Genomic DNA, 72,089 nt, shown 5'->3' on the forward strand with positions numbered 1-72,089 from the left:
AATTTACAAATCCTGCAGGTTGTAGCAGCCATTTTCGTTGTCCTGAACACATAGTGCCTAGAAATTCCAAATTATTCTTTTGGAAACTGTCTTCTTATAACACTTTTTTCAAATGTGTGTAATTCCCTCACTACTTGCAATGGTTCGTGATTGAAAGACTATATTTGATGTTTAGAATTAAAGTTATATTCATAGATCTAGTAGTGGCTGTATACTAGTCATTGTACTGTTCGACGAAGGAAATGATTTATTTATTTTTGGAAACTCGGAACCGTTTTTTTTTTTTAAGCAACGACTTATCGTTCAAAAATTTGATTGAAATATGGTACTGAGAAAATATGAAATTACATTTTCTCATACTAACATTAATTATTTGGATCAATCTTGAGAAAGTAACTGAGATAAGCGCATCGTTAAAAAGTTGTGATTTTTTGCTCAAGACGGAACCCTCTTTGGAAAAACTCTGCTCTGCAAACTACAACAGGGAGCTGAAGCTGAAGTACAGAGATAAATGGGTCAGCGAAAATACTCCGTATCAAGTTTGGGCAAGAATCGGACAAAAGCGAGAACTCCTTATCTCATTTTACGAATCTGCGATTTCCCAATGTGGCAATATAACCTTCGACGGAAATTCGATACTGTGTATAAACGCCGAAGGCGTTCAGCTATATATCGATCAAGATCACATCCATTGCTTTACGTATTCGTTCTCATACGTACATCACCTGTTATTGCATTGCCAGGCCATCATCGACAAGAAACAACGTGACATTTCAGTGGCTATATATTACGCTTTACCAGAAGGTAACTCTGCGAGTACCAAAGGAAAACATTGGAAAAGATCAGCGCAATGCTATCTTGCAATATTTTTCTCCTTTATTTTTCTTGTGGAGTTTAATAAAGTTTTTTAACATAATCCATCGATATGGAACAGTTTAAGATTTCTACATTTTTATGAACAATCTGGAGAGAGAACTTCATGCAAAGGTACAACACCGCAGTACGTATAATTATATATGTGGCTATGAACTTCAAATATCCCGACCTATTTTCAGACCTCGAACATTCGGCTTATCAAAAGCTAATCAATAAATAGGTAATGAGGCCAGGTTGAAGACATCCTTTTAACGTTTGCTTTAACCTTCTTATACAGTAACTAAAAAAAAAAAACAAAACAAAAAAACAAAAAAACATGTTAGTGACAAACCTTTCAAAAATGATTTTGCAATCATTTGTTACAAACTCATAGGCAATGCCAGTACGCCCCACAGGCGCACGAACATCAAATAACAAGTTAAATATATCATTGGTGCTGCTGCTGCTATTCCTTTTTCCTGTTCAAGTCACAGCCGAGCCCGAAAACTGCTCCTTTATCGACGGCTTAATACTGCAGCACGACTGTCGCGGCACAATTGATCGCGAACTCCGCTTGTCGTATAAGGATCACCATCTGGCTATTGACACGCCCTATGCCATTTGGAAGCGTGAGGATTACATGGGCACCCATATGCTACTTATCGTATTCTATGAGACTCCGCTATTCAGTTGCTATAATCTGGTGTTCTCCAACGAACAGTTTTATTGCAACGGCCAAAATGCTGCCATGGAGCTGGAAAGGCCATATTTTTTTCATTGCTTGCCTTTTTCATTTAGCTATGTGGACGATTTGTTTCGAAAGTGTGAACGTAAAAGCCAAGTTCGCCCATCGGATTCCATTTCCGCAGTTCTCGTTTACATGGACTCCAATGTGGAGGCGGTTTCAAGAACGGTTCCAGCGCAACATTTCGGAATTTTAATTCTTTTATTGAGCTTACTTCTACTTGTTGGTGTTGACCAGCTTGTGTTGAGTTTGAAATAAAAATTGTAAAAAGAACTACTCTAAGCATATACTGTTAAGTATAGTTAAGTAATGACTCTTGTTGGTCAAGTTTTACAACACGGCGACTGAAAAGATGTTAAAGTTAAGGTTTCTATTTGAGAAATGGTATTGTGACTGTTGAAAGGAATTCCTAAACTTTTGTTAGTTCAATGGCATTTGCATTACTATACAAAATATTGGCCAATATACGCTGGTTCTACGATGCTTACGGATATATTACTAAAATAATTTAATGGTAAAAAATTGACATAGAACTACTCAAAATAAAATACCAACACAAAATAAATCAAAAAAGTTAAGTTTCATCAAAACTTGTTAGTCTCTCTCTCTCTTAGTCCCTAAGTAATACGAGTTTATTTCATTAAGCTCCATCTTTCAACCAATTCAGTCAATTCGAAGAAACGTTATTAACGCCCCTCCAATTTTTTTTTTATAAAGTGATCTTAACAGTCTTCAAATAGTTTTTCTTATTGAAAAATCTCTGCAATGACAAATCAACTTTATAGAATGTAGGAAAGAAATTGCAGATAATACCATTTACTAATTTTTTATTTTTTTTTTATTTATTTATGTTTATTTCAACATACATTGACTGTCGATATGGGAAAGGAATATATTAAAATTATTTTTTTTTTAAATCTTTTTTCTTTCTTTAAGATCTGGCCTAAGAAATTGTTCAATTATAAAAAAAAATTTATAATCTGGCAAACCGTAATTAGGAGAAAGTAATATCTAATAAACACATCCGCCCCGGTGGGGGAATAGATCTAACAATATAAAAAGAAAAACTCAATATAGAGACGCATAGAAATTATTTAAAAGCTAGTTAAACATAGCAACAAGGAGAACAAAAAATGGAATCTCTAAGGGTAAGATTTATTAGCCAGTCCGGCAAGCTATGCCCCATTTCTCAGCCATTTCTGGTCAGAATTTTCGGAGGTGGCTGGAAAGACAGGCTTTTATTAAAGAAAGAGACAGTTGCTAAGGATATAGGCCATAAAATCCATAGCATTCCAATTCGAGTTGAAGACGACGTGCCATTTATTTGTTGATTGGAAGCCGAGCTGTTTTGCTTAAATCAATAATGCAATAAATTGCAAAAATAATGGAAAAACTTAGCACAGAAATATAACCAGTTGGCGCAATCGAGTTTACATCGTTAGACATACTTTTGAGCATTTAATATGTGAACATTGGAGTGGGTTTGAAGGTAATGCGGTTTGTAATGCCTTCCACAGTGCAATTCTTATACGACTTTCGCTCATCTTTCTTATGAAATACATTGAAATATATAGGAATAATAAAATGTATGAAAACGGTAATGGATAATAATAAATGAGAAATTGTTCATTATACCGATTCTAAAAAATTTATTGTGCGTAGAAATTCTTTTATCATTAAACAAATAATTTTATCTCTCATCTGCCACGTTTGAAGAGAGTTCTGATCAGCTGCTGACACAGCAACAACCTTGGCTCCTTCGCATTTGGCAGGATCACGAATCTGGCCAGACACATCGACAACTGTTGACACAGCAACAACCTTGGCTCCTTCGCAGTGGGCATGACCACGATACTGGACTGGGACCAGTATGAACCCAATCTCTTTGTCGTCTCGTAGTTGCCGCAATGCTGCTTTACAATATGGAGCAAGGCGAACATGGCACAGAATTGCATTTCGCTAGAGTGGTTGATTTTTTTTTTAAGTATTTACTATAATTTCGAAAATTGTATGAGGAGAATAATTTCAAAGGCTCAGCAGCTCGGTTATTGAAACTAAAAGCACGACAATATTCCAATTGCAGGCCATCCCCAAAGGTGCTGCATTGGGAAGTACCGGTAAGGCGTAATGTATGCCCGTTGTGCCCGTCACAGGAAATAGCGACGACATCTTGGGTTTGAGACACTGCAGCAGCAGTTCGTCCACATAGCTGACACTGAACCGTTGGCAGTACAGCTGCCCCTTGGGTAGGGCGACTGCCGTCTTGTTTTTGGCACAGTAGAAGTCCAATTTTTGGGACATACGAACGCTATTGCCACAGTTCATCAAGGGTGATTCGTGAAAGATGACCAACAGGTGCATTATTTGACTGGGCTCACGTCGTCCGTAGATCTTGTAGGGAGAACCGATCTGGGCTAAATCGTCATGGTACTTCAGATAAATATCCCGATTATATGTGCCACTACAAAGCAGTTCGAGGGGCGTCTGTTGCAAGGCCCAACATCTTGTTTGCAGCTGCATAGTTTTAATCCACTCCGGGTTCGAGCATTTTTCGAACCGTCTAAGGCCGTTTGCGAATGTGAAATACAACCAAATTAGTAAAAGCCGAACGCAGACCAAACGCATTGTCGTTGTTGCTGTTGTTGTGGATATGAATATTATAAATATGCCCTATATAATCGAAAAGTGATTTTAAAATTACAATAATGGCAAAGAAAGCATTGTTAAATGCTAAAAACTAAACAGTGGGTGGTTAAGTTGTTCGTTGATGTCGGCCAAGTCTCATTTAGTCATAAATAATATACCAGTTTTGGATGAGCTTATTAGCTTTAAATGCCACCAGCATTGTAAAATAAAAATGTTCCATTGTCCGTATTTTCAAAGAAAAGCTCATTTGTTAAATGACGTCGGCTATTGATATTCTTTTGGAATCGTTTTCAATAGCAAACAAATGCATTTGGTTCTTAAATTAAATTTCGAATTATAGTGCGAAATAATTTGTTGGTTCTAGCTAAGTAAAAACAAATAAGCCCTTTTTAATTCTCCTTCAATTTATTCGCCGACTCATCAATATAAGGCTATTGTCTTTCAAACTTTAAATGAGCTTTCTTTGAATGAAATGTATATATTTATTCAAATAAAGAAATGATTATCTCTCGCATGGATTACAGAAAAAAGTTAATCACAACCTGCGCATTTCCTTGTTGGCTAAAACACGCAAACATTATCATCATTAGTTGGCAACGTGTGAAACGCCAGGCTCGAACAAAGGGCTCTCCTCTCACGCGCATGTCCTGATTTTCACACATGGCTGATAATGCACACGCACACACACACACACATGCACACTCACCAACCAAGGAACACACACATACTATTCACACATGGAAGGGACAAAGCGAAGTGCGCATTTTTGCGCAGCCTTTTTATGAATTTTATTTCGTTTTGAGGCTGCTGCTTCAAAAAAAATTCGTTCTAAAGATAAAAATGCGCACAAGTGTGTGTTAAATGTGCCAACAAGGACAAAGCAAAGAAAGCACGAATGGTGCAATACATTTTTCTGCAAAAGTATTTCTGTTCACTGGGCAAGGACACTTGGCATCGGTAAAAGGAGAAGAAGGCTACAAAATGGGTCCTCAAGTTGCTGGGTAGTCTTAGCCAGAAGAAAAAGCGAACAGTATTTTTAAAAAAAGCATTGCAATACTTCTTTTACTTCTTTTAACACCTATAAAAGAAACATTTTTGATCGAACATTGTTTAACAATAAATCATATATAAGCTACTAAGCACAGAAGCAACTAATTAAATAATATAAATTATAGTGCCAGCAAATATAAAAACCAAACATTTCCATACATTTCATTTCATTAGCGTGTATTTGCCTTGTGTACAAAGCGTATACTCTTTTAGTTAATTTATTTCTTCTCCTTCCGCTCTTTGTTTGCATATTTAGTATTTATTTAAATAATTGGATTTGTGCTAATTTATTTGCAATATTTGTATCGAGTGTTACGCTCTGTTTTTTTTTTTTCTAATCCATTTCAAAAGCGAAATTGTCAAAGCAGAAATCAAATTGCATCTCTCAACTGAAAAACGAAATGTAGTGCTTTGAAATTTTTATTTGAATTCATTTACTTTGATTGAATTAAAAGTCATAAAAGCGCCGGACTCGCATAACGAATATAAAATTTAGTTTACTGGCATGGTATGTTTCGCCCTCCTCCGCTAACCCTTTCCCATCACTTTGGAGCAATTAAAAATTTTGTACGCTATGCCATTTTTGATATTGCAGCCGAATGAATTTTTTAACGCTTGCCACGTTTTTCTTCTTCATTTTTTATTTTATCTTCTTGTGTGCAATATAAAAATTACGTATACGCCAACAACTTCAAATGGCACAACAACTGGCGTATGCCAGTTTCCATATACAAGTGTGTGCATATGTATGTGTGAGCTACATGCATACTTGTACATACATACATGCATGCATGTGGATGATGGAGTGTATTTGTTTTTTGTACTCCGTAGCGCGATCGTTGGATGCACACCGGTTGCCATTTCCATTTCCGCACCAAACAAAAGGGCGCACAGAGGCAACAACGCGGCAGTTACAGATACTACCAGCGACCACCGGCTTGCAGCTTGCAGTATCTATGAAATACGCAATTACAACATGTTGCCGCACTGCCACAACGCGTGTTGCTTTATGAATTTATACATAAGCCACCCACTTTCAGTCCGCAGCAACCTCTAGGGTGCACACACACGCTTTGTTGCATCCACTCAGCATTTGCCATTAGTGTGTAGGTATTAAGCAACAACTAGTGTGTGACGTCAGTACGACTATACGAATGTAACATACACTCTCTTGAGCAAAGGCATAAAGAAGTATTTTCTTAATTGCCAAAAAAAAAAAAAAAACCAAACCTTTTCGCTTACTTCTGAAAATAACTTGTAATTAAAATGTAACTAATAATTAAAATTTAAAAGTTTCATAGTAATTCTATATGTTCAAGATATTCTTTCCTGAGTTATCGCTCTTCCTCTTAAAGTTCGTACGAATATTTTAAATATAATCTGCAAAAAATCTCTCTCTAAGAAATCTAAAATTTATATTATTTTTTTATAGTTATCATTAATTACAAAAATATATCTTATTATTACTTAAAGCTATTTTTATAGCCTGTTTTATTATTTGAAAAGTTTGAATAACAAATATATATAGTTTCGCAATTTTTGTTTATAAATTGAAATAGCCCTCTGCTGAAAGGCATATATATACTCTATAGCGAGGGACTGAACTGAATAACAGTTGTGGAAAGAATAAAATAACAGTCATGCCGTAGTTTCCCCTGAAAGGTAACAGCGGCAAACATGGCAGCCACCTCCACGAAGCTCGTTAGAATTGGTTTTGCCTGTTGTTGCTGTTGTTTTTATTGTCACCATAGTTCTTGTTTTTGTGCAGTCAGCTCTAAATGGTGGCAGGAAGCAGGGGCGAAGCTCTTGAGTTACGTTCAACGATATACTATGCGCGACATCTGTGCAGTTAACATTGAATACTGGTTGGTATTCGGTGCTCGACACTCGGCACTCGCCACTCAGCAACTAACTCTGTTTTGTATATTTTATGAGCAGTTAAGTGTTTGCATAAACCAACTATGGAACAGTTGTTGCGACGTTATTATAATGATGTACAATATAGTACATAGAATTGTGCGGTGGGAACTTAATTGTTAACTCGGATTTTTTATTCTTGGAAAGAGCATGCGCTTAAGAGAAATGCAAAGATGATCTACAAGAGAATACATTTTATATTCGCAGCACTGTCGATTTAAGATCACAATTAGATCAGTTTAGCATTTTTTAATGTCCAAATAATAACACAAAAGAAAGTGCTCTACTTTTTTTAAGCCACCAAACAGAGACCCAAATGCTTACAATTTTTTAAGGATATTTGCACAAGAGACAAACATATTCTCAATACTTGATGACATAAACTCTTTTCCTTCATTTCGGTTGTTTTTATAGTTCTACTTATGCATTTACGTATGACGAGTCTGAGCCAAAAAGTCTACAAGTAACACTTTTATATAGGCACTGCAGATTTGATTATCATAGATACAGTATTATAGGCCGCTGTTTTAGAAAATGAAAAAGTTTTCACATTACAAAACCACTTTAAAGTGAAACATTTTATAAAAGGAATTCACATGCTTCTTAAAAATATTATGATGACTAATTTGAACTTCTATTTAAGTTAATTATGATTTAATAAGTGCTATAAAGGTGCAATTTTTAATCAATTCAGGTTAGTGCGTTAATTAAGCATATTTATTATAATCGGAGTGCATTGCCAACCCTTTAATGAAGTGACAATTGCAAACAATCTCAAGACATTCATCGCTGATAAGTCGAAGTCAACGTCAAGGTATAGAAAAGAGCTAGAAGTTATACTTTTAATTTATTATCGGACTGCATTGCCAACTTTTTAATGAAGTGAAAATAGCAAAAAATCTAAGAAAAGAATTATATACTTTTATTGAGTTAAGATTTTCCTGTACACCCCGATGTATTAAAATTGAATAAATGTGTCAAAATGCAAATAAAGAAACTGGCGTGCCACTGAATATTTCGGATTGTGTGGCACCGCTGTCGAAAAATCAGCGAGAAACCAAACAACCGACGATAAATTAAAATACCGCTCACTCGAATGAAGGAAAACAAAGAGCGAAGCAGAAGTAAAATATTAAATCTACTCGAGTGCCATATACAACGAGTACAACATGAAGTAATTGGAGCAATAAAACCAGAAAAGCGTGTGAATAAAAAAGGAGCAGAGACTATGATGATGACGACGACGACGAAGTGGATGAGGGTAGTCGGTGGGGGAGAGGGAAGGGCGGGAACAGCGACGCGAATGAGAACGCTCTGCTGGAGGTGATGCAGTGAGTAAAATGAGCAGGCACTGAACATGGAGTCGATGCAGCAGTGCCTTGCTTCACAGCATCCTGCCAGGTAGTAAAGTAACAGGAATCAAAATAATAAATCAAAATTGTGTGTATGTGTGTACTCGTTGGGAGAGGCCCCTCCAACAATTTAAAACAACAACAACAACTCTTTGTAGCTTCACAGCCCAACCTCAGCCCAACCTCAGCCCAAGCCAAGCCAAACCGAACCGAACCGAACGAAACCAAACCAATTCAACTCGCTAGTCGTTGCACACAAGTGTTGCAGAAGCGTGTTGCAAGTGTTACACTGCACTACACGTTCGTATACAATGCCCGTGTGTGCGCTTCCCTTTCTGCCTGGCTGCCTTACACAAGTTTCAAGTTGTTAAAAATGGCAAATAAAATAAACGGGACACGCCAGACCGGGGTGTGGTGTGGCATGATGGTGTGGGCGCTGCAAGCTTTGGCTGCCATTGCAAAATGTGGCATTTGATTTACGTTTTGCAATTGCTCGAAGCTGTTAAATAGCACGGCTGTTGCCTCGCTCTTAATGATCAAGTGGCGCACTGGCAGGTTGACGGGCGGGCTACCGCCTGCCACACATGGCTGCCTCGTCTAGCTGCACTGTCTATGTCAGCCCTCTGGAAGTTTAAAGTTTTTCAGCCACGAATATTATGAGACGGTCCATATATATTAATAAGAATTGGATTTCAATTTTATTTCACATAAAAAGAAACAACAAAAATTAATTAAGCTTTACTTTTTATGGATTTCTTCAAATAGTGGAGGAGTCCGTGGGCAAAATATTTATTTTTGTCTTGTGTAAAATGCATTTTGTTTTATTTGTTATATACATGTAGTACTACTTAGGTTAATGATGTGGCACAGCGTTTCTTTATACTTATCAGAAATAGATGTGAAGAGACTGCTCTTTTTAATGGGTCTAAGTTTTGCAATTGAAATCACTATTTAGTTTCTTAATACAACAACGATTCACAAAAATACATATTAAAATGATTCGCACAATACAATTAACTATTTAAAATAAAGGAAAATGTGTTTAAATCCGCAGTTTAATAAAAACTATATTTGTTTCTAAATACTACAACGATTCAAAAATAAACATATTAAAATAAACAATACAGTTCACTATTTAAAATAAAGGAAAATGTGTTTAAATCCGCAGTTTAATAAAAACTAAATTTGTTTCTAAATACTACAATGATTCAAAAATAAACATATTAAGACGATTGACACAATACAGTTCACTATTTAAAATAAAGGAAAATGTGTTTAAATCCGCAGTTTAATAAAAACCAAATTTTTTTATTTTTAATCAAATTACTAAAAACTGAAGATTAAGATAACTTTATCAACTACTATGACAGCTGTAATTCTTCAATGCTCTCCATATTTTGGTTGTGATCTCGAATTTCCCAGAAACATATATCGATTGATTTCTGTAGAGGTTGCATAGTTTTGCCTTAAAATGTATGTAACTCTTCTTTTCTTCTAAAGATTCGTGTGATGAAATTTATTTCATTTGGCATATTAGCCCTTCCGTGAATTAGATTTACTTTTCTTACCCCCTTTAGGGTTACTCTTTTTTGCATTTTTTTTACTTCGTCCTTCTTGTGGCTTTTCTTCTTCCTCGCCTGCAGGAGTGGCTGCAGGAGGACCATCAGAAGTAGGCTTATCATCACCACCACCAGGAGGTCGCCCTCCTTCTCCACTTTCTTCTCCATCTCCACCACCTCCACCTCCACCGATACCGCCACCACCACCACCACCGCCACCTCCAAGGCCATCGTCACCTCCAGGCGCGCTATCGTCTACTGGAATGGGTATAAAAGAACCACCGCCTGGCGGCAACGGCGGTACATAGAATGGTCGCCATGATGATGTTATTATTGCCGACAATGTTGGTGCCTCGTACGGCAATGGCACCTTTACCCATGGCCTGAGCCATTTCCGAAATTGTCCTTCCTCCTGTTGTCCACGGTAAACGCCTCGTATGCATTTGCCATATCGACGTACAAAGTGGAAGCCATCGTCGCAGAACTTAGGACGCGTGCGCGAATTAAATTTTTCCTCCGATGTCGGCGCACATGCCTTAAATTCTTCATTCCACGCCTGATTATCCACGCAGGCCGACATGTGCTGCCCCATCTCCGAGGAAACCAGCGACATCGTAAAAGTCGATTTAACCAATGTTTTAAGTTCCTATGAATTTCTCCTCTTTAACCATTTATCCGTAAAATGTTGGTTTAAAAATCAAAACCATGTCGAATCAATTAGTACCATTAGTTATTTATCGTAAACCATGTAACATTATTACCCATACATATTAATTTAAGGAGCATAGCGCAATTTTAAATCGACTCAACATTGTTGTTATTCCAAACGCCCTATAATCTAGACCCCGACTCTGCTGGCTAAGTAAAGAAAAACGTATTTGGTATCAGCCTGGTGCTGTCTATATCTCTCTTAAATCATTTATGAATACGACACCGTCTCGATTTTCATTTATTATTTCGATTCGAAATACCATTTTTCGTTTTTGGAAATTCCACAAAATTGCTTACATACTATAATTTTCAAATATTATTTTCAAAACATTGTCTTTAAGAAGTTTGGGAACAAAAATTTATAATAAAATTGATAATTTTTTAGAAAAATAAAGAGATATTTATATATTGTCTAAAATTCCAGAAAATAAAATGTTTAATAAAATGAATGCTTTGCCAGAATTATCAGATTAGTTAGTCAAGTTAACAACAGTTTTAAATTGTTTTATTTAATGAACACACTGCAAATTAAATTGATTAAGTAAAACCCAACACTATTTAGAAAAATAGACTAAAAAAATTAATGAAAAAAATAAATAAATAAATAATAAATCTATTGTTTCATAAAAATGGCTTCTATCAATTAAAAAATTTAAATATTTCAAGACCTTTTGCGTTTTGTTGCACTCTTTAAACAAAATCACACACCGATTTCAATAGCAACTGGCCACAATATGTCACTTCAATCCAACAGTTTATAGTATTTTTTAATAACTTGCCATTCAAGTATATTTATTCTTTGGCAAGCCGCTGGTTGAGGCCTGCAACAGCTCAGGGCTTTTTTCTCAATGACACCGCAGTGCAAATTAGCGCGACATTTTTCAGTTTGTTTTTTTTTTTTTTTCTGCAACGCTCGACTTACCAAGCGTATGCGTAACATTTTTCATATGCCTGTCAGCTCAGCTCTGTGCCGCGTCGTATGTTTAATTGCATGCAATCTGGTAACTGGGTCATGAACAATATGCGCAACCCCAAACGTACATACTATATACATACATATGTAAATAAATGTATATACAAATATGTGTAAGTATATAAAGAGCTGAATGCTGGTGGGGACGCTGCACAAAATTGTACAAAACTAAAAATGCTGTAACATTGGAAACATTAAAATCGGCGCACTCAGCTTAGTGTGTTGCATTTTAAGTGCTTTGCCGCATTTGTGGCATAAAGTATGCAACAGCGTAGGAAAAGCAGCGTCGAATATGTATATAAATGCAATATACATACATATGTATATGCAAAGAGTACACCTAGCGAATAGCAGTGTCAGCCATTTTGCCATAATAATTCAAATGAGATTTAAAGTCACACAAAAGGGTGATGATGGGCGCAGCCAGCCGCAAAGTATGCAACAATTTATTTAAATAAGAGCCAAGCAACGTCTTCCTTTCGCTGCATTTGCACAAATGTAAGCACTTGCAACTCACACAAACACACACAAACACACACACACACATACAAACACTTACGCGCGCGCCAACACACACTACATACAGATAAGCAACACAATGCACCATTTGGAGGATTTAGCAAGGATAACGCGCAACCAGCAAACAGGCAAGCAAACAAACAGCAAACCGGCTGCCAAAACGAAAGAAGATGCTCCCAACACCAAAAGCTCAAATATACACAGGCATCCACACACACACACACACACTTAAATGCACATATACGCAGAGCTGTGCCAAGAGCTCGAGCTGGCTGGGTTGGCCCTAATGACGTTAGCAACAAACCAACTAGTCCAGGAACCAAGACCATTGCTAACAACCGCTCTAACACCTCGACAAGCCCCGACGCGCTTTTCAACGATCGCATTGCATGGCATCGTTTGCTTTATAAATATGTGTGTGTGGGTGTCTCAGTGTCGGTGTGAGTGTGCGTGTGCATTTGCATCTTTATAAGTAGAAGTACGCGTACGTGTATGTGTGTGTGTGTGTTTGTTTGTGTGAGGTGGATTATGAAATTGTAAATGATATGCCGCTTGTTTCTTCTCTTTGAAGGCTTTGGTCGCTTCTCCTAAAGTCATGTGATTTATGTGCTCGGCCATATTTGAGTTCTTTTTGTCCAAGTTTCTAAAGGCTTGTGCCTAGACTGATAGCAACCATCTCGCAGACAAATTCTGCTCATCATGAGGGAAATGTTTTCAGAAAATAGTGGAAACTAAAATACTGCCATTCTTGAGAGATTTTCCATTTTCTCTTTCTGCTGCTCACTTCATATAATTAGCTCTTAAGTAGAATTTAGTTTTCTCCTCTACTTTTTTAGATTGTTAGGTCTATAATAAAATTAAAATATAAAAAATGAAATAAAATTCTCCCCACGTGTCGGAGGCATAAAAACACATTGTTGCACATTAATATTTGAGGCTTTCTTATATTTTAAATTTCAATTATAACGTAATGATATTCCATATCTTTATTGTAATAAAAAATTATACAATATATGCACAAATATGAAACATCTTTATTATAATCTGTATCGACCGCACAATTTGTTGATTTACTACAATAAACTAAAATATCGCTGCACACTTTTCTACAATTTTATTTGAAGTCCCTAAATCCCAAGTCAACTTTCAACTTCCTGGAAAACTAAGTTGTAGATCAATGTCGGCTGGTACTACTCTGCTTTTCAACTAGCTTTATATACTTGTATTGTGTAGGCTGCTGATATCGATAAATACAACAACAAAAATACTCAAATTTATAATTGTACGACCTCGAAGGACCAATGATTCCCAGAACATTTCCATCATAAGATTCGATCGAATATATTTTAAGCCTGTTTACCTGTCCAAAAGATTTCTTATAAAGAGTCTTATTTTAGAAAATGTGTTGGTTCTGTTGTGATAATGGACTATTCTAGGAATGCATTTTTTTTTTAACTCTAAGCTTACTTACCCTTCTAAGCGTTCTATCTTTCTCCCATTAAAAATATAGAAAGCTTCGCATATAACAAGTATATAACAAGTAAAAAAACTTTATTTAAAAGCCAAGACCAAATATGTATATTCTGGGTCGCCCAAAGTAACTTAACAAGCCCTCTAATTAAATTGATAAGTCATATGCCTATCATTATTTTCAAAATAAATAAAAATATAACCCCAAAAGGCCGCTGCAGCCGCGCCCGGTTGTCATAAAAAACCGCTGCGAAATAGCCATAAAACAACATTACAAACTTAACTTAATTAACAAAATTTTTATAACCAAACACAGCGAATGCGGAAAATTTTACAGCCGAAAAATCCAAAACACAGCCAAAGGGCGAACCAATTTAAGCGGCTTATAGCCAACTTCATGCGATTTGCTTGTACACGAGAGAGGGGAGGAGAGAAGCGAAGGGAAAGAAAAACCAACAGCCGGCGGCATATACCGCAATAAATACCGCACAATAAAAGCAAATCTATAAAAAGCGTACGAGGGTGTGAGCCCACAGGGGGATTCGGGCCCAGCCTAAAGCATTGCACGCAAAGAGCAGCTAACGAATTGCTTGATTTTCACAAAAGTTTTTCAATCGATTTTCACATGCCGTTATTTTAACATGCCTTGTTGTTGCTATTTTGTTGTTGTTGCTGTCTTTTTTTTTTTGCATACTTCACACCATTGATGCGCGGCTCCAAAACCGGCTACCACGCCCACTCTTCCACAATTCCCTTGGCAAGCCAAAAAAACGGAAAGTAGCGAAATCCTCAACACTTTATTTTATTACATTTTAGTGCCTGGCGCTGCTCAATGGAACAAAAGCGGCATCGGAAAATTCCTCATCGTACATAAAGGGCGTGCACGCATTGCACAAAAGTTCACTCGCTAGCTCAATCGTCCTGTCTGGTGGATTGTTGTTGGTGTTGTTGGTGTTATTGCTGCCATTTGCATGCAAAATTCGCAGAATACTGCGCTCCCCTTCCCCCGAAATCGATTGTTCATTAGTTACATAAATACATACGAGTTCAAGGAGTACGCCCGAAATTTCCAATGATAGCGAGCAAAAATTCTCTATAACTAATTGATAAGAAAATCAGGCAGATAAGTTATTTTAAAGTATTTCCAATCTTTTCAAAAAATAGTATTAGTTGTACTTATAGATATTTATGATATTTTAGCTTTTATGGTTCATTTTTAATCTTGGTGTACGCACGTACAAATAATAATATTTACTTTTAATTTTTCTGTAAAACTTTTTATTAATGAAGAACAAAATACATCGTACTTTAATCATAACACAAATAATTTCCTGTAAAATAAATATGGAAATATTTTGACTAACTGAACTCCTCATCCAGTGCCTATTTAAAGAAGTCAGTCACTCCCTTTGAACATTAATGGCATTAAATTTAAAATAATATTTTTATTGCTTTTTCTTTTTTTTTTATTTACATATATACAATTTATTAAACTAGTTTTCTACTACCAATATGGCAGCTTAAGCTAGTTGAAAGTTAGGGAATACAAAAGTTGTCTATAGTAAGCATCTATAGGACGCACTTATATCTATGTACATATATACAATATTTACAATGTTTTACATTAGAAATGAAATTATATTTTATGATATATATTATATATTTTATACAAGGGATCTTGTGGGGAGATCCTTTGGATGGCACTTCTTCAATCTTCTCTTCTTAGGTTTGGACAGGAGCCGCCTCGCTAGTGCGTTGGGGTGACTGCCGAGTCGCTTCTCGTAATTGCTTGCGTGCATTTGAATGACATCGCCAACCTTGGGGACACATAAGTCTCTTTCGATGTCCCTAGTGCGCATATACCAGGGAGCGTTGCATATTTTTCTGAGTATTTTAGCTTGAGCAACTCTTATTTTGTTTAGGTTTGAAGCAGCGGCAATGCCATAAATTGGTAGCGCATACTTCCATATTGGACTTAATATGGACTTATATACTGTCACCTTACTGTGCAGGGACAGCTTGTTGCATGGTGCAAGCAGCCATGCCATCTTTCCGGCTTTCGCCATGACCGATCGCTTGACCATTGTTGTATGCTTGCTGAAGTTGAGTCTTCTGTCCAGAATTACACCAAGATATTTGTGCGAATTTGTATGACTGAGCGTGGACCCCAACATTGTGATATCTCCGCATGACGACGGCCTTGTTGTAAATGTGACATTCGCACACTTGCTGGCGTTGATACCAATGTTCCAATTCAGAGCCCAATTCTCGAAACTACTTACATACTGCTGTAAGGCTTCCGAGGCTACATCGATATCTCTGCTTCTGGTAAGCACCGCAGTGTCGTCTGCGTAAGTAGCTATTATTGCGTCATCCTCGTCTACTCCAAGGATCTCTTGCGGTGCAGGCATATCAGCCGTAAATAATGTATACAGTGTAGGACCGAGAACACTACCTTGGGGCACCCCTGCACAAATTGAGCGCCTCGTGGATTTCACTCCATCAACAGCAACTCTGAAGCTTCTGTCCCTTAGAAAGCTTTCGATGAGTTGAAACAGTTGAGGAGTTAGCATGCATTTCAATTTGCAGAGGAGACCATCATGCCACACTCTATCAAAAGCTTGTTTAATATCCATAAACACAGCCACTGAGTACATCTTTTGCTCCATGGCTTCCAGGGCGAAGTTGACCACACGGTGGAGCTGTTCCGGTGTTCCGTGACTTCTTCGAAATCCAAATTGCCATTTTGGAATTCTGCGCGTCACGGCTTCGAGCTGGAGAATCCGGTCCAGAATCACGCGTTCCATCATCTTCCCGAGGGCAGGTAGCAGACTAATCGGCCTATATCCATCTACTTCAGTATGCTGTTTCTCTGGCTTTGGAATCATCGTAATTAGCGCCATTTTCCAGCAGTTTGGAAAGTGCCTCAGCCTGAGTATGTTATTCATGAGCAAAACAATATACAGCAGAGCCCTTGTGGGGAGCAGTTTCAGCGTCCTGTTGTCTAAAAGGTCTTCTCCAGGCGCTTTTTTGACCTTTAGATTTTTTATCTGCTGTACCACTTCTTGCAGTGTAACTGGGCTTGCAGGCAAGGCCATTTGGAATGGCATCTCCAGCCTAAGCTCGACTACCCTTCGCCTATCTGCTGATGTAAAGTCAAAAGGCTTAAATCTTTCCTCTAGGCTGTTTGCAAAGATTTCAGCTTTCTGCTGACTGGAATAGCTCCATCCACCTGTAGGATCCTTAATTGGAGTCTTAGGGATGACCAGCCTCTTGAATCGCCTCGTAAGCTTCCAGAGCGAGTAATTAAATGATGCATCTGGACCAGCACTTTCCAATATGTCATCAATTCTGCCTTGTCTGATTTTAGCAAGCTCTTTTTGCAGTCGATTGGACAGTCTTTTGTAGATTTGATGAATGCGAGTATCTCCAGTTCTTGCATATTCTTTCCTGACTCTTCTTTTCAGGCTTAAGAGCGCAGCAGCCGTTGGTGGTAGACTAGCTTGACTATGTTGGGTTGGCAAGCGTAAAGTTTTCGGTGCAGCAGAAGACGCAGCCAGTGAAATGTTCTTCATGAGGATTGATATCGCGTCTTCGATATCCTCTGGGCTGTTAATTTCGACGTTCAGGTTAATTCTTCTTTCGAGATCGGCTTTAAAAACATCAATACGGGAGCCAGGTGGTAGAATATATTCCCTCTTGGGATTATATTGCGGTGCATGATGTAGCGTCGCTACTACTGGAAGGTGATCCGATGCGAGCTCATATTTTGTTTCAACGGTGAGTCTGTTTAGGGCAATCCTGTTGACAATAAAGAAGTCTAGTGCAGAGGGGTTAAGCCGTGTGTTGTATGAGTAGAAAGTTGGCTCTCCAGTAGCAAGAACTTGGCAAGTAGTACTAGCTATGGCCTCTTGCAAACACCTTCCTCGCCTGCAAGATCTGGAATTACCCCACCATTGGTGTTTTGCATTAAAATCACCGCCTACAATAAACTTATCTCCTAAGGTTGCAAGCAATAGATCAAAGTCGGCCCTGCACCAAGCTTCGTTGGGAGGAAGATATAGGGAGGAGACTTTGATGCTTCCACCATTCGTCGTTATAGTTACGCTGGCCGCTTGGATGCTTGTTTTTAGAATTGGCTCATTCTGTGAATGAGCGATACTTGATCTAATGATGACTGCAGAACCACTTTTAGCGGTGCCACTGGGATGATTAGCGTAGTACTGGTCGTATCCTGGCAAATATGCGTTCAAGCCAGGACGCATATGCGTTTCGGTTATTAACATGATATCGATCAAGTTTGAACTTAGGAAAAGCCTGAGTTCATCATTGTTTTTGACCAGGCCCCGTGCGTTCCATAATCCGATTTTTAACAGCGGATTTAACATTTGGATATTAGTTTTTGTACCAAGTCACGGAAGGCTCTATTGGAATCCATATTTTCCTGAATGAGCTTATACATTTGATCCATTCTTGCGTTTAGATCAAAAATCGCCTTTTCCAGCATACTAAATTTATTGTTTAGATGCCAATCTTCAGCGGAAATGTGTGCCCGGGGCGAGTTTTGGTTTGTTGGCGCGATGGTACGCTTTCCTTCAATTGGCCTTGCTGCATCAGCGTAAGAGAAGCCACTCTTAACAGCAGAGTTTGAGATGAACTGTACTTTATTGCCTTGGTTGTTTGGGTAACTCCTATTGCTACCGATGACTAGACCATCTCTCGGCAACCTCACAGCTGGCTTAAGTTTTTTGGCTAGATCAATTCTTACCTTGCAGCCTCTGAAGCTCGACATGTGGTCTTCGCCGCAATTAGCGCATATAAATTCCCCATTATCATTCAGGTTACATGATTTTGAGCCAGTATCATGGTCCCCCGAGCATTTACCGCAAACCGGCTTTTTAAGGCAATAGTTCCTCGTGTGCCCGAAATCTTGGCATCTGAAGCATTGTACCAGCTCTTTACTCTGTTTGGCCTTTGATATTGTAACCCTGTGTCTACCAATTTGAGTTATTTTTAGTGCCTCAGCAACGTTGGGTGCGTTCTGGAGGTTAACGTAAAACATATTTTGTCTTGTTTTAACATTATTTATGTCCTCACCATCCTCCTCATTAATTTGAATGTTACGCCAGTCCGGTTTTCTGGGGCAATATATATTCAAAACTGTAAAGCCCTTGTCGGTAAAGGTGCGCTCTATTAATTGCCTGGGTACATTGGGATGAATATCTCTGAGCACCAATCTGCAGGGTTTGTTCTCCTTCAACTGGTGGTGCCAGAATTGACAATTTTGATTGGACAATAATTTGATTATTGCACGAAACGCATTCGAATTCTTCGTATAAATACGCGAGATCCCAGATTTCGATGTGCGTATGTCGTAATCGTCAGGGGAGACAGCAGAATTGAGCGCCACCTCCAGCTTATCTAATTTGTTAACTTGTGGCACACATATAGCAGGAGGCTTAGGAATACTACTTCCCTGCTGGAAACGGCTGGCTTCATTTTGCTGGCTCGATGGATCTTCGGAATCTGGCTCTTCCATTTCCATAATGGAATCAGCTTCTTCCGAAAGGGCTGCAAATCTATTATTTTGAAGCGCTGGCGGAGAGGAGGACGCAGTTCGTTGTCCCTGGGTTGTATTGACAGGAGTTGGCTTATTTTTTTGAGCCGATTTTAGTGACTCGACGGCTCCTTTCCGCTTCCTATTAATACCGGGTACTGACATTTGAAACGAGCAAAATTTGTCCAGAGTTGGATTTGCAACTAAGTTTGTGATTGAAGCCGGTGTACTCACAACGGCGGGTGTGGAGCACAAACTGCCATTTGATGTCGCTACTGTAGTATACATTGATTGAGAGTTCACCACAGAGAACGTTAGGGTACTTGTAGTCGATGTACAAGTGGTTGAGGCAATCCAGTTACTGGTTGAGCTTGACGGCTTTAAGTATGGTTTTCCCATTGACATATGCAAGTCCTTGGTTATTTTTGCTCTCAGCTCCGAAGGTGATTTACCAGAAATTTTTTCTCATCTCCACGTACTTCGGCAGCTTATTGACTACTTCCTCAGCTGCTCCGAGAGCGGCCGAGTCTTCATCAGCATTCATTTACGTGAGATAAGATGACTTGCAAAAACAAGCAAAGAAGAAAAATTCTGGGCTGTCTCTGCTTCGATGACGTGTATACGTCAGCAGAGCAGCCCCATACAGCAGATTAATTGTTGATTGGAATCCAAGAAAATAAGGATACTAAACGATTGCCAAAAAGCCAAGGTGAAACTAGGTTTCCGGGTGATTTTTTTTTTTTTTTTTTTTTTAACGCACTATACGCGAAATAATTGAAAAAGAGGAATTTACTACAATTTTTCACGTAGCGCACAATAAAAAAAGATTGCTTTTTCTTGCAATATTTTCATCGCTTTCTCTTTCTTATTCTTTCGTATTCTTAAAATGTGTTTATTTGCTTTAATTTTTCTTATATTTACAACGAACGGTATCGCGTCTGACACTGCCCCTCGCTTCTACGATAGCCAGTATTGAATAACGTCATTGACAATGACCAATAGCGGACTGAACGACTAGACTACTGGCCATCGATTTAAAACTAATTAGCAATAAGTTAGCAATAAGTTGCAGTATTTGTATGAAACCGTGGTCTGCAACTCTTTATGGAAAGTACAGAAGCTGTAATGAAGATGGAATGAAAAGTACAATACGTAATTATAAAGACTGTTAATATTTAGAAAAAAATTTTCTTTTCCTTCAAAATATTTTTGAGATAATTTAGCAGTATACGACACAATCATCATGACAGAACGCATGATTAAACAAATCCAATGCTACCATATAATTTAATAATTGGACATTAGACATTGGATCTTAGATAAAAATAAATATTTAAAATAAAAAATAATAATAATAAAGAATTACTATAGCAGTCTTTCTAACAAGAGCATAGCTACATATTTTGAAATTTCATTGCCGCTGACTGATATATTATTCGATTTTTGCAATTCTCTACATCACATCAATATTCGGCCAATCTCTGTTTATAAACCCACGTAATATGTATATAATATAAATTTCTTTTATGAGCCAGACATATAAACTTAATCCTAATGAAATTGCCAACAACTCGGAAAATTTTAAGATTCCACATAGTTAGAAAAGCTTGAATAAAAATGCGACGAAACAGTATTGAAATATTACTTCATGGGCAGAAATGGAAATTGAAGCGGAGTCTAAATCTTAGGTAAAATATTTAATAAATAAAAAAATGGAAATTGAAACGAAGTTTAAATTTTTAGTGAAATATTTATCAAATAAAAAAAAATCTTTAAATCTTCAAGACGTACTACCTATACCAAAAGAGTTCTTTTTACCAAACCCCAATCGTCGTATCGCTTTTTAGTTTGGCATTTTGCTTGACACAAATTGTCGCACTCTGCTGCTGCCTGCCGCAACAAAATGGTCCCACTGTGGCACTCAACTAGTTTCCGTTATAATTGCAGCAGACACATAAATAGTGAACTGCCATAAAAAGCAAAATCAACAACAATAGCAACAACAACAACAACAGCAACATGCGAGTAAAGGACACCATAAAAAGCGGAAAAACGCGCGAAAAAGGAAAAGAGGAAGTAGAAGAGGAGGTCGAATGAAGAGTGAGCGCGACTATCAAAAAAGTGGCGAGCATAAAATAAAAGCAAAATGTTGTAAAACGATGGCAAAGTGAGATTGGAAATTACCGACACATAAACACAGGCGTCGTGCCCTAAAGGCCGGTTAGGAGGGGCTCGGGGGGCGGTGCAATATGAACGTGCAAAAATTACAGGAGGCAGACATGCAACAAACACGAAGACGAAATGGGATCGAGTTGTGGGTTGGGTGGAGGGAGGGGTGGCAGTTCGGTTGCCATTTTCACATTACAATGCAATTATTTCGAGCTGCTTGAACTTAACAGACGGACAAGCCCTGCTGCTAGCGACCCGAAAACAGCAGTAACCACATGCCACTAGCAGTGGCTGCAACAGCAACAGCACAAATAACAACAACAAATTGGCTTGGCACCAGTAATTGCCACACACACACAGCAAAGCAACAGCAACAACAGCAGCCAAAGTCACTGACAACAAAGGGTTAACGATCGAGAAATTAAAGCGAAACGAAACGAGCATTTTTGCGAACTGGCATCACGTGACTCGTGACTGGCCGCACCGCACCGCCCCGCCCCCGGCTCCGGCCCCTGCTCTGCTGCCCGCTCTAAGCCTCGACCTAACTAAGCCAATTGCGAGGCAGCCAGCCACTGTAAAGGTCCAAGTTCTGCACTACTTGATTGCACTTTGAACTTGACTGACGTGCTGAAGAGCCTGACTGGTTGACTCGATGTTGTACATAGTATGTAGCTGTAGTTTTAGCTGTAGTTGTTGTTGTTATTTTGTTCCTCGTATCGCGTGCTTGAAATAATTTTCGAAAAATGCCTCGTTAATGTTTCTATTAACGGATTAGAGGCGAACGTTGGGCCACGTCAATCAGCCGTCTATGCACCCCCGGCCTGGCCACTCAACTCCTTTCCTTTCCTGCCATGTCCTCTTCTGTCCTGTGCCCGTCCCACCATATTTTGTGCCATGTGTCGTGCAGTCCTGGCACAGTTTTCGCATTGACTTTCACATACGTGTCAGTCAGGACTTACTACTCGCATATACAATATCTAAATACACTTCTCAAAATAGACTTTTTCCGAATTTTTACCTGCATGTGAAAGAAGTATTCCCATACGCATAATTCTCAACTGCAAGAATTGAATGGGCTTTATAAATATGTAACTGGATTTTATCCATAAATGTGCCATTTTTTTAGTTTGATGTGAGTTCCCCATTTATTTTTAGTTTTAAGAAAAAAAAAGCACAATCATTTTCATGAAATTACAATTTATTTTAACGAAAAAATGCGAAAACCCTTAACTCACTTATGTACATATACAAAAAAAAAAAAAAAAACCCTGAAAAAGCAACATAATTAAAAGTTTTACAAGGAAATATTGCACATATTTATATACCCTATTTTTATTAAAGCTATAGAAAAATTTGTAGGAATGAAGGAATATAACAAACATTTCACAATTCATGAGAAATCTAGATCATATGCAAAGAACTATTGGAAGAGCACAAAAGCGTCGAGGTGCCAAATGGATTTCTTTTTGGTAGTTTCTATTTTTTCAATTTTTGGTCACATGTGCCATGCGCTCGGCCGTGTTTGTTTCTGCTGTTAGCACATTGACACGTTTTGCATAAATTTGCATTTAAATATGTCATGGCAAATAATGTTGGCCTTTTTTGGGTGACGTGTGCATGTGATTAAAGGGGAACGGCCGTTGCCGTAGAAAATACCAATATTTGGCCAAAGGACCCTCAGTTGACTATTTATGTAATTTTGATTTCAGTCATAAACGGCTTCAACTGGTATTTCATTTCTATTTTTCAATTCTGAAAATGTTTTAAAAGCATGACTATGATTGCCGACATTTATTCATTCCCATAATTTTTGCAAGGTTTAACAATTTATATGTTTTAGGTGCCACTAGTTTAGTACCGAACATAAAAATTGTAGACACGAAGGGGTTAATTAAAACGTGACTCGCTTGCAGTTATACTTCCTCCCTTAAGTTATGAATATATTACATTATATTAGTCACACATATCTAAAATTTCGGGTTCAAGGTATTCTAAAATTAAATTTTTAAGTTGTGGCTGCCTCGCAATTGGCTTAAATGAGCTCTTGCTTCTCAGTTGTTGATATGACTGGACGACCTTAGGCGTTATTATTACAAGTGTTGCAAAAGAATAGTTTACCTACACTGTTTGGAGCTTTGCTTTCTTTCTTTTAATACCTAAGTAATCTAGTATCTTAGGTTTATTAGCTGTAAGTCGGGGTATAGCCTGCCGAATGACAAATAATATCGCGCCGCGGGCATTCATAGACATTTGTTTTAGGCTTTTTCAAAGAATTTTGGACGCTTTTTTATCTTTTAAGTTAAATGTAATATTAACTGTTAAAATGTTTTATTATTAGCCAGTCTATTTTTTTTGGTGAAATAACTAAATAATTAATAAAATACTGCATGACGAATTATTCCAATATAAAGCAGCTTAAGGATTTTTCATCATTTAGCCATAAGCAGGCATTTCAGCTTCCGCAGACTTAAATGTTACCTGCCTTTAATAATATAACTATATTAACTTAAATATTATCTGAAGTTATACTTTTCTGTATACAAGTACAACTGTACAAAGCCTAATATTGGGATAGGTTATACTAATAACATTATATTAATCTGAAAATAATCGAATATGTAATTATTTCTCAGGGTGGAGTAAGATTTGCCTTTTACTATTTATTATCCTTATGTACAAATACAAATATACCTTCAGCTGATTCAAGCTTCCGTGGCACTTTAATTCGCTCTAAGCTACACGACTTCACTTCACGTTTAATTTCCACATAAGTTGCACACAAAGACAATCGAAAGTGTCGCCTTAGAACTCTATTAAAAATCTTTTAGAGCGCTGAAGTATAAAGCAGATGATGAAGCTGGAAGTAGCAGCCCTACGCAACGCCGCCAGACAATGGCTCCCGACTATAAAAACGTTGCGCCGCCGAGCAACAACAAAGAAAGACAGAGGCTAGGAGGCAGACAAGCAGGCAGGCAGCCAGCCAGGCAGGGAGCCAGGCAGTTGAGGGAACTGCAGCGACAACAACGTCTTGCTGTAGATGAAGATATTTATTTTAGGGATAAAAGGAATTCAGTAGGGCTTAAAAGTGCGGATGAGTGCCACTTCACGAGCACCGGCAGCAGACCAAGGAGCAAAAGAATCTTCAACACCAACGACACACACGCGACAATGACAATGACGACGACAACGAGCAGGAACCTGGAGCTGATGCTGAAGCTAGAGCTGGAGCTGAAGCAGGAGCAGGAATATCAGGATTGAGCAAACGACAATGGCTCTCCGCTCTCTGTGCGTTGACGGGCTATGCAAAGACAAAGGCGTGCGAAGTGCTCAAGAAAACACCGAAGAGTTCAAAATGACGTTAAAGTAAACAAGATGAAAATGCGAACAAAGTGGTGGCGAGGCAGGGCAGGACAGGGTAGGGGCGAAACGAGCGCAAATTAAAAGCAGTAAAGTAAAGTAATGGAAAGCACAGCAAAGCGCTAAGCAGAAAAAAATATTTATACGAGTAGTATGTACATATGTATGTACGTATGTATGTAGTATAAAAAAGTGTGCAAGAGAAAGAGGAGAACAAAAACATTCACGAAATGCGTCGGGTGTGTCGGGATTTGATTTAAAAATGGAGTGGTATTTAAATAAAAATGTTGCTGCATATTTACAGGCGCGCGCGCAAAAAAGCAATTCACGGGGTGGCCCACAACGGACCACCAACGCCGGCAGCGCTTAATTGTCACCCTATGTATCCACACACACACACACACACATACACTAGTATGTATTTACTTATGTTTTTTGCCGCTTCTGCACTCTCTGCACACTCGTTGAATAATTTAAAACTGCCAAAAAGTATGCAAATGTTTTTTTCCCCCCATTTTGTTTGTTGCCAAATTTTTTTTTAGAGTTGTTAAAACGTAGTTTCTGTCCTCCCCCTCTTCACTTTATTTTATTTTTTATCATTGTTGCGCCATTCACCTGTGCAAATGCTGGCACGCCTATGAGTATGCAGTAAAATTCGTTTATACATATATACGTGTACGGGTATAGTATTTTATTTTCGTTCATTTTTAATTCACTTTTCATTTTGTCAAATGAGCTTTATGCGTTTGCTGCATTTGACATTTCAATATAAATTCATCTGGTTATGTCTGCTTCAAAAATAATTCTAACATCATTCCAGCATTGTAACAAGTTAACAGGGCAAATTTAAAAGTATTATTAGCAAATGTGAAACCATAATTTTCAATTCCATTTTTACCAGGGACACAAATAATGATTATTTTGTTTTTTTTAAACGAAAAAATCATTCACTCACTTCATCGACACTCACTTGCATTGAATATAATTCTGCCTGTTACATACATTCGCATTTGTGATTTTAAAAATAATTAATTAATTAATTAATTATTTAGTTAATTAAAAATTAGTTAATTAAAAATGTTCCCCTTGACTCACTGATTTAGGTTATATATAAATTTTATCTTTAATCCTTGTGAAACAGACAAAATTTCAGCTTGAGTTTTATTTTTGATCAAAAAACACTTATAATGATTACAGTCGGGAGGTGAAAAAGGTAATAGGCAGAAGGAGGCGTGTCAGGTCCCACAAAGTACATATATTCTTGATGTGCATGACAAAACGAGTCGATCTATGTCTGCCTGTCTGTCTGTCTATCCGTCCTACCATACGTATGAATACCTGGATCTCAGAGACTAAAAGAGCTAGAGACACCAAATTTTGCGCAAAGATGCCTTATGTGTGTACAGCGTACACAAGTTTGTATTATTTTTTTGTCCCCCTGACGTATTGACGGACTGATGTATTGACGGATTGACGAATTGACAGATTAACAGCGTGACAGATTGACGGAATGACGATTTTACGGATTCACAGATTGACGGAGTGAGGAATTGTTGGATTGACGGGGGTTTTCCCGATTTTCCATTCGTATAATCGCCTATATCTCGGAGACTATAAGACCTAGGAACACCAAATTTTAGTCCCAGATGCCTTATGTGAATACGCAGAAAAAGTGTATTTTGGAATTTCGCTTTTTTACTTGCTTAGTACTCACTGGTGTCTGGAGAACTGATGGATTGGTATTTATTATTAAAACCCAGTAGCTTGTGGGCCATAAAGTATTGAATATTATAGCTTTTGATAATGATTGGAATGATTGAAGCTTTTTAGATAATATTATGGAAAACCTCAACATATAATAGTTCAGTTCTTTTAAATGGTTGTGTTTTTTGTAATATGCTGCCAAGCATAATACACAAGTTTAATGTCTGTTGAAAGAATCCATATTTCTTAAAATAAGTTTTTTTGTTTGCAATTTTTTATAGTTTCATGTCCTTTGCTCAATGAAGGGAAAAGTAATTAACAATTGAACTTTTTTGATTTGTTATGATTCAGAACAATATAAAAACATCCTCATTAAACATATAATAGTAAAAAAAAGGAATGACCTAACCCACCACGATTTTGCCTTTTGAGAACAGAATATAAACATTTTCCAATCGTTCAAAAAACAAGAAGGCAAATCAAACGTTTTATAAATTTTCACCTTGGAGTAGCTGATTAATTTGTCCTTTTCATTAGCTATACTGAGAGCAAAATGTCTTTTGAAACCAAACTAATAGGAAGAGGAATTTCTTAAGGAAAACTCTTGAGCAAAAACTTGGCATACAAATGTAGACAATCAGGACAAGGATTCAAGACTTAACCAACTCAACCGCTTCATTTGTCTTGCATCAAGCATGGGCCAAGGACATTCCTGACCGAATGTGCTGCATGTGAGTAAAGTGAGACGCACACACACAAACACACTCTCTCACACACACACAACTACACACATGTGCAAAACTGGCACGAGAACTCAATGACATTATAATGACGACAATTGACAATGAAAAACGTAAAGGATTCGCAATGTTTCCAAGTGCTTGCGGGCTGTTGTTGCTTTTTTTTTCGTTTTCGTTGCCCAAAGCACAAAATGGCAATGAAACAAAGCGTACAACAAAGCAACTGCTTGAAACAGAGCCAGAAGAAGAGCAAGTGAAACAAAAATACAAATCAAATGTACCGCAAAACTGAATGAAGTCAACAAAGGATGCCAACTGGCTAAATGACTGAGCGAGCAACTGAGGGAGCAGTCAACCGACAGACATATCGACGGACCGCCCAAGCTCAACCGCCCGAGCGACTACTCGCATCCCAGGACATGAGACGTATACGGGTGGCAATGAACGGGTCAACCTTCGATGGGGAACGAGCGAGAGTGACAAATAAATTGGCGATTCCCATGGGTGCTGATGCTCTGGGCTGCATTGTCAAATGTTCGTTCACATTCATTGTTGCTGTTGTCATTGGCATTGGCATTGTTGTTGCTCTGTTTGCTGTACATTATGTGCGAGCGAGTATGTACGAGCATGTACTTTGTCCATGCGACCGACTGTTAAGCACATAAGTTGAAATATTCCAATTGAGTAACTTTCATTATTGCAACAAAAGCGGCAGCAGTTAAATCAGAAAGCAGCGTGGACATATTATAAATAAAACAATGACAACGATTTCAACTCATTTAAATTCTGTGCAGTAATAAATTTGACTACATAATTTCTATAGCTACATACATACTTGTATATACAATTGTATTTGTATGTATGTACTTTGTATGTACATCTATTTTGGTGGCTGAGGTTTGTAATAGAAATATTCCGCGTCCATTCGCAACACAAACATTTTACGCATTTTAAATACTATGCCGATTGTTGATTGGCTCTTAAATCGTGCAGTTCGTGTAGAATTCAAACGGGGATATGGCCAGAACAGTTTAATTCTTTTCGATAGATAGGGATGTGGGATAGGACTGGGATGCAAAGGGACTAAAGAACCAACTAAAGAAATTTTTAAATTAGCTTTAAACTAACTCAAAGCTTAATTCTCTTTAAAGTTTATCTTCTTATTTGGTAGATCTATTGACACCTCTGACCAGACTTGGTTGTGAGTCGGGGTATAGCTAGCCGAAAGGTAAATAATGTCCCCCCACCTGTTCGGAGGCATTTATTAAATATTATTGTAATTTAAATAGATTTCTCCTACTTCAGCTTTCCTTATAAGGCTTTTTAGTAACATTTATATTGTTTCTTGACATAAAAATAAATTAAATAAATAAATGTAAAATAAAATAAATATATAAAATAAAATATTTCTCGTACTTATAAGGCTTTTTAGTAACATTTCTATTGTTTCTTGACATAAAAATATAATAAATAAATAAATATAAAATAAATTTAAAAATATAAAATAAATTTTAAAAAATAAATAAAACAAACAATACAACTACACATATGGGTATAGCTTAGGCGCAACGAATTTAACTTCATGTTGTCCCTCCATTTGGACACATTCAATGTGAAGAGTCATAACTAATGACTTATTTAAATTTTCAGAAATGTTTACCTAATATCGTCTCTTAAATAATAATTGCCCTACAATTTAGCAACAAATATCTTTTGATTTCACAAAAATCGTAAATTTATAAATTTATTTTTAACGGCAAATTTTAATTTAGCAATTTTTGATTCAAAGCTAAGCAAATTATCTCAAAAATGTATATATTAAATAAATCTCTATATTCTTGTAGCATAAATACAGTATTTTAATTCTTACTGAATTTTCAAAAAATTAATAAGAATGTAAAATGTATTTATAATTATGCCTTTTAGGGCCACATGTTTACAATTTGAGAATAAGTTTATTTTTATGCTGGGCACTTTATTTTCTGATATATACTTTTTAATTACACTGTTATTTTTCATTTTTAATATGTTTGCAATTTGAGGAAGAGATTTATTTTTAAGCTGATCACTTTTTTTCTGATATACTTGAATTATTTCAATAACTTAAATTAAACTTATAAGTAGCAACATATAATTCATACTTAATCTTGGAGTTTAGTTTTATTTACTGCTGAGCACTGGTTCGACTGTAGTGTTTCAATCATCAGACGTAGGTACATTGTAATTAAAATTATCTTAGATTATAGAAGTTGGAAAGAGTCTAAGTCTCACATTCAGTCGTGTTCTTCCGCACAAATAGGATAGTGTTAAATGTTCATTTTAAAATAAAGGGCAGGTCAGGACAACAAAAGCAAATTGAGAACGGAAACAACTCTCAAATAGATATACAAATAGAGAGCAGCGCTATATGTATAGTTTTCCATATGAAAGCTAATTTATTTGTTCCCCAAATGTTCTCTATTTGCACGAAAATTGATCGCAAGGATTCTGGGCAATAAAAATTCCACCCTATAGCATACTATTGATTTCTTTAACTACCCATTTGGAGTCCCTATTACTTTTGTTGAGCACTCATTGTCCAAATTTCAGATTCAATTGCTTAAATGGCCTCTGTACACCCTTGGAGAATTGTTCACTACCTTGAACCTGCCTCATTGTACTGCCCATGCCAAGGACAATAATGGAAAATGTAAATTCTTGTAGCACAGCGGCTTGAAAACTAAAGTACCTATGATTGCCGCAACAACAGTTACTTCGCCATACCCCTCCCCACCCCCCTTTAATATAACCAGTCAGGCTCGCATTCACACCCCGGGCTCGTCTAACCCTAACTGTGGCCTGCGCCGCACCACGATTCCGAATACTCTCATGCTCTCTACACAAATGCAAAAATGCTAATTAAAGTCAAAACGCAATGTTGTGGAAAAATGTTTACAGCAGCAGAATGAAAACTTTAAGGTTTATGTTGCTGTTTTGAATTTTTCCTCCCATTTTGACATTTGTTGTAGTTGCTACTCGTACTTCAGTTGTTGTTGTTGCTTTTGTTGTTGTTGTTGTCATTGTGCTGCCCCGGTCGGTAGGTAATCTACCCCAGTGTCTCTTATTTTTGTTTATGGCGTGAATTTTAAAGCAAAAAGCTAAACAACAAAAAAATAAAATAAAAATTATACTCGATTTAATTTTCCAGTCCAGTTGTTGGACGCGTTGGCCCAGCACTTTTTGCCTTTTAGTTTAGGGCCCTCTGCCCTGCTCAGCTCTGCTCTGCTCGGCTCGGTCAGTGGTGTCGGCTCTCGGTGTCAAGTTGTCCTTGTCGCCTGTCTACGTTTTGGGGTTTTGTTGGGCTCGTGCTCATGCTCCGGCTACGGCTCCGGCTCCGGCTCGGGTTTGGGTTCCGGTTTCACAGTTGACGTTATGCATTGAAATTAATTAAATCACAGCAAACTGCCGCTGTGCCGTTTGTTGTCTTTGTCTTCGCTTGTACGCATGGCGGCATTATTGCTCATAATGTTGTTGTTGTTGGTGTTGCTATTGCTATTGTTGTTGTGGCTGTAGTTGTTGTTGTTGTTGTTGTCAACCGAACACCAAAGCAACGCGCGCTTTTGTAGCCTTTTAATTAGTCGGCACCAGCGTCAACGGCACTCCAGTTAGTAATTTGCAATCGTTAGCTTAGAGTCTACGGCTATGGTTGGCTTGTGGGTTCCAATTTTAAAGCCATGTCTGTTTAGAATTGAAAATTCTATAGTCAATTATAATTAGTAGTTTTAATACTTTCGATAAGCACATATCCTGCGCCATAAAAACACTCACTAATAGATTCATTTTATTGAGATGGCTCCCAATCAGCAAAAAAAAGTGTCACTCAGAAGTAAAGTCAACAAAGTCTTGCCTTGCTCCTCCTTAGAGATATGGCTTTCAGGTATACGAAATCGCTGCAAAGTCCCACTTGGAGAAAATCGAATCTTGCAAGCTAAAACTCTTCGCCTGCTAACTGGTATATGAAAACGGCAAGCATAGAGAAAGACCTAGAAGTCTAGAAAGTCAGAAAGTCTACAGTGAGAAGGAGGTTAAAAATTTATATAATATATAAAATTGAAATAAGACAACGCTGATAAAAAAAAAACTACGTAAATTTAAATATTTACACATAGATTTTAAAATTTTTACTATCGATTTTGCACCATCGTGTGTTTTAGTAAATATGAAGTGTGCACACTTAAATTTTAAATTAAATATTAATATAATATTAAATTACAAGTGATGATGTGGATACGTGTCGTGGGTTTGATTTTATATTTTTTTCCACTTTTTTCTTTTCAACATTTATATATTTTTTTCTATAGAACTATTTTTAGCAGCAAGTAATTTCTAAATTCTTTTATTTATTATAATGAATAATTCTTGATGTTTTTTGTACCGTCTTTTAGTACGGATATAGTTCGGATCAATATTCATATTAAAAGTGAGGAGCAGCTGATTAAATAACACTTGACACATACTTAACGACCATATCTGTATGTGAAGCGGTTACACTTTGTATTTATAACACACATCCGCTGAAAACCGACTTTAGAATTCTAGTCAATTGAAATTTACTACAAAAAACTTCAAATTAAAGTTGAGAAAAATATTATAATTTACTATGGAATCTAGTAAATTTAATTATTTGTTTTTTGAAGTGTGTGCATATTAATATTTATTATGGTTCAACATTATGATACAATTAATAACGAAGTTTTACACTTTGTGTTGAATATTATTCATATTAAAATCACTAATTAATTAAGTTTTTAGTAAAATTTACGATGTTGATATTTGATTTGAATATGAAATAGTAGAACATTAAATTTAATATGAAAATATTCATCTGTACCATTCAACTTTTTTATCAGTGTAAACTCGTAGTTTAGGTTGTAAATCTATTTTATAAAAATTTAATTTAAGTTATTATAAATAATTGCAGTATAATTAAAGTTTTTCATTTTCAATAGAAATACTATCGATTCATATTCATTTCTTTATCTTTCAAAATAACTGCTCTATTTCGTCAGCCTGCAAGTATGCACTAATGTCTGATCAAGAGCTGTATACACATCCATATGGAAAAATGTCTTTAATTATGCATTATCCGATTCCTCAACAAGCTCTGCAAGTTATAAATAATTGAATTGAAGTCTAATTTTCAGAACACTCTAAAACATTAATTATTTTTAAGCAGCATTTATAGCGGTCCTGTGGCGCAATGGATAACGCGTCTGACTACGGATCAGAAGATTCCAGGTTCGACTCCTGGCAGGATCGAAATATATAATTTTTTTTGTTTTATTACTTTTTTTTATATTTTTGTCGCAAATAACAAAAATAGTATCATCTATTCGATCACATTTTTGCAGTATTTAAATAATTGATAATTGATTACTTTGAAGAAAAAATCAACTCAAATTAATTTCATGTTTACTTTAATATATTTTAAATATAATATAATTTTGATTATTTTAGCTTTTCTATAAATAGTGGGAGAATAATTTTTGTAAGAGCAAATACAAATTCCATTTATTACAATAATGAATTTTTTTTCTTATATTTTCAGGTAAGCTTTGCAACTAACATTTTAGATCGATATTGGCGTAAGTCTTTTGAATATTTTAAGCAATTATTTTTTAAGTAGGAAATAATTTTAATAACTATTATAAAAGAATAAAATATAAAGCGAAATACTTCTGCATTGAACAAATTCATTGGCTGGGACAGCTATAAATCTAAATTATACAATAAGGTCGTCTAACTACAGACTACATTTTATATCGAAATTAGTTCGTTTTAATTTAGTTTTGAAAAATATTCCAATTCAAAATTGTTCATTAATAATTTGTTAAGCCGCGATTTCTCTACATTTACCCGCCTAGGTGGGGAAGAGGTGGGATTCCGTTTCTTGAATTTATTTGTGCTACAAACGGCTTGAGGAAACACCAAGTACTACTTCCTGATCTTTTAACTTTTAAGTTATATAAGACCTTATCTATAAGTAGTACCCAAGTTCTTTCCAAAGTGTATAAAGAAAAGAACGACTTCAGGAGCAGTAAATGGCCAAGTCAGCGGAACTGACCGCCAACGAGAGGCAGTCAATGATTTTCAGGCAGCGGGCGTTGATGGGTGTGCCTCGTGCTGTGAAATCCAGCACTAATATCGTCTAATGGGCCGCCTTGGTGGGATAAGGGAGAAGGCAGATACTTGGCTAGTAATTTATTTAAGAAAAATTCGGCCTACGAAAAATAACAAGGACGGGAAAAGGCCAGCAAGCAAAAAAGCAAATTTCATGAAAATTAATTTTTGTGCCAGCCGAGTTGTCTTTTTCTTCGTTTTTTTTTTTTTTTTTTTTTTTGATAATTTTACTTTTTATTATCTGGATGCCAGAAGTGGGCGGCGCCTGTTTTATGGCCACCTCCTAAGTATATTAAAGTACATTTTGTTGAGGATTTTTGACTTTGTGTCATTTATGCGCGAAATTTATCACCTTTTTTCCACTCTGCCTCGGCGTTGATTCCATTACAATTTCGGGTCGTTTTCCTTGGTTTGCTTCTCCCGGCGATTAGACGCAAATTGTTGGGCTCTGGGTCATTAGTAGAGCGTTGCAGTCGACGTTGACGTCGAAGTCGACTGTGCCGATTTGCTTATCTCTAATTTTGCTTTGTTTGCATTGCTGTTGTTGTTGCCGTAGTCGCAGTCGCAGTCGCCGTCAGCGTCGCTTTTCACGCGTTATAAAGTTTTTGTGAGCAGAATTAGCAACGCCTCGTGCCGTCCGACTTTTGTCTAAAAATAAAGCTGTACACTTTTTTTTTTTTGCTTCTCAACAGATAAAGCGCTTAATTTTCTGAACATTTTCGTGTGAAAAGAAAAATGTTTCTGCATTTCGAGATACTCTATAGAACAAATGTACACATAGAAGAGTCAATGTAGAATATAGATTCAAGCAGAACATCTTGTAGAAAGAGTTGATAAATACTTACATAATCGTATTCTTTAAGGTTAGGTGGACCTCACTGGAGCTTTGTGTACGCCCCCACACTTACTATAAACCTAAGGAGGTCCATTGTGATGCCATTTAATTCGATTTAGTTTTGTTGGTTCGCCTTCGACCACCTCCTAATAAGTACATTAAGCTAGTTTTACGATCTTTAGTTAAAAATTGATAAAGGGTTGTCCAAAAGCGCCAAACAGTGACAAAAGAGGTGCTCCAAGCTTATCTCCTCTTCCTCATCTCTGCAATTACTCTAAAAATTAATGGACGGGATGCCAAGTCTAAATAAATACATTTATTTTATTTGAATGAACAAGAAAGCTATAAATCTTAGTGTGATTTCAAATTTAGAAAGATATGATCCGAAAAAAGGCTCGTGTATGATTTTGAATCAAGAATAATCAATGACGAAGGTGTTCTAGGCTTAAAAAGCCAAGCTGATATTTTTTTACTTAGATCTCGAAGCATTAATATTTGAACAATTTAAAAAATGTAATTTCGGAAGTTGCCTTTTTCACTTTTAAAATTCATTTAGCCGTACTTTTATTTCCTAACCTAATTTCTATTCATTCAGTAATAGCCACAGTGCTTACCATTAATTCTAATACTAATGTTTTTGATTGAGTATAAAAGAATGTAGAACAAAATTGTAAGATCTCAATTCCCGAAAGACATATTAATAGTTGTCCAATCCCAAAGCCTCCGAATGCTCATAAATGATAAACAATTATTTTCAATGAGACTATATTTTGCAATATGTATATTTGCAACAAATAAAACGCACCAAAACTCTTATCATACTAGTATTAGTCGTTTGCCTCAATCTTTAAATATACCCAACTTTGGTGAAATAATTTAAAAATGTAATGAAATATTTATAAAATTTGCAAACTACTCGTGTACTCGTATACAAAATATACAAATCTGCTTGTTAAAGGATATTGAAATTGTAGCTTTAGCTAACATTGTTCGCATGTTCTTGTGTTTTCGTAAATATTTTATTAGTGTTGCCTAATCTCTAGATAATCAACTAATTGTGAAAACAACTTCGCAACTTGTCAGACAATAGGAGGTAAAAAATGAAACAGAATGCTTACCAATGTAACAATTTATTCATCATACTCGTATGCATCAACCTCACTAACCAGCTCTATAAATATGTAACTGCAACAACCCTCAACCCTCTCGCCATCGCCATCGCATAAATTAAAATTGTTATGTACGACAAATTGGAGAACAATAGTTTGGCTCGAAAGGCAAGGCATTTGCATTCGCCACACACGCGCTACGAGGGCACATAAGATACAAATTAAGAAAACCTGTCGCAATAATTTTAAAACAGGGAAAAACAAATTTGCCTGCCAACCACCGAAAACACAAACAAAACAACAACAGCAGCAGTAGGTTGAACTTCTTCTAATTTCAACAGTAAAGTAGAAACAACAACAACAACAGCAACAGCAGCAACAATCGAGTTGAAACCGTAACAAATCGCATTTAAATTTACCTGCCATGCCAAGCGGTACGGGACATGAAGCAATGACAACAACAACAACAACAATAACAAGACGAACAGGACTAGCCTACCACCAAAAAGGATGCGATAATTTATAGCGTTTCATTTGCACGCAGCGGGCCGATGTTTTCCTCCTCTCCGTGTTGCAGTAAATTCTAATTTAAATTTTATGCCGCGGCAATAATAAAATAAAATTCATTTCCAACAGCACGCGGCCATGAGGGCAAGAAAAAAAATATAAAAAAATATTTAAATATATAGTCGTATATAAGAGTATGCCTTAACAAAGATTCCTAGTATATGTGGAGACGGCCTATGCTATACTCTATACTCATTCTAAGAATCAATCACCATCCTTTATTTTAAATAAAATTTGATTATTCTTAGCAAACTCCTTTTGGATGACAATCTAATAATACCGATAGATATTTTTTCGATCAGAAGAAGAACAAACCTTTCTGAGCAAAGTTAATGGAATTGACAGAAATTGAACTAACTGCTGATCCGTCAGATGGAATATTCACCTAGTACAATGCATGGACCACAAAGTTTTGGACAGACTACTAAAAAAGACTGCCCTTTAGCAACAAAAATGAAAATGTAGAACATAAAACTGCTTTATCCTCAGAATAGTTCGCATAGAAACATATCGGGAAAGGGCCTTTTTTCAGAATATATCGTCTTGAGCTTGAAGCTCTCAGAACTATCCACTTTTGTTCAAAAAATTAGTTATCGTTTTCGAATTCGAATTTGTTAGGCCTGACATTCAAGGTTAATCTATTTTGACAAATGTTATCCAATCCGAAATAGGAGCAGTTCTGAATAAGTTATCCTATATTTATTCATACCCATTTTATATAGGCCTGTTTTCAATAATAAAAATTATATTAAGCTTATATAATTACGATATCAAATATAAATAACTTAAGCACTAATAAATCCGTAAAGATATTTAAAAAATTTTAACTATAAATAATGTAATATTCGAGGCTAAATTCTGGAAACCAGAGAAAAGTGGGAAATGGATATAGGGCGGATGGACTTAAACACATTACTATATTTGGGATCAACAGTTGCCGATTAATTCGAATAAAAGCTATATGACATGAATATGTTCTGCAAATGTTTGTTAAGCACACATTTTTGTTGGACAGGAGAATAATTATAATATTTCTACTAATCACATTCAAGCATTATTTTAAATACTTTTACCACCTCCTTAGGTATTGTTTTCAATAATATATAGAATGCAATATTTCTTTTACATGACTCTCTTAAAGCTGCAGAAGATCTGAATTTGTTGTTCCTCATAAATCCTGTCCACATTACAAATGTAAGCAACATATCCTTCGGCCCCCTTCGCATGAAGAAGAGTATAAAAAATATAGTCTTATTTATGTTGCTTAATTTGTAGAGCGTGCAAAAAGGCAACAATATTATGAACAGCAGCAACAACTACATACACGTAGAACGTGAACAACCCTGTCGTCTACACATTTCACATTCATTTCATATCCTTCTGCTGCTCTTGCTGCAGTCCAAGTACGAGTAGAAGGACAAAATGCAATTGCCCCCTATATAGTATAGAAATTTTTCAAATGTTTTACACACAAAATTTGTTTGCCTTTTTTTGCGTGCAATTAGTTTGGCAGCAACAACCACTGGCAGAAGGACCAGCAACTGCAGGCATCAAAACACAAAAGCGTATGACAATTGCAGAAAGGACAACGAAGGGGGCATAGCAACAGCAACAACAGCAACAACAACAACAGCAATAAAAACACGTTGACTGAGGGTATGGACTTTGTCGCATGCGAAAGGTGACTTTTTAATGCCTTTTGTGTTTGTTGCTGTTGTGATTGTTACTGGTTTGTCATTTGCCCGTCGAGGACATGTGTAACGGTGTGCCAGGATGTGTGGAAACTCTGGGCTCAGGGCTGCTTGCACTCACTCGCACCCTTACTACCATTGTTGTTGTTGCTTTTGCATTTTAATTGTCAAAATTATTGCATGTACATGGCCAAAATGTTTGCTGAATTGCACTCACAGCACCTTTCTGAAGTGTCCTCATCTGCCAGCACATGTCCTTCTCACATGTGGCGGCAATAAAAGTTTTTCACAATGCCAGCAAAGTTGTAATTTTGTGCTTTATTTTTGGAATTACAAATTAAAAAGCAAATTAAGCATGAAAAAAGTTGAAAACTATGCTACGAATGCAAGTATTCGCAGAAAGTAAGTGAACTCAATGAGAAAGCCAGGTAGGAGGAGGTGGTAGGTGGAGTTCTTGAAGTAAAATAGAAACTAAAAAATTACTTTATACTCTTATAATTTGACAGAGTAATCTGGTTAGGTTGGAAGTTGTATTTTGTATACAAAATAATTTCCAAAAGTCATCGAGGCTTTCTGACAAGTTTGTTTAAAGTAATTGAACTAACTTCAACCTGCATCCAGCATCTGCTATTGTTATATGGCAATAAAAGAAAACAAATGTCTTCTCACAACTACATATTCAAATTTCAATACTAATGTAAACAAATTAAAGATGTATTACAAACCTTGTTTTTAAGTTTTAAAAGATAATATTTTACATATATCACAATCCTCATTCGATAAGAGCCTATGTAGTAGCTTTGACAACCTTGTCAGCAGCTTTCTTTATCTCGCGGAACGAGCTTTTTCCTTATAGAATTTATAAGCACATTTTAATAACAGCAACTAGATCGAGTAACCATTTTACGAGTAACCAAGATTTTAGTTGATAGAAACAGTAAAGGGCAGACATTGGAATTTCTTTAGTTGGATAAGCTAAAGACTCTTTTAATTATACACTTCATTGCACCTTTGAAGAATTAAGCAACACAATTCATTCAGCTTCATAGAGATTAGAAAAGAAATTCAAATTTAGATGCCATATCTCCATAACTATGCATTTTTGATTTTGACAAAATATTTAAATACAACTTTTTTAGAAAATATTTACAAATATTTATTTGTTTAATTAATATGAGGCAGCATTTCCAGTCATATATTCAATAACTGATCCTTTTCTATGCGAGCAAACAATTAATAAAATATTTTATATAATCTAAAGTCCTTAGTAACTTATAATTAGTAGAATATAATTTATTTTTATTGAGTTATAGTGATTTTTATTTATTTTATCTTTATCTTTCAATTCTTTCTTTTCACTACGAAACGACAGGCTTTCTATTCTGAATCAATTTATTCTGAAAAATACCAGGACAATTCTTATAACTGGGTCGAAGCTTACGATTAAGTGTGGATTTGTATTTAAAGTATAGTGTAGTGGTCCAATCTGAGGTAAACATATGAGAAACATCGAAAAACTTTCCAATATCCATATAAAATATTTCTACAAACAACAACTTTTTTTCAAAAGAGATCTTTTCAAAGACGATTTGGTGCTAAGTAAATTCAACGTTTTTTGAAATAAGTAGTTTCAGGAGAGAATAAAGGAATTGTAATAACTAAAATTCATAGAATGTAGAAAAAGAGTGTTCTTTATTTCTGATTTTATGCTCCTGTGGGGAAGAATTCTTTGAATGTGAATGGTGTCCATATGCAATATTTGCCATAAATGAAACAAGTAATCCAGTCTCATCGTTTCCACCTGTAGTTCCATTTCACTCATATTCAAAAAAAATACTTCGCTGATAGCATTTCATATAAGTAGAAAGTATGGCTTTTTTTTGTCTAGCATTTTAGAAACTTACGAGTTCATACGAGTATAGAACTAGAGTACTCAATTGACTTGATTCATATACTCAATATCCGGCCTTAAGATCTCTTCAAATGTCAAAAGCAGGAGTACATTCAAAAGAGATATGAAATGAGTCCCCCAACGATGCGAATGCAAATCTCTCAGTCTCGATTACTCGCTAAGCCCATGAACTTAATATCTCGTCTATATCGTCTCGACGGCGCCAGACAATCAAAATGCCATTTCCCAATGCCTCACCCCAGCCATCGCCACTGTGGCACAATAGGCTCAAAAAAAGGAACCATAATCAAATTTTGTCACATTTAAAGCACTTTTGACACATTTTAAAATCAAATTTTATGACCAGAACGTTTGGCAATGAAAATGAAGCAAGCATTTTGAAGCTGATAATGTGGAAAATTTGCCGAAATTTGCGTTGGGGGAGCGATGAAGACAAAGGCAGCAGCAACAACAATAACAACAACAATAGCAATAGCAACACGTATCTATGCGTTCGAAGTAATTTCTAGACTTTGGCAGGCTTGAGAACATTTTCATTTTCACATGTGGTTGCGTGCTGATGTTGTTGTTGTTGTCGTGTTGCTGTTGTTGTTGCCGCTGAGCATACTTAAATCCAATTGACAATTTGAAATTATAATGCCGAAAAGTACAACATAGATGCGTTCATGTATGTGTGTGTGTGTATATAACTGTAAAGCTGAAATGAAATGCAACGTTGCAACATTGCAACAAACGAACATCATCTGCGTGTGTGTGTGTGTGTGTCTGCGTGTGCAGTCGACTGTGCATGCCAGGAATAGAAATTGCAATGTCAGCAATTGGCAGCAGCAAAATCTAAATAAACATTGTCACAAAATGCAACCAAACCCAGCCTCTCTCTCCCTCTCCACAATTTGCCAGCGAAAAAGGGTTGGCCCAGCATCGGCCCGGGCTGCTTGTCAATAAAATTGCCAACAGCTAGCTAGCTGGTGGGTGAGGGTGCGACTGAGGTTGAGGGACAACATGCCAATAGGTAGTTAGACAGCCAACGCAAATGCAGTTTTGCATTTCGTTCGCCTGCCATGTGGAGTATAGCTGCACACATACATACATACCTACTAGATACCGGCTATAGCTGGAGATACAGATACAGATACAAATACAGCTAGAGCTACAGATACATCCTGTTGCTTGACAGCCTCACCACCTCGTTGGTTGCCTGGCTCTTGGGACTTTTGTCGTTTGCTTTATAAATAAATGCATTTTCATTTGCATGCTGCCACACATGTCCTGTCCCACTAGAGCACAAGAGCTTGACACCCCCACCCCCAATCCCTCTCCCTCCCTCCCTCCCTCTCACCTTCCCTCTCTAAAGACTTCACATATTCTGCCTGCCGCTTGATTTGTCAGCTGGACGCGCACAAACTCGCTTCACTATCGGCCGACAGCCAGGGATGGGACACCAATTTAAAGAACAGCAAGCTTTTGGATCTAAAAAATGCATCTGCTGGCCGACTTGCTCACACTCTCTATTAAATACTCGAATGAGACTATTTTCCCTCCATTTTCTTAATAAATTACAACAAAATACAGAACATCCATGAATGACTGTGAAAAAAAGGATAAGGAATATAGTTATTTCGAAGCACTTCAAATTACTGACATCATAAATGAAATAAATTAATTGTCAAGTTTATTTAACCAATTTAATAATTGTCCACTTTGGACAGTTTTCAACAAAAACCCTCTGCTAATAAAAATAAAAAATTGTTGACATTTTTTGTATTATTTAACGTATTTAAAAATATATTCGACTATACAAAATATTGCCGAGAATGTACTTAAGTTATACTGCTGGCTTTGTGGCTTGGCGAAATGTGAAAACTTCAATTAATCTCTAATTAATCTCCTGACTTATATTTCTTTATAGTTATATTTAAACATTTTGCACGGATCCGTTAGCTTTCATCGCAGCAGTGTTGGAGAAAATAAATTTTAGTTTAGCTCGTAAGAATTCCTTTGTTTAGATTATAGTGAAAAGTCGATTTGAACAACAACAGCAATATTGTAGTGCTATTTAGTTGCCACAGAAAGTAGAAGAAGAATGACCGAAGCAGGATCCAAAGCCCTAAAGCCAACTCCTTCAGGAAATTACAAGTATATAGATATTTGTTTATTTTTAGCAAACGTTCAGGACCGAGAATTCTTGTGTTGGGTTTCTAAAAAAAATATACTCATAAGTGTTAATTAAATTGTATAATAAATTTATTTAATTTGTCGATTGGAATGATTCTTTTAAGGATACTCTTTCCATTTTGTTCAAGTCGAAAATTGGAGCAACACTTTTCTACTTAAATCGGTGCTTATCAATCAACAGACTTTTCAGTTCTAGACTTTGATTTTACCAATTTAGTCGCGCCTTTCAAAAAAGCAAGCAAATTGAGGTTCCTTGAGAAATGTCGGCATTTAGGACTCTAATTGCTTGTTTTTTTTTTTGCAAGGCTCTTATGGAAAGGAAATGTCTATCGCAAGCGCTGTTGTCAAGCATTATATCTCGACCTTAGTTGTTCTCTTAAATAAGTTATATTCTAGTACTCTTAAAATTTGCACAATCCAAATAAGTATACAAATGCTAAGTAATCGTATCATTGGCGACGCTTAAATTTTAAATCACTTTTAAATCTGTATTCCGCATCCCTGTCCTGGACTTTAACGTGCCACACAAAAGTTTACCTTCACCCGTACTTGTGGCTTCTGTTTGTCTTTCTCGTTTTTATTTGATGCGTTGTCAGAGTCGTTCGACTGGCAGCCTCAACAGCCGTCTCTAATACTCTTTCCCATTGTTAACTTGGACATTAGTCGGTCGATGGCAGCATTCAGGACTCAAGTGTTGCGCTGTCTGCAAATAACTGCAGGACATAATTTAAATAAACGTACTCACATGGTAAATGCGAGTTTTCCCTTTTGTGTCGACTGGTTAGGTGTCAGCATAATTGTGCAACAGTCTGATGGGAAAAGTTGCTTTTTATGTCAGTTTTGTATTCTGCGGCTAGGGGAAATAAGACTGCAGAGTGCAAGAGCGAATTATAGGATTAGAGTACGATTTACAAAAAATATTAAATTGTAACTAGTTAGTTTCTACTTTATTATGCGCATCTGTGCTAAGATCAGACAGTAAAGTATAAAAATCACGATTTTATAGTGTACTTGTTTTTACATTTTTACTCTAGAGTCTAGACACTAAAAAACAATTTTTTATGTAAAAACTTTGACTGTACTGTATCATTTACTGTATTTATTATTTTGAGTTGGATATATAAAAAGAATTGCATCTAACATTAATTTTATTTTAAGGATTTCAGTTTTCTATATAGAAACTAAACATATCCTTCGTGACTTTATGAATCCAAGTATCGTATAGTTATTCTTCAATCGTAAATAATTGAATGACAAATAAAGCAGACAATTTTAAAAGAAATCTAGCAATTCTCAGATAGTAATATAATTAAATATTTTAATATTTATTAATTTATTTATCAATATTTATTTTATTCGTCCCCAATTAGCTAAGAAGTAAAAATAAAATAAAAACTACATGTATAGAAATGAACAAAAAAAATAATTAAACATGATAATTGGAAACAGTTTTACAGTACGTTTATCTTGAAATATAAATATATAGCGTAGTTTTAATATACTATATCAACTTTTCAAAATATTCCACACCCTCGGAATGAATGATTGTGAAATAAATCTTGAAAATATATAATTAGTTTAATCTGTTGCAATAAATGATAAAATGGATTGAAAAATAAATCGCTACGTGGAACGAGTGAGGGGGAGGGGGGGGGGGGGACGGACGACGCCTGCACAAAACAATTTCAATTAACTTAATGTTATTTGGTTTACTGATCTACTTGGCCAAAACACACACACACTCACACACACACACACACATACATACATACGTGCACATATTTACGCACAAATTTCGAGCAAACTCAAATACATAAATTGCACAATGTTGAATGTTTTTCGACTCTATGCAAATTATGGGCAACCATTGGCAATCGGCAGCAAAAACTTGATGCAACATTTAAGTGCCGGGGCAAATAAAAACACACACACACAAGCACACTCTGGCAGCAATTCGAGTACATGCCGATACAATATAATGGCGATAACTCTGGCAAGTCAGAACAATTGATAGACAATTTTGCATGCATTGCGAATGCTTTGGTAACTCTGGCCAGCGGCTGTGGCTAGGGTTGCGGCGACTGGCCCATCTGTGGTTGCATTCGAACGGCTCTATTTACATTTTGGCCCATTGCGTATGCATTTGGCGCATTATCAGCAGTTGGGCATCCAGTTGGCAGTACTCTCATCTCCCCCCACCTATCCATTGAACAAAATTCAAAATACAAAACACAGCCCAGAATACAGAGCACACAAAATGTTTACCCCTTCGTTGCGAGGCTTTTCATTTGTTGTTCGACTGGGCGCCTAATTGTTGCTGCCGTTCGTAATAATCAGTGGCAATAATCAACACAAAAACTGAAATAACTAGACAGAAGTAACTGCAGTGCCTGTTGGCCATAGTATTTGCAATTAGTGTCAATTAGTTGCGGCGGCTTTGGACTTCTCTATGGGGCTCTTATATGGTTCGTTGGTTGGTTGGTTGGCTGGTTGGTTGATTGCCGACTGTGCGGGGACTGTTGGAATGCATTTGGTTTGAGAATTTTGTAGTTGGAAACGGCAAGATATGAACTATTCACAATAAAACCATTGATTGGGTTATATTTTCACATTTCTAGCAATATGACAGCACTTCAATCAATTGTCTCTAGCTTCAAACTGCAATGAAATTCATTCAAGCATACATTTTGGTACTCGCAATCAGATTTCGTACTCGCAAATAAATAATTCTTAACGTCTAATTGAGGATTGTATAAATTTAAAATAATTATATTATATGCTATTGTTCAAATTTCGATTTTCAGAGCCAGCTAAAATGCTACTCAACATTTATTTGTAGAACCAGAAAAATTGTTCGCCAGAAATTCTTCTTTCTGCAACAAGTTTTCGTATTGTATTCGTGAATAAAATTTCTAATCGCAAAATATGCCAAACTATAAGCACATAAGTTCACATTTTCGAATTCAAATTCCATTTAAATACAATTGGTCATTGGACATGCTCGTTTAACCACTTTTAGAGTCGAATATCTCTATTATTTGTGGAATCCAACTAATTGCGAATAACTCTTCCACATGTTTATAATATAACGTTACTTGTATTTCGGATATCAGCGAATTCTAACACTGCGTTTCTCTTATTATCTTAAAACATCACTGTTCTTCTTCTTTTATTTGAATTTAGTTTCTAAGGAATTCCTCGCTTTATCAAAGCTGATGGTCATTTGAATTATTTGTGTCTGATATGTTCACGCCGAGTACCCGAGACTTTTGATATATTGCTTAGAAAGTGCGGGGAATATTTCAGGATAAAAACCAAAAATACTTCTAACAATAGACTTAAATGTATATTAATTTTTAAACTAATTACATATGATACAATTATTTTTAAAGGTAAATAAAAAACAGCAACTTACTTAATGCTTAATGCTTGTAACTAATGTAAAATATATGAGAAAGGCGTAAATAGTTTAGATTTAAGCTGTTTAGATTGAGAAGAAAAAGTTACCGGTAAAAGTTTGATTTTATATTTTTTTAAAATTTAGTTTGTCGTAATGCCTTTTTTTCCAAGCTGTTCAATTGGGCTGCCATTAGACCCTCAAGTACCTCAAGGAATTAAGGAGTGGGACTCACTTTTCTCGATTGCTTTTCAAATCGAACACTTTCAGACAGACTTAAAGAACTGAAAGCGGCTTTATTGAGACCAGACTAAATGGAACCATAAGCCAGGTTCTAAGTACTTCTATTTATCAAAGCCTAATGCAAAGCATGTGCGAGTTTCCCATTCAATGCTCAGTGGCAGAGGGTGGCGCAGGAAATGCGAATCAAGGGCTCACAAAAACACCTTAATGTTAATTTTTCAATTTGGGGAAAGGGAGGGGCATCAAGGAAATGAAAACGGGGTGTAGGGGATTGCGAAAGGCAGCGTCAGCGTCAGTTGCAGCGACAGAGGAACACAGCGGAAGCATTTCACGGCACTTAATCCATATGTCGCACTGACACTCGACACAGCGACAAGGATGTTGCTGTGCAAGGACAAGAAGGCTGAGATGGTGGGACGCAACGCGGCGGTGCGAATGAATTATGTGCGACATGTACGAAAAATTACGCGAAAAAATTGCAATGATGAAAAATGAAATTTATTGTGTGTGAGGGGAGTGGGGTGGGGTGCTGCACCCCTTTTTGCACATTTAACACGCTTTTTAAATTTATAATGACATTCTGCCAAGGGTTCTACATTTTTATATACTTATATATGTATTTTTTTTTTTGATCCGTCGAGCAGCCTAATTCTCTCGGCAAAGTTTTTGCGCATTTTAGCGTAGAAAATGCAATAAATTAAGCAAAATACTTGAGTCACCTTGAGCCGCCTTTAATAGAGCAGGGTTGCTCAGACCTGCCTGCCTGCCTGCCTGCCTGCCTGCTTCATGCATGCCTGAATGTCCTGTGCAGCAGAGCAACAGCAAGAGCAGCAAAAACAACAACAACAAGAGCAGCAACACAGCAGCGACATCAGCAGCCGTCGCCTCATGCAAAGTTTTGGTGTCCCTTTTTTGTTTTTTATTTTTTGTTCGACTGAGCGCGTGATTAAATGTAAAATTGGATTTTTATTATTTGTTTGCAAAATATCCTTCCTTGCTGCTGTTGTTTTTGTTATTGTTGTTATTGTTGTTGCTGCTTTTATTGTCGTCTGCCATCGTCGCCGCCTTTTGGCAAGTTTTTGAAAATTGCGCGCCAGAATCGTCGCTTCCCCGTCTCGCCGCTCCTTGCCCGCCTTTCCTGGCTTTTCTGCCACTACTGCGCACATTTTGCGCAATTTTTCAAGGGCTGTGCCGTAAACCCTTATAATGCGATTGTGCTACCCAGTTGCCCCATCCCCTACACCTTTGCATGCCCTTCCCTTCCTTGACTTTGTATTTTTGTAATGCGTCAGCTGTTTAGCATGCGCTCGGCATTCATAATGAGCCTCCTGCACTTACGGACTCTACGGTTGAGCATGAAAGGGCGATACTTGCCGAGTGATTATATCAATTGAAAAGGGATTATCAAATGGTTCAAATAACTACACACACATACACACAAACACTCGCTTAAAGGTTATTGTCATCCTTTGTGCTTACTTGCGAATCAAAAGAGAATAATAAAAATCTGAAGGTAACACACTTTTCACTTTCAATCAAAGAGTCTATCCTTAACTAATGAATAGTTTAAGTAACTAATGGTAATAGGAGGCGGAAGCAGCATCATAATGCAACCATGCAGAGCCGATCTATTCATATATTGTTAATCGTTGGTAAGATCTCTAGTCAGGCTGTTTCAAGAGAATAAGCCTCATTTGTCTATCTTCTAGAAATTGAAAATGAAATACTTAAATATATATGCCTGTATTATCCCATTTGAACGAAATAGACTTACTACACAGCCTTCATCGCATGAGCAGCAGTGTTTTCTATCTTTCGACACTAAGTTTATTCTTTCTTTTTATATATATTGCTATCAATATATATGCAAATATGAAAACTCACTGCAACAAACACGTAACTCTAATTCCCACCATTATCTCCATTTTCTCAGCTACCTACAATGTTGCGTATTTAATATATTTTCAATATTGGACATTTTCAAATATTCAAGTATATAATTTTGTTGTTGAGTCGAAGGCCCGAGTAGCTAGCACTCGTTAATCTAATATTAAGTTTAGTAGATTTAACTAGCAAAAAAAAAAATATATTTTTTGATTTCTCTTCAACATTTCATAGGAAATATAATAGAATCGGATTTATTATTAAAAATTGTTGAAATTATATAAATTATATATATATATTTTTTGCTCTTATTTTTAAAGTTTTCTGTGTATGGTTTTTGAACTTCAATAAATACATGTTAAAAAAATTTGCCTTTTCTGTATTCTGTATTTACGAATTTTTCGCAAACTGATGATATATATATATATATATATATATATATATATATATATATATTACAGCAATACATATGTGTATAATTCTTTATGCATTTGAAAGTTTCCATAGACTGTTTGCTCACATAGTTTTTAGTCGCACATTGAATCGAATTCTAAGTATATTTATCTTAAACTTTAGCATCTAAAGCTTAACGTTTACTTGAAGGTCATCCTAAAAGTATGCCTCAAATTCCAGAGCTACTGTTATCATATCAATGGGGCATTCTTGCATTGTTTAAACCCATCAATCGTATCAGCACAGCTTTCATTTGGACTTAAAAGATAAGCTGTTGTGGGTGTTAGTGTTGTTGTTGTTATTGCTTTTGTTGTTGTAATCTGATATGCTAGAGCCGGAATGCGAGAAATGGCTTGCACGCCCCACTGAATACCCACAAATAACTGCAGGCGAAATCTAATTAACACTAATCAAGGCGTAGCAGTGGCCGGAAGTGGACTTCCCAGCTCAATGCGCTCCATTCAACGCGATTTCCGCCGTGCAAAGCCAGCCAGGACACGGCACTCGCATCAATGGCGGCTAGCAAACGGACGCGAATGTCACGAGTGGCGAGCAAACGCAAAAACATTTCATTAGAGCAAAATTTGCGATGCTTTCTCTTCATCGCTGCTAATGAGAAACTTGCCGCGTGTCCTTGCCAACACCAACACTTTGCAAGGCGGCTATGTGAATCCTTTTCATGACTTGTCGTAGCCGCCAGCAAGCTATGAAGAATGAAATAAAAAAACAAAAATAAAAAACCTAAGGTAGCCGCGGCAGCAGCTGGCAAAGCGGAAGAAGATGCGCTGCCATTCTCAATTGGATTTCAGGCACCGGAAATAACGTTGAAATTAATTAAATTTAGATGGAAAAAAAGAAGGGGAGAAAACGAGGAAAAAAATTGTATCTTAGAAAAAAGTCTGCTGAGTCGTGCGATGTCAAAAATGCACGAATACTAGACGCTGATTTCAGTCCTTGTTGCTGTTGCTATTGTTGTTTGAGTTTTCCTTGCCCTCGATTTGCGTGCATATGAATAACAAATGTTGCCACAGGGTTTTCCTTTCGGCGTCTGTCAAATATTAAAAAATATATAAATCATAAACAGATGACGCATTTGCGCTTACGTTTTTCTATTGCCACTTGCATGCCGCGCATTATTTATTCATAATTTCTTTTTATTGTGTTTTATTTGCCAACAAAAACACAAAACAGCCATACAGCCAGCCAGAAAGAACCCCGAACTTTACGACAGACAGTTCGTCATTTGTCGCTCTCACGCACAACAAGACGTATACGTCACGTGCAGCATTCTGTTCTACTCTTTAAAAAGAGTGTTGTAGCTTTTGAAAGATCTGTGGAGCACATAGAATGAAGCACCAGATATTCCATAACCAAAACTATTGTATTGTGATATCTTAATCGGATCTTCTCATGAGGTTACTACGATAAGTAGATCGATTATATCAATAAATCTATCTGTCTTTCATCTGTTTCGATAGAGCAGCTCAAGTTTATGATGAGATTTAAATAAATAAACTAAAATTGAATAAAAATGATAATAAATAAATATATAATTAAAATAAAAAATAAAATACTAGAAGTTGAGAAAATATTAGAAGCTTCGGAACAATTCTCATTCCGAATTCTTATATTTTGGCAATATGAAACATTAGTATACGTACTTGTTAATTATGAAGAGATTATATTGAAGTAGTTTTCTCGTTCTTAAGATTGTTATAATTATTTAAATAACACTTTTAGAAATAGTATTAATATCGGAATATACATCTGAATTAAACAAAATCGGCTACCACAGCAACAATTCATAAAAGAGTTTCTTGAAAGAAACACACTTTTTAGTTTCTGATTCAACAAATTGACTATATAATTACATACATGTGCTTATATAGTTTGTATGTGATAGAAATAGTAAACAGAAGAGTACAAACTTTACCTAAAAATCAAGATTTCGTCTTTGGGCAAACTATTGGCAAACTGACAAATGAGGATGTTTTCAACTTAATACAATTTCCTTTGTAGATTTGCAATGTGTTGGAAGGAAGAAAAAACGAAATTATAAGTTACATTTTTTTTAATATTATAATTTTGTCTTTATAGAAAACAGACCAGAAAGTACTTACAAATGTAACATTATTATTATTTTTTAATAAATTGTAAATTGATTTCCGTTTTACGCAAGGAACCATTTAATTCACCAAACTATATTTTTGGCAAGTGTATTTAAAGTTCGGCACATTAATGCTATTCCATGTTGCCGTTTATTTATATTCTTGCTCGCTTCGCTTTTTTACGCTTGCCTGCCTAGCTCAGCGCAATCAGTTGACACTTCCTTTAGCATGTCGCCCCTTGTTCGTCATCGTTGTTGTTGTTGTTATTGTTGTTGCTTATTCTGCAAATTTGTATTTCTTGTACAACTGTCGGCCGACTGGAGCTACAACAATAAGAGCAACAACAACCATTGGAGTTGTGGGCGGACACTACAGCAAAAAGTGCCGTTACATGGAACTGTTTGTCGTTCTGGCACTCACTTCTTCAGCTGGTCCTACCATTGTTGTTGGCGTCTCATCGTCACACATGTCTCGTTCCTTTACACTCCACTGATTGCCTGCTGCCTCTCTCTCTCACCCTCTCTGTCCCACCCCACACAACCCAACTAAGCAGTTGTCATCAACAGTCAGCGGCGGCAGCGCATAAGCGACGTCGCCAATGTCTCAGCAATGCAATCATTGTCATTATCATATGCGTCATGACGTTTTGACGACGTCTGTCAGTCTACTGTGTACATATAGTACATACATACATACATATGTATGTACACAAAATTGTGAAACCTGCCAAAAACAGATAGGCAATATACTATTTGCAAAGTCAAACTTTTATCCGGTTTCAAAAACATTTTATATATTAAAATGTTAATAAACAATATTTTAAAAATAAAAAAAAATAAAAATGGGCAAAAAACAAGTGTTAAAAAAATAAAAGAAAACTCATTTCACACTAGCAGAGCAAGGTTTCGATCCTCGGACCTCTGGGTTATGGGCCCAGCACGCTTCCACTGCGCCACTCTGCTTGTTATTTTCCGCTTGCCAAATATGCTACTAAACCTACAAGCAGTACACACAAGCAGTCGTATAAGGCATCGCACGTGTTTTGCGCTCAGTTATTGAGTTATACGTCATGCGTGTCTTTGGTGACGTAAATTTGTATATCTGTGCTGTACATACATATACATATGTATGTATAAATGTGTGTACAGAAACAAGAGAAGCAAAGCAACAAAACATTATATTTCTAGACTATATGAACTAAAAATGTGATTTGTTGTCATCATACTAGCAATTGAAAACATGCCAAATATTTAAATTCGGGTCTTATTCAAACGAAGAGAAAATTAATAATTTATAAAATACAGTGACTAATAAGTGTTAATTGTGTTGCTAAGTTAAAAAAAAACAGATGGATTTGATTTCACAAATTTGTTACGTAATATACATATCTACATATTTGTATATTTTTCATAAATGTATTTAGTTCTTACTTTAATTTAATAATTTGATTTAAGAGTTGTAGTAAGAGTCAAATTGAATTTATTTAATTTATAATAAATTCAAGAGTGAGTGTCCATACCGGCCATAGCAATATTTTACATATTATTTATTTGTTGTGTTTGGTGCGCGCGCATTGCGCACTGCTTGTCGGCAGCCACGAGGCCTTAGTAGCGAGTTTGGCAGGCAGAGCCCAACAAGCAGAGTGGCGCAGTGGAAGCGTGCTGGGCCCATAACCCAGAGGTCCGAGGATCGAAACCTTGCTCTGCTATGTGAACAAGCGCGTCGCTTACTTTTTTTTTTATTTTTTGAGAAATGATTGGTTTCTTAATTTTTATTTTTTTGAGCCTATAAAGACATTTTTTGTTTATATTGCTTAGTGGTGTGGCAACAAATTGTACAATGTCGGGCATTGTGACAAATTTAATATGTTTTTTTTGAGTTAACAAAAATTGCCGAGAAATAATTTAAATTTATCTGTATAGTATATAGTGGATATACGTTTCTGGAATTGTGAAATAGTATAGCCTTTATGAATAGCACATGCATGTATGTAGGTTGAAAGTTTTTTTTAAAGGTCAATAAAAATGTACTATAAGATTTAACATTTTCGAGCAAAACTGTGTATAATTTTATTGACAAAACTGTATTTTAATTTGTTTTTATTATTTCTTTGATTCTATTTATTATAACTAATTATAATTATAAGCGCGATTACGATACGGAAATGCCCGCCGTACTTGATATCCAACTTATGTAGGACAGTATTTTCGTATAAATAATCGGGGTGCGGGACATGCAGCCGTGCTGGTTGGCAAACGAGGCGATGCCCACGAGCAAAGTGTCGTCCTGGAGCACCATGGGACTGCCAGAGTCGAGGCGGCAGGTAGCGCCCTTGTTCGGGGGAAGGCCGCACAGCATGCCCTCTGAAATAGCTTTGCCATAGCGCGTCTTAAAGCAGACCTCGTTGGGCAGCACCTGGATTTGTGTGATGTGCAATTCTTCGGTGCTCTCCTCAGTCTCATTGTGAAGGCCCCAGCCGGCCGAGAATGTCCACAATTCTGCGACATCTTCATCATAAAGTGAAGTTTTGGGCAATGTAACGGGCTTGATGCTTCGCGAAAAAGACAAAGCCGGTACTTGTATGAGTGCAATATCATTCCGATATTTCTTCTTATCGTAATGGTCATGCATGTGGAAGGCCCTGCTGGTGACGTACATCACCAACTTAGGCTTCGAACGCTTCGTTGCGCCGAGACTAATTTTGACGTAATCGGCGTAAGTGGTGCAGGAGGCGGTGGTCAAGATCCAGCCCTTTGATAGGATAGTGCCAGCGCAGAACCATTTGTGGGACTGGGTCGAGAAGAATAGGGCCGCAACATATGGCATCTCATTGTTGTTGGAGGGATACCCGCTGTCGTAAGTGTTCTCCTCTGGCTTGGAGAGCGGCACATTGCGGACCAGCACTGGTTTCAGTGTCTTGCTCGGCTCGGTTGTCGTAGTTGTCGGATCTGGCGCTACAGTCGTCTCAAATGAATTTAAAATCGGCGCAGCCATTGTTGTCGATAACTCCACCACCTTTAGTGTACTTTCCGAAGTCTGCTCCTCCGTCTTACTCGTAAGGGTTGTTGCCTCTGAGGTGGTGGTGACATTCTCCTGCTGTGCGGCCTCTTCGGTCGCCCCGAACAATGGAAGGCTAATAATTAACAGCCATTTACCGATGTAGTGCTTAGCTATGAACATTATTGTATATGAGCGAGCTCGCATTTCAGTACGAGCTATATATAGGGGCTGCAGAAACCTATTCTAATTGCCAGTAAACTAAACAAACAGTTGGCAGGAAAAATACTAGCAGTAAGCAGATGCCTTTGCATAACTCCCTAGAAGTGGAAACACAATGCCGGTACGGCATTTACGAGTATTTGCCAATTCACGTTTCATTCATAATCTATGACTACATTTAAATGTACTCCCAATTTAATGAAAACTCATATTTTATAGTATGGTAAAGAATTATTTATAGATACTTCAATTTCTGAAACGATTCTCTCAGGGCCATATAATATACTTCAAGGTAGGTTAATTTTAAAAGAAGGTTTACAAATTTGACACTTTTTTTCCTTCTTCAAATCCCAATAATCTGTAATATAAGCCGATCCATAGAGAGAATATTTGCGAAACAGATCCGCTTTTGTTATTTTATTTTAATTTTATTTGTGGCAACCCTGACAATCTATAAAAGAAAATCGATCGTTAAGGAGTACAAAAATCCTTAAAAATTATAAAAATAAGTCCGAGTCGTTTTATTTAGTCTTGTTCCTTCAAATCAGAGAACAAAGTATTCAGCGACAGTTCTTATAGAATCTTAGAATCGTTTTCGTCTAAAGAGAAACACAAGATTTTTAAAATGTTTTTTTCTCTCTCTTCTTAAGCTGTAAGCAATAAACGGCTACAACGATTTGTCACTTATAAGTGATTTCTCTAATTTTCTATTGTAAGGTTTTCAATCGTAGTAAACTTTGAAAAAGTAAAGCCAAAAAGTTTTGTATGAATTCAACTTCTTACTGAAAAATAAGAATAATAATTATTGGCTGAAATGGAGGATACTACCGCTCCTTTACACACTTGGAATATTGAAGACATTTGCGAGTATCTGGAAACCGACTTGACCACCGTGAGTGAGAAATGCTGACGCAAACAAAGTCTAATCGTGATTTGGTGTTTCTAGGGCTTGAGTTCGGAAGTGGCACGTGAGCGCCTGAAGGAGAAAGGTCCAAATTCGTTTACTATACCAGAAGAGGGCTCGAAGCTTCTTAAGTATTTTCGCAACTGTTTTTGGGGCTTCAATATAACAACTATTATATCCTGTATAATTTCTTTCCTCATTCATTTTATTGAGCGTGCAAAAACGGAGATTTACGATCCCACCTATATGGTAACTGGAATAATACTTTATATTATTTTCCTCTTCTCTGGCGCTGTGCGATACTTGCAAGCCAACGATGATTACGAAGTGGCCTACACATTCTCAACATTCTTGCCCGAATACTGCACGGTCGTCAGGAATGCGGAGAAGGTTATCATACACAGCTCAGATGTGGTCGTCGGCGATATTTTGCTGCTCTGCTATGGCTTACGGATTGCAGCGGACGTTTGCATCTTCGAGGCGGACAATCTGGTTGTGAATAATGTGACATTGAGTGGATTTTCCGTACCCATCGAGCTGGATCCGAGGCTGGTTCACAGAGATAAATGGGTTAGCCGAAATGTCGGCTTCGCCTGCAGTCATGTGATCAAGGGCCGCGGAAAGGGCATAGTGATAGCGTGCGGGGATGATACGGAGGTGGGCGTTATGGCGAATCTTAGCTTGATGCCACGCCCTCGCAGCCGAGCACGGAAGCATATCATTCAAGTGACGGTCTTCACACTCTTCGTGGGCATATTTATTAGTTTCTGCAGTTTGTTTGCCGTCTCGTTTATTGGCCTACCCTTGGAATATACGCTGCTCTTCATTAATGGCTTGACGATCGCATCCTCTCCGATGATGTTGCCCACACTTATGTATTTCTCCATGAAACACACCAGAAAGCGTATGCTCACCAAAAACTGCTATGTGCGGAATCTAGAGGCCACATCGACCCTGGGCCTAACCTCAGTGATTTGCAGCGACATGGTCGGTACGATGACCCACAATCGCATGCGTGTCTCTGAAATTTACGTTAATAACGAGCTCTTCATGGCTGAGGACACCAATTGGGGGGAGGTGAAGGTGAGCGAGCGATTCAAAGAGCTGATGCGAGTCGCGGTATTGTGTAACGATGCCAGCGTGAATCCGGGAACTAACGGTATGCCCTTCTTAAAGAAGGGTATGAGTGGCAATGACTATGACATAGCAATTTTAAAATTCTCCATACACTTCATCTTTGACATCGACGTGCTGCGTCGCTCCCATCAGCGGGTCTTCAACAAGCCCTACAACAGCATGGATCATTTGCATATAACCATACACAAGACAGTCGATGAGGATGACACCGAGGTGTATGTTATGCTCCTGAAGGGTTACTTCATCCTTGTGTTGCAGCGCTGCAACACTATTGCAGTCGACGACGAAGAGATCCCTTTGGATGAGATGTTGCGAGATAATATTGTGAGTGTGGGCCACAGGCTGCAGAATGATGGCAGGCGGGTGTATGCCTTTAGCTATAAGGAATTATCCGGCTTGGAGTACCGGCACTATAGAAAACTGATGCGCATGCAAAACTCCGAACATAAACCAATCGATTGCACCGACATGCGATTCGTTGGCATTATAGGCGCTCACGATCCACCTCGAGCCAATATCGGTAATGCGGTCGCTCAGTGTCGTTCCTCGGGCATAAAGCTCGTCCTTATCACCCGGACTCACGTCCATTTCGCCAAGGCTGTGGCCAAGAAGGTGGGCGTCATTGCCAGCGACAGCGAAACGGTCGAGGATGTGGCCCAGCGCCTCAACATATTCGAATGGCAGGTGCCCAGTGATCTGGTCACAGCGGCGGTCATAAATATGGCCGATCTGGCCCACCTAGACATCAATAGTCAGCGGATGGAGATACGGAATCGTTTGCTCTGCTACTCTGATTTGGTCTTTGCTGCCACCAATCTGAAGCAGCGCCATATGATTGTCGATGTCTGCCAGGGCATGGGGGCTGTCGTCACAGTCATCGGCAGTGGGGTGCACGACACGCCCGCCATTCGGAAGGCGAATGTGGGCGTGGCCAAGGGCTTATCCTCGTCCCATGCCTCAAAGGCCTGTGCCGATGTCATTCTAATGGACGACAACTTTGCCACAGTGGTGAATGCCATCGAGGAGAGTCGTCTGCTCTTTGAAAATCAGAAGAAGGCTCTCTGCTATATCCTTTCCTCGAACATGCCCCAAATTCTGGCCTATTTTCTGTTCATTTTGTTGACCATTCCGATACCAGTGTTCATCTATGTGTCCTTCATTATTGATATTTTGATGGATCTGGTGGGTACTGAACAGGTGTTTAGCCTGATATGTAGAGTATATCTAGCTAGACTATATTTTAGGTGCCCGCATTGTCCCTGTTCTATGAAAAGGCCGAAACGGATTTAATGAAACAAGCCCCCAAGATGAATGATGATTTCCTCATAAATCGGCGGTAAGCAGTGGTTTATTTGCGGTAGACATATTCGATAAATATCAGAGCAATAATCTATCTGGCAGGCTCCTTTTTGTGTCGTACTTTCAAGTGGGGGTCATCGAGGCCTTTGCAGCAATGACGTCATACTTTATTGTAATGTCAAGCGCTGGATTTTTTCCCGAAACCCTCGTTGGCCTGGGCATAACGTGGCTCGATGAGGCAATCAACGATATCACAGACTCTTATGGCCAAGAATGGGTTTGTATTCCAATATAATATAGAAGTATCCATTTCTATTTCCTCAAATCCCAGACGCGCGCGGCGCGCCTCAATCTGGAATATTTGGGTGCTGCGGCCTTTCTTATGGCCATTGTCATCTTACAATCTATTAACCTGTTTTTAGTGAGGACGGGACGAACGAATTTGTTGTACCATGGTTTCAACAATCACTTATTGAACATCTTAGCCATCGCTATGATCTGCCTCGGCTTCGTCTTGTGCCTAATAGATATGCCGCAGTACTTTTGCCTACGGCCCTTTGAAGAGTAAGTTCGGAATGTTATGGGGCTGGCCATTTCAACTTTTATTTCATAATTTCAATGATTTCGCATTTTGCAGCTTCGATTGCATTTATCATGTCATACCTTTCGGTATATTACTCGTTATTGTTGAAAGCGTGCGGCGTTACTTCCTACGCTCCCATCCCGGAGGTTGGCTCGAAATGGAGACTTACTACTAATTGCATACATCCAAATATTTTAAAGGCATTTGATATTTTTGATAGTGAAATGAAATAAAAAATAGTTGGCTCCACAAGTTACGCAATTTTATATATCAAGATATGAATTTGATATGTGCAATATGTATGTACCTATCGAGGATTAATCTTCTGGAAAGTCGGCAGAGGATTTGCATTTTTTGTGTATTTCTTTGTTATTACAATTGAGATTCAGAAGCGAGTCTAAGCGTGTCTACTTGTTGCATGTTTTAGAAATTTACAAGAAGATCAAATAATACCATACCTACAAAAATTCTAAAAGGTTTTTATTCTTACAAGTATTTTGACAATCTTTACAAATATTTGCAATTATCTAAAACAAAAGTGGAAAAAAGAGAATGAAATATTTTATTTTTATTAATTCAAATATTTAACTAGCTTAAGCTGCCATATATAGCAGAATACTGGTTTATAAATTGTATATACCTTAATATATAAATGAAAAAATAATTCCATTCTCTTGTAAAAAAAAAATTAAATCAATCAAAATTTATGAAATTATAATGACGTAATCGGCAATAACTATTCTTTTCAAAAGGAAGAAATATTATAAGATATATAAATGATTAGATATACAATATAAATCCAATTCGCATCTTATACAATTTAAACAACTTACTGGCAAATGGAAGCAAATTTTCTTCAAAGGAAAATTTGATCAAATATAATTATATATAATTTTTATTTATAGAAGCACCTGGAAACAAAAGATTCGTCTCTCTTCAGATTTGAATGAATCCGTGTTCACTCTATTTGTTCACAGTTCACTTTCAAACACTGTTACTATCAATTCCGGCTTACATTCCATTTCAATTAAATGTCTATTAATTGCATTAAATGGCTTTAGCATCACTGCCTCTAAAGAGGAATCTTAATATTGTAGATCAGACTGGTTAGTGATACGTTCTTCTTGTAGAATAAAAATCGAACTTAAAATTCCGTAATGCCAGTCTCCTCCATTATCCAAGCCATATGACTAGTCAGGCGCGTAAAGCCCACTGGAACGCCTGCCAGGCAACCATTGGAGCTGGCAAAGGACACCACGCCGATGAGTCTACCCGTAGAGTTGAGCATAAGGGCGCCGCCTGCATCGATCATGCATGCCGATTCGTTAGCTGGTGTCGCGACACACAGAGTGCTCTCAATGATGACCTCGGGGCTGTAGCCGGCTTTAATGCATTCCTCATTGCTGATGACCTGTCGCTCGATGGGTCCACTATCCCTATCATGGGGCCACTCGAAGCCAAACGCCCAGGCTCCGTTGAACGTATTGTCCGCCTCCCCGGGAAAATCGCGTCTAAGCATTTGAATTGTGCTCAGCTGTGTTCCAAAAACTATACGCGGCACTCTGATCAGTGCTATATCGTGATTGTAGTGGCTATTAAAGCCTGAGTGCTGGTGATAGTAGGTCTTATGCACATTGAAGACGATCCGAGGATCCTGCCGCACCACCTCCACACCTTCGCTTCCATTCGTGCAGTGGGCTGCAGTCAGCACCCACAGGGCATCTATAATGGTGCCGACACAGAACCAACCCCGATCCGCATGATTAAAGTTCAATGCGACCATATAGGGCTCTTCGACTGTATTGCCATGGAAGGTTTCGCCATTGGCCGAATAAATTTCTGTAATAGAGCGCGCCTTTAATGAGCTCGCCCTGCTCAAGGGGGCCATATAGAGTATAGATATGACCAGAAAGTTGCTAACAAATACCCGCATAGCCCGTTACTGAAGCCTCCAAACTAGAAACTAATACCGATTGGCTGGCTTACTTATATAGTCTGAGCCACGATGAGCAGCTGTTTTGCTAATAAGGTCTGAAATGTGGTTTTAAAAGCGACAGGAATTCCATTTTATTAAATGGGTTAACTTTTTTGTGCTAAATAAATCCCACTTCAGTGTGTTCGTTTAGTTTTCAACGTACAACGTACAAAATTTTTTCTAGAAATAAAACTGTGCCATATTGTGAGAAATTCGCTTGAACAGAAATAAGTTAATTATAGGAAAAAATACGAATAATGCAGCTGAGGAGCACTTTCTATAATATTACATAAATCTCACATACTTGTATTCTGGAAATTCGTCATATATATTGGTTGGACTCTTGATAGTTTCTTGATAGGTCTATAGACATATAACACAATCAAAAATGTTAATAGAATTTATGTGATAATCAATCAATATGATGAACAGTTGGAGACGCGAGTTTACTTATTTAGAAAAAAAAAAAAATCTAATATATACATCTGAAAATAAAGATTTTGAAAGCTCAATATAAAATTATAGAAGATAGAAAACATTTCTATTTTAAGTTAAAATTGTAGGTATATTACAATTTAAAATATTTTGTAAAACAGCTATAAAATATTTTCATTTAATAACACAAAATTGTAAATGTAAGGTAATTGAAATTGAAAGCATATGTTTAAATAAATGAATAATATAAAACAATAGTAAAATAATAAATACAAGTAGCTTATATATTTTGAGAAAAGATGCAAGCGAAAGATCCACGAGAATATTTTCAGAGTAAGCAAAAACAACGTCCTTAATGTAGGAAGTTAGGACTAAACAGCAAGTGACAAAATGTTTACATAAATAAATAGAATCAATCAGCTGTTGGACATAAAAATAAATATAATTAAATGCAGTTGAAAACAGAAAATAAATGAACAACAATTTGGCCACACGAGCTAATTTCTGAACTAAAGTATTTATCGTTTGTATTTCAATTCAATTGGTAAACAAATATTATTGAAATATTTAACTTACAATTTCTTAACACATAAAGATAAAATTTCGACAATTACTTCACGCGTCAGTAAATACGTGATAACTTAATCTATAATTTGAAGTATTTTGTGTCGATTATTATCATATTTGTGATTTTTGCTGACGCACATGATATGTGCAAAATTTTTTGAAGATTGCAGTACAAATAAAAAGTGAGGGTGCGGCGATAATGGAAGTATTATTCGAGCGATCATTGAATTTATAAGACAAAGACCTCAATTCAGTGTTCGTCGTTATCAATTCCGATAAAGTGTATTTTAATTAAACAAAAACTGCCGAACCATAAAAATGATTTTAATTACTTTTGACCAGTTTTGCAAAAGAGCGCCTCTATTTGTGTTATTATTTATTTCGTCGACAAAAAAAAAATAAATATCTAAACTAATATTATAAAGAGGAAAGATTTGTATGTTTGTTCGTATGTTTGTTTGTTTAATTGTTTGAATTGAAAAGGCTCCGAATCTACTGGACCGATTTAATGGATTATTTCACTGTTGGGAAGCCACACTATCGAAGGTTAACATTGGCTATATTATATTTGCAAAAAAGAATGGAATCCTTACTAAAACGCCAAACGGTCTGACCTAACCAAACCAAATGGTTAGGCTTTGTTCGGACTATTTAGTATCTGGTTTATGTGAAGTTTGCACAAAATCTGTCGAGCGGTTCTTCATTTATCACACTTTTTCTAACAAATGAATTCAAGAAATGGCGGATCATTTTGTTAATGGGGATTTTGCTGTCAAATTGAAACTTTTTTCAGATGGGCATTGTGTCTGTTCCGGAGTCGGTCCCCCCAGCCGTTCGTTTATTCATGCTCAAAATGGAAAAACAAAAAATATTGTTTATCCAAATGTTTTGGAATAAGTTTTCAAATACCTAACAATTAATAAAATATTTTTTTGTTTGAATAAATGAATTTGAGGTTCCAATTAATTATTTTTATTCATTATATATATATGATTAATACGTATAAGCTTTGTCTATAATTGCAAAACTAACATTCAATTATCTCCCCTTCTCTATTTGCAGGTAAGTTACGCCACTCTGCACTCCTGGTCCGTAATTCAAATTAATGTGAGTAACCCCCCCATACAACAAGTTTTTTATAAGATCACAGAACTAGAGTTTTTTATTGCGTTGAAAGCTATCCCGCTGGCAAGCAGCCCGCTTGCCTTCTTCCCTATTTAGCCCGATGAGCATTGCTGCAGCTGTTGCCCTCGCACTAACCGAAAAATTATGAGCTTCAAATTTAATTTTGCTGCATTTTGCACAACATTCTGGTGTTGCTTTTATGGTTTATGAAGTGCTGCAAAAATATTCTCAGATATGCGCCAAAAATACTATAAAAACAGAAATAATAAAGAACACAACACAATAAGACACCAAGGACATTCTCTGTGTGTGTGTGTGTGTATGTGTGTATGGGTTCTGTTTGCTGAATCAGCAAAGCGTCGAAGGAACGAAAGGAGCGTAAGATGAAAGCGCTGGAGTAAACAGCAGTCACAAAAAGGGGAAAAAAAGTAAAGCAAGAGAAAAAGAAAAAAAATGGAAACGTGGCCACTGTTTGGGTTGACGGGCACTGGCACGGGCACGGATTGGAGTTGGAGTCGGAGTCGGAGTTGCAGCTGCAGCCACTTGAAACAAACAACATGCAAAAGGATTTTCGTCGATTTTCGAGTGTTGTTTGCCACATGTGCGCGCTTTCCGTATAAACATTTTCCTCCTTTTTCTCTTTCTTCTTTTTTTTTTGCAATGCTTGGCTACTTTTTCTTTGTCAGCCATTTGGCAGGATTGTTTTGTATCGTCCTTTGGCTCCGTTCTAGTGTAGTGCTCAGTGGCATTTATTGTTTTTTTGTTTTGCTTCTTTTTTTTGGCAACAGTTTTTGCATTTGTATGCCAGTTGCCAGTTGCCGCTGTCGCACTTACGCGTACTCAGCATTTTTAACAGTTTATTTGGCCAAGGCATGAAACAACTAGCCATCCGGCTGGGAAGCTGGTTGGGAGTCGCTTGTTGACTGTTTGCAGTTTGTCTGCCAACTCGAAGGCGGTTTGGCTGGCCATTCATCTGAGATATATCGTGTAGTGTAGCGTTGGTCGCTAAAGCTCTTCCGGTTTGCTTTACTGCCACTGTTTGATTGCATATTGAATTGAACATCTCACTTCTTAAATGTACCTGGTACTCAACACTTTGATCCTTCTTGCAGCAGCAGTTCTGAGCACATAACGTGCAAGAAATGTATTCCAATTCTTAATAAAAACTTAAACAACACTAAATTCTAGTCTCTCCACTAATCACTTTCGACGAATGCAATAGTTTTTGTTATCTGCAGTCCTTTTGGACTATTCATTGAATATTATTTTGAACCAGCAACATTTCCAATTTGTTTCAATGCCATTGCAATGGCACTCGTTTGGAATTTTCAAACTCCTCCATATTTTATAAAACTTTAATATGCTAGATAATACTAGATTATCAACGCTTTGGGGCAGGACTCTTTCAAAGATTTCTGTTTCTGACTGCGATTTCAAGTACTTCAGTGATAAGCTGCTTGAAAAAATTATTGCCCTCCTCGAAGAGTTCGTAAATAAAGATCTTTCTACTAAAAATAAAAAGACAGTTGCATATTCGTACTAAAGTCGTGAAATTCTAAATTGGTAATAAAAACAAAATATAACAGAAATATCGTATTAGAAATGATTTGTTTGCATAAAAATTGCAGAAACATCGGAAATTTTCGAATTGGCAAAAATGTTTACTCTCTGATGCACAGGGAGAAAGCTAAATTTCCAATTTCTGACTACGCTTCAAAATCAACTTTAAAAGAAGTTCATGATATATAACAATAATAATTTATAAGGAATGATTTGTTGAAATCAAAATTATATTTAAGTTTCTAAAGAAATATCGCGAAAAATATCAATCGTCTAATAGGGAGGAAGCTGCACTCCAATTTCTAATAACATTCTGTGCCCAATTCTTTAACAAAAACAAAAGTTGACTACGCTTTAAAAGCAATTTTAAGGAAAAGTTACGAAATATTATATAAATATTATATAAATATTGTATTTTTTTTTAAGCTAGTTGAAAGTTAGGGAATACAAAAGTTGTCTATAGTAAGCATCTATAGGACGCACTTACATCTATGTATATACAATATTTACAATGATTTACATGAAAAATGAAATTATATTTTATGATATATATTATATATTTTATACAAACATCGGGAATTGCCGAATTATAAAAATTCAAAGAGTTTTGGTTTAAATTGTTCCACACTGTATTTAAAATTTCCACCCTCTGATGCACAGGGAGGAAGCTGCACTTCCCATTTCTAATACATATCGCTCTATGCCCAATTCTTTAACAATCAAGCGAACTGACTTGACTCGCATGGCATAAGTCGAACCAATCCATGTCATAAATTAACCAACTGACAAATCAAATTCCTATCAATGCATGTACACAACTTTCAAGGGCTAAAACAACAAGCCGAAAGCACAAAAGTATGCAACAATAAATCCGCACAAAATCCTCAAACAATTACAGTTACAGCAGGAGCTGGAGCAGCAAGCCATAGTGGAGCGGGGAAAGAGAGAGAGACGGAGTGAGTCAAATAACAAAAGTTGCAGCACAAAGCGAAGCCATGACAACAAAAAGTCTCATAAAAAACAAATTCAGCAGAAAAACCAAAAAAAAAGGAGCTGAGGGGGCAAAAGGAGTCAAACTGCAAGCGAAGCAAAGCGTCGCACAATTAACAAAACGAAACGAGACAACCAGAAGAGAGCTAGAGGGACTGGGGGGAGTACGAAGTGCAAATAAAACAAAAGTATGGAACCGCTAGCGTCAAGTTGCACATGAATGAATCATCAGGCAGGACGAGACGAGGCGATGCGATGCGACGAAACATTTAACGTTTATCCCCGAATGTATGCTTCATTTTATGTGATTTTGATATGCAGCTTATGGAGCACACACTGCGGCGCGCCGGACCGTGGACAGTTTTATGAGTGCATGGCCAGCACAAAAAAAAACAGAACATCGAAAGCCGAAGAGACCGGACACATGACCGCAACTTGGCTTAAATTCTAAAATGTTATGAACGCCAAAAACATGCACAGTGGATGAGTGAAAGGGATGTGCGTATGCGTCTATGTGTGTGTGTGTGTGTGTGTTTATTGCCGAAACCCCGAAAAGTGTGCTACAATAATTTGCAGCTTGATGGACCAGTCGTTGCTGCCAGCTCCTCTCTATCTACTCTCAGCCAGCTGCCACGCTCAACGTCAGCCAATTTTTCACTTTTCCAGCATAATTTCGTCGAATATCTTTGACTGCACTCGCTTACTCCTCCTCCTGCCCTTCCCCCTCTCCCTCAATTGCTAGTTGCGGCAAATATTTTATATGCGCCGCACTACTGGGGCTGTCTCGGCAGTTTTATTGACGCTACAAGCAAGCAAGCAAGCCAAGCCAACTAAAAAATTGGTTAGGTGCTAGAACGGACCGCAGTTGGCCTGAATTTTTTGTTTCTACATTTTTTTTTTTTCATTCTTTTTACAAACAGCATTGAATGGTCGCACCAGCCCGCTCTGCAAACTGACGAACCGATTGGACGGCTGGACTTTTCCCCTCCACTTTTTTCATGTGTGTGCTTGCTTTTTTCTCTCTCTTTTTTTGAGAGGCACTCCACTAAGAGCTTTGCGTGTGCCCAGTTAGTGTGTGTGTGCTCGCGTGTGTGTGTGTGTGTGTGTGTGTGTGTGTGCGTGCTTAGCATCTTGAACATGGCGTTATAAACTGTGCTATTTTGACCCGTTTTTGGCGAATACTTTGCGCTTGTGGAGTGCGCACAGCTTGCGTTGGTTGGCCATAGATTGGTCATAAAAAGCATTGCATACTTTTAGGCGCCACAGCAATATTTCTTCATTCTCTCCATTCGCATATGCATTTCACAATTGCAACCGAATTGATCACATAATGGGAAAAGTAATGGCTATCAATAGCTTATACAAAGCTTCTGACTTTTAGGATATTCAGTTGTAAATTAAATCAATAAATCAATCGATTTATAATGAAAGGGCTTCTAAATTGATTAATAGATTGTATATATGTAAAAAAAAAGATATGTTCCAACTGATTGACAAAATATAATATTCTTTTTTCGTGGCATCATTAAATGCTAACACGGACTAAAAATCACCCCGTCCGTCTCATGCCTTGATCCACCCAAGAACCACTTGGGTGGTTATTTTATTGTTTATTAATTTGATACTGATTTCTTATTGACTTCAAATATTGTTTAGAAGGTTAAATACTAAAAATTCTTATTAAAATGCAGGGTTTTTCTTATCCTAAACTAATATAATTTAATAAGAACAAATAACTATTTGTTAAGACGACGACATTGTTAATATTTTGAATGATTCTGTAATATTTCTCCTTGGGCTTAAATAGGAATTAAAATATGTTAAGAGTTCTTGATATTTCCATTTAAGTTAGACTTAAAGAATTTTTTTATAAGAACTTTTCGAAACAGCTTCTAGCATTTTTAATTCTATTATTATTTATTTATTTAATTGAAACATCTTACTGCGAATAACTTATTACAACTCATAACTTTTATATCTTATCATCATAATTGAAGACAAAAGGAATGAAGTGGAGAAAAAAAAGGAGAATATTTTTATTTTTAATTATTGTTATTATTATGAGGTGAATCAGTGTGCAAAAATTTTTAAATAGGTTGTTTGTAAGATTTACTTAAGCAATTTGAACACATTCAATTACATTTGCGACCGGCCTAACATCTTATTATAAATAAAATCTAATCTATATTTTGGGTTCAAGCTAAATCCGATAAAGCTGTTACAGTTCAACTTCAGCTTCCTTATCATGCCAATAAATGTCACTAAGCGTCGTTCAAAACTCCAGTCAATTGGCACTGAAATACAATCCAAGTCCGGCGTTGCTCATTTTCACACGGTTGAGTCCTCCATCTCCCCCACAGATTCATCGACAGCGGGCTCCACCTAACTGGCAGTGCTGGCAATATGTGTTTCTCAGCTAACACGTAGCAGGCCATCGAGCGAAATTCAATGCCGCCATTCCACGCACTCTGATGCACTTTGTAGCCCTTGAATGGCCCAAAAAACCCGATCTCTCAACCCAGCCGCCCCTAACCCTTCGGCCACACTCGACACTGCATCAGGGCCGACAACGTTGCCAGCCAGCTGTTGACCCAAACGCGTAACCAATTTTGACCGGCGCCTGCAATGTCAAGTAATACCCAGCGGTGGATCTGCCGCTGCCGCTGCCGCAGCCGCAGCTGCTTCTGATGCTGCACTTCATCATTACGCGGTCGTTATCGCTTTTTTGCATTCAAATGATGGCAGCGCTACGAGCAACCAACAGATTTGAAATTGGAGTCCAACACGTACACGTCGAATTGTCGTCGTTCCCAGTATCGTTGTTGTTGTTGTTGTTGCTGATGTTGTCGTTCATACTGCGTGCGGCGCAGAACTTGCCTGATTGTTAATGAGATGATGTTGCACCCACACACGCACACACACAAGCACACACCCACTTATACATGCGTGTGTTCAAAAAAAAAAAGGAATCGAAACCACTCCAAACGCTCTGGGGGCTTTATCACACATACGACGCGTGTGCCGCATCCGCATGCATAATTTTTGTGTTGGACGCACGCGTCGAGTTTTGGGTTTTAGAGGCCAACGACAACGCCAACGCATCGACAGTGCCCCCCAAAAATTTGCTGCCTCTGTCATGCTCATTAAAATACGTGAAAATGTTGTAGGCGAAATGTTTTCGGTTTGCCTTTGAAATGTCATTTTCGGTTGGCAATACGGACGCGTCGCTTCATGCACACACACCCACACCCACACACGTATATATATGTATGTGTGCATGGGTCGATGTGCGTTTGTCACCGTTCAATAAAAATTGTTTGCATGTGCTCGCGTTCCACTAAAAACTGCGCTGTTGTTGCTGTTGCTGCTGCTGCTTCTGCGGTTTGAATTGTGCCAAAGCCTTTTTTCCTCGCCCGAAAGCTATGCGGCATTTTATGCTGCCTGCTTTTAGGCTGCGTTTTATTTGATGCCATAGGTGTGTACGTGTGCGTGCGTGTATGTACGTGAGCCTGTTGTTTCTGTTTGCCATAAAATAATTTCGCAAATTATTGTACTGCTCCTATTTTTATCTCTTGATACGTGTTTGGTGTGGCATTATTTGGTCTCGTTTTGATTTTGATTTGACATCTCGTCGACTTTTCACTCAAACAAATCAATTATTGATCCCGGCGGGTGTGCGCTTCAAAGCTGAAATACCGCCTTAATATTATTTGTGGAAAGGTCTGAAAGTGCCATTAAACATTAAAAATGCTTTAATGCACTAATACATAAATGCTTCATATAACACTTTGAGAAAGTATTTTTCATTGATTTAAGAAAGTGAAATATATACATATTTATTGGCCCACTCTTGAAATCTATTTCAGAGTTGTGTAAGGGTTTTAATTCAAAATTTATAAACTTAAAGATCAATTTTATAAATTTACAAACTAATCTTAAATTTATGCTGCAAATGAAGGGGATAGACAGATAATTCGCTTATTTATTCTTCTATTATGAACAATTATTAGCAACTCATTTAAATCGGAATGCAGATAAAAGAGCACACAAATATTAAAAGTTAAATAGGTTTCTAGATATCGATGGGTTTGATTCAGATTCGATTATCGAAACTAGAAGTTATTATATTAGGTCTCAAATTATAAATATTATAGCAGATGCCTCTACAATGAAAAGATTGTAGATATATGTATGTAAATAAATAATTTAAATTACGTTTAATTATTGTTTTCTTTAATCAATTAAATATCGAAATTGTATCGAATACAAATGACGCATAGAAAAAGTACGTAAATATTAAAAGGGAATGCGGTCATATTTTTAAATATGCATATTACTAGTAAATACGGTATTCCTATATATTCCTATATATAAAAAAATATATAATATTGAAAGAAAATGTTTATATAAAAATGTGTACTATAATTTTATATAAAAATTTGTACTATATTTTTATATAAAAATGCTTACTATATTTTATTCATAGGTGTACTGCCATCTAATGTGGCAGCTTAATCCATTACATTAAAGGGGAATACAAAACTTTTCCATATATAACTATGGAATTGCACTAAATCTATGTAACTAAAGATAATATTGCTACAGATTGTGCTTGAAGACTATGATGAATATTTAAATATGGGAGGCATGCCAAAAATTGAAATAGTTTTTAAATCGCTATAAAGCGTTGAATGGTTTTTCAACGAAGGTCTCCCAATTCATTACAGTGTATAAAAACGTTTAGAAATATATAAATATCATAGACTAAAAGCCCAAAAAACAAATTAACCCTTAAATAAAACGTGTGTAAAAGACTCTATTGCTGTAATATTGAAAAAGTTTAAAGCCACACCAATCGCTGGCCCAACTTGCTCGACACTCCCCATGTACCCAGCCAGGTCCGATCAGAGCCGAATACGCATAAAAACTTCTAAAATATGCTTGGGAACGCATTGGATGCGCGATAACCTGCTGATGTCATATAAATAACAGATTTAGTGGTCTCGGGCAGAGGCTCGTGCGGCCATTTTGTTTTAGTGTGCGGCCTTTCAAGTGCAGACAGCAACGCTCCTGATAACGGAACAGGAGCAACAACAACAGCAGGACTTGCTGGTCGGCTGGTCGGCTGGTCGGCTGGACGGTTGGCCAAAAAGCCAACCAGCCGGTTTTTATGTGTCATAAGCAAAACAATAGCAACAGCAACAGCAGCCACGTTCGTTGCAATTGTTTGGCGACGGCTTTTAATGGGCAGCCAGGCTGGCGGGAAAAAAGCAACCACGACCTACCAGAGTGGGGAGACAGGCGAACTCAAACTCAAACACACAGCTCTCACCGCCGCCACAACCAGTGGTGGTATCCAGGCTGACGGTGCAAACAATGGCCAGGCTTCATTGACTGCGTTAATTGCTGTCATTCATTTGAAAAGTCATACGCGCGATTTTTGTTGGTCGTCTGCTGCGTTGCAGTGGGTCGTTAAAACTGATGATTATGCGTTTACTCTCTTTCGCTTTCGTTTGCTTTGGCCAGTGAACACGAACGTGGCATTTAACGTGGCCGTTTTTATGTATCATCATCACCATCATCATCAGCATCAGTTTCAGCATTATCCTCATCGTTATCGTCATCAAGAGCTGCAGTTAGCCGGCAAATTCTATAAATCTTAATCCCATTGGAGGCATGGGGCAGCAACAATATGTGCTTTTACTTTTATTCAACCAACATTCCCATTCATTTATGTCATATTATCTGCTTACTTAGACCGAGCTGGGCTGAACGGAACCTTCCTGAACTGAACCCCAAAGCCATTGCCGGCTACTCCTTTTTTCTATTTTCGCAAATCCAATTTAGCTGCTAAGCCGCCGCCAACAATTTTGCTGCTTTTCGCTCTGTTGCTGATGCTCTTGATGGCGCTACTGCGGCTGTTGTTGTTGCCTTTCGTTTATTGATTTTGCTACGTTCATATGCTGACCAACTTGCCACACATGCCACTCATGCCACACGCCGCATTATCACTGCAACAGCAGCAGTAGCAGCAGGGCAAGCGCCATTGCCATTATCCATAGTACGTACGTTGCTCATACGCCGCGTTGTACGCTCGCACAAAAGGCATCCATTGCTCATATGTGTATGTGTGTGCGTGTGTGGTTTATGTCGGTATGGTGCCTGGGTGCCTGGCTTTGCTGTTGGCTTATGAAAATTTAATAAGCATTTCATTTCAGCAGCAAGAGGTTTTAGACAATGCCAGCGTAAGTTGGCCATTTTTTGTTGTTGTTGTTGTTTTTTTTTTTTTTTTTTTTTTTTGAAGTGAGCCTACAACCAAATTGAAGGCATGTCTCCGCATAAAGTGGGCTTTGAAAAGGGATTGCGTAGATCTTTATTTAAAACACATTTAGCACTCTCTGTGAAAATGATGTGAAGATCAAAATGAATGCTCTTTTTGAATGGGTATTGCAGCATAATAGGTTGTGGGAAATGGTACTTAACAGCATGGATTTGTTCTCCCTATTATTTTAGCTTAGTTTTCCTTTATGGGAAATAAACACTTGGTTTAAGGTATACATAATATTTTCAATCATTTATTTCAGCGTTTAAATTTCACAAAAATCCATGCGACAAATTTCCTTCTATCTATCTTCACAACTCAACTTCTTTTCGATAACCCTATCAAAATCGAACTTTCATCTTAAAGTTAGGGCTGGACAAACACCAACGTACCAGGGCTACATACTCTTAAATAATACCTTATTGCTATGTACCGTACATGAAGTATTCAGCTTTAATAGATATTTATTGAATTACTGATTTCCATTGAAACATTCTGGAGCTCGTAAAACATTTGTAAAAAAATATAGTATGTCTTCAAATTTTTAACGAGCTTTATCATTAGTTTGCATTCATTTCAAATATTAGTGTAGTCTCTAAAATCTAATCTTATATTCTATTACCGGTTTAAAATTCTTAAGTCTACTTTTAGCTTTACTTGTATTTTTTATTATTTACAAACCTGTTATAAGAATTGCACAAAAGGGTATTGTGTGTTTATTTCTAATTAATATTTATTTATTTAGCTTCTAACATTTTGGATAATTCTTATGAATGTACAAAATGGGGGGAAAGTGATAAATTTTCACCCTCTGGAATGCATTATCGCAGTTGCTAAATAAACTCTATAAATTTTGAATGGTCATTATTTCTTGTAATATTATTTTCAAACCAAATTATAATGCAAAATATCATTTTCGTATTTAGCACTTTTTTGTTAAAAAATATTTACCTGCAACTCAGAGATAAAATAATAGTTACTGGGTATATGTTCTACTTCGATTCGTTGATGCTGGCCATTGGCTTTATTCGTTTCTTTATCAATTTTTAAACTCTTTCTATTTAATAGTTCCACCAAGATAATCAATAGAGGCATATCAGAGTTCTTTGTGAAGCACTAATTTATAGAGTGATTTTTGGCATCACCTACGCTATTCAGTTCATGGTTTAAATTGAAAATAAACCTTTCATATCAAATTGTTTGATGTTTGAGCGTTTGTTGTTTTCACTTTTTTGTATTCTACCATAATAGAGAGCTCTTATTCAAAAGTTTGCTGCACAATTATTTAAGGAACACAGCTGGAAATGTAAAGGGTGAATAATAAATAAGCCCAGCTGCCTTCTTATATGATTCATTCCAAAATTTCTCACTTCCCCATACATAATAGCTAGAAATGTATTTTCTGATTGCCTTTTATTCTTAAATAATGCTGATGACTGATGTATTGATCCCATTACATAGTTTCTGAATCATGTATAGTATTTATTGAAGTATTTAATAAAAAACGATATTTTCAAAAAGAAATCTATTACCTACCCATACCTATCTATAGAATTAATAGCAATGTAGACCACCTCTCTACGAAGTCCCCACAAATCTTAACTATCAGCAAATATCGTGTTTGTCTACCTTTGAAGCACACATCCGGTTGCTATTCGAATGAATAGGGAAACTGAAAACTGAAACACAACCTCAATTATGCCACAGAGCGTGCCGAGGCTCGGTGTTGAGGTCGGTCTCGGCCTAAAATGAAATGAAAACGCAGCTCGCTAATACCAATGTTGATTATGAATATTTAAGCACCACCAAAACCGAGCCACGCTGCTGATGAGGGCGAATGCTGATATTGATGATGATGATGATGATGACGATTATGATGGCGGCTGTGGTGGTCGGCGGCGGTGGCGGTGGCGGCGACGGCATTTTCCTTCACACATGGCGTATGTGTAATAAATTTATATGCGCCACATCGGCCTGTGAAACGGCCGATTGCAACAAAACACCAGCAATGGCATATGAAAATTTACATTTTGGCAATTTCCAGCTGTCGAATGGCTGCCATTGCATTTGCCTATCGGCCAATGCAAATCTATGGCGAGCGGGGAGGGGGGTAGTG

The 72,089-nt window shown here is 37.1% G+C and overlaps 3 protein-coding genes and 3 non-coding genes across 6 annotated transcripts; 4 read left to right on the forward strand and 2 right to left on the reverse strand.

Moving 5' to 3' along the window:
• The first annotated feature begins 1,223 nt into the window (after window positions 1-1,223).
• On the forward strand, window positions 1,224-3,474 carry LOC115622201. Its single transcript, XM_030516096.1, has 2 exons — window positions 1,224-1,685; window positions 3,317-3,474. The coding sequence occupies exons 1-2, from the start codon at window positions 1,253-1,255 to the stop codon at window positions 3,472-3,474; spliced, it is 591 nt and encodes a 196-aa protein (XP_030371956.1). The 5' UTR covers window positions 1,224-1,252.
• A 29,075-nt stretch (window positions 3,475-32,549) lies between these two features.
• Window positions 32,550-32,622, forward strand: Trnar-acg. Its single transcript has one exon. It is a non-coding gene; the product is annotated as a tRNA-Arg (tRNA).
• An 18,125-nt stretch (window positions 32,623-50,747) lies between these two features.
• On the reverse strand, window positions 50,748-50,819 carry Trnam-cau. The gene has a single exon. It is a non-coding gene; the product is annotated as a tRNA-Met (tRNA).
• Window positions 50,820-51,493: 674 nt separating this feature from the next.
• On the forward strand, window positions 51,494-51,565 carry Trnam-cau. Its single transcript has one exon. It is a non-coding gene; the product is annotated as a tRNA-Met (tRNA).
• Window positions 51,566-52,008: 443 nt separating this feature from the next.
• On the reverse strand, window positions 52,009-53,037 carry LOC115622203 (serine protease 1-like). Its single transcript, XM_030516098.1, has one exon. It carries the CDS (start codon window positions 53,035-53,037, stop codon window positions 52,009-52,011), a length of 1,029 nt encoding a protein of 342 aa, XP_030371958.1.
• Window positions 53,038-53,856: 819 nt separating this feature from the next.
• Window positions 53,857-57,251, forward strand: LOC115622204 (sodium/potassium-transporting ATPase subunit alpha-like). The gene is made up of 6 exons (XM_030516100.1): window positions 53,857-53,968; window positions 54,023-56,299; window positions 56,362-56,453; window positions 56,519-56,693; window positions 56,748-56,970; window positions 57,023-57,251. Exons 1-6 carry the CDS (start codon window positions 53,891-53,893, stop codon window positions 57,172-57,174), a joined length of 2,997 nt encoding a protein of 998 aa, XP_030371960.1. The 5' UTR covers window positions 53,857-53,890; the 3' UTR covers window positions 57,175-57,251.
• The last annotated feature ends 14,838 nt before the right edge of the window (window positions 57,252-72,089 follow it).

The sequence above is a fragment of the Scaptodrosophila lebanonensis genome, unplaced genomic scaffold, assembly GCF_003285725.1.
Source record: "Scaptodrosophila lebanonensis strain 11010-0011.00,11010-0021.00 unplaced genomic scaffold, SlebRS2 tig00000043-arrow-pilon, whole genome shotgun sequence".
NCBI classification, from domain to species: Eukaryota; Metazoa; Arthropoda; class Insecta; order Diptera; family Drosophilidae; genus Scaptodrosophila; species Scaptodrosophila lebanonensis.

Bases quoted from the DNA above. Each gene is read 5' to 3' on its own strand.
- LOC115622201 (XM_030516096.1), top strand. From the start codon at position 1,253: ATGCCAGTACGCCCCACAGGCGCACGAACATCAAATAACAAGTTAAAT. The intron at 1,686-3,316 runs GTAAAAGCCAAG...CCACGTTTGAAG, and splicing joins TTTGTTTCGAAAGTGTGAAC to AGAGTTCTGATCAGCTGCTG.
- LOC115622203 (XM_030516098.1), bottom strand. From the start codon at position 53,037: ATGTTCATAGCTAAGCACTACATCGGTAAATGGCTGTTAATTATTAGC.
- LOC115622204 (XM_030516100.1), top strand. From the start codon at position 53,891: ATGGAGGATACTACCGCTCCTTTACACACTTGGAATATTGAAGACATT. The intron at 53,969-54,022 runs GTGAGTGAGAAA...TGGTGTTTCTAG, and splicing joins TGGAAACCGACTTGACCACC to GGCTTGAGTTCGGAAGTGGC. The intron at 56,694-56,747 runs GTTTGTATTCCA...CTCAAATCCCAG, and splicing joins ACTCTTATGGCCAAGAATGG to ACGCGCGCGGCGCGCCTCAA.